At 37.0% G+C, this 60948-nt stretch overlaps 1 protein-coding gene across 3 annotated transcripts; it reads right to left on the bottom strand.

Annotated features, from left to right (window-relative positions):
• Positions 1-349: 349 nt before the first annotated feature.
• Positions 350-41346, bottom strand: LOC118807589 (membrane-spanning 4-domains subfamily A member 4A-like). Of its 3 annotated transcripts, none has more exons than XM_036569626.1 (7): positions 41257-41304; positions 1913-2095; positions 1714-1824; positions 1527-1583; positions 1004-1183; positions 588-701; positions 350-508 (listed from the first exon to the last, which is right to left on the bottom strand). In XM_036569626.1, exons 2-7 carry the CDS (start codon positions 2069-2071, stop codon positions 455-457), a joined length of 675 nt encoding a protein of 224 aa, XP_036425519.1. In that variant the 5' UTR covers positions 2072-2095; positions 41257-41304; the 3' UTR covers positions 350-454. The 3 variants fall into 3 exon arrangements, with proteins under 3 accessions (XP_036425519.1, XP_036425518.1, XP_036425517.1); XM_036569625.1 differs by lacking the exon at positions 41257-41304 and adding an exon at positions 6568-6649; XM_036569624.1 differs by lacking the exons at positions 350-508; positions 588-701; positions 1004-1183; ... (1 more) ...; positions 1714-1824; positions 1913-2095 and adding exons at positions 35533-35626; positions 35706-35819; positions 36217-36408; ... (1 more) ...; positions 36997-37110; positions 37199-37381 and having other exon boundaries at positions 41257-41346.
• Positions 41347-60948: the final 19602 nt, after the last annotated feature.

Genomic DNA, 60948 nt, shown 5'->3' with positions numbered 1-60948 from the left:
ACTAACGTTAAAATTTAGGAAAAAATAGATGTAGTATTTAAAATACAGAAATGTAATGTAAGGCTTAACCACAATCAATTTAGAATTTAAGAGAAAAACTTAGAAGATAAAAAAAATTTAAGACTTAACAGAAATAAATTTGAAAATACATTTAGAACATCACAGGAATTAATTTAAAACTTTAAAGCACAACATAAATTTAGAACTGAACAGCAAAAAACATATAAGTTAAAATAACTAAATTTACAACTTAAGAGAAATGAATTTAGAATTTAACAGTCAAAAAATTTAGCACTTAACAGAAATGAATGTAGAACTTACTATAAAAAAGAATTTAGAAGACGAAAATAGGACTTAAGAAATATAGCTTCAGAACTTCACACACATACATTTACAACATAAGAGGAATTCGTTCAGAAAAATAGTTTCCTCCTTTGAAATTTTCTTTCAAATTTTAAACGTTTACAGCCAGATGGCGTCTTTCAGGATTGTTGAGGTGAATCATGGTCTGTAACAAAAAAGAACAATTCATGAACATTCAGCTGTCAGTCAAATATTTAAAAACACAACAAAGATGTCTCACTGACCGGAGATTCAGCGCAGCAGATGGCTTTGCAGGCGAACGCAGAAGTGCAGATGGAGATGATGAACTCGAGCAGAGAGAACACCAGCAGCACTCCACTGATTCCACCTGACTGACCCTGAAAAACATTTACCTGTTAACTGCAGAAAAGAGTCCATTTTCCACAAAAGAATCTTTGCTACATGAGAAAAAGCTGAACCCAACGATAACACATTTCAAAATAAATAAGTAAATAATCTGTGAACAAATGCTCATTGAGTAGTTAATCAACATGTAAATAATGAGTATTTAATTACTTAGTGAATCATTATGAATTAATTTGCGGCCCCTAATGTAAAGTATAACCAAATATAACATTGACAAAATTTGTCAGTTAAACTGGCAGCACGTTTAGAGCAATTTGACTAGAGAGATACACACCCACACAGCTTCACACAGCTCGCTCTGTCCATAAGAAGACCCGTATGAACTTGAATGATACCCGTATGAACAGCTGTAATATATATCAGTTAGCTGTAAGCCTATGTCAGTGGACAGCAGAGCCATGGTTACTCCTGCAGCCACGGCGCTGATTATATTCATCACCAGAGAGCTTCTCACCTACACGAGAGGAGAAACATAAAGAGACAACAGCATAAAAGGCAGAACAATTCACAGATATATATATATGCTACATATATATTAAATACCTGGACATTAAATTTCACTTGAAATATTTTATTCTCACTTTATTAGAAGCAAAATGTGAATCAGTAGCTGAGCTAGAGTTTATAACTGTAAACCAGCAAGGTGTGAAAGAGAGGGGCTTCTGATAAAGCTGCCATTGAGTTTAAACTTTATTTAAACATTATTTTTATTTAAGCATTTGTCTTTCCAAGCTTATTAATTAAGAATGAAATCTCACTAATATGATAACAATACTATACAGGCTGTGTTTACTTACCGCACAGGTATTAGCTTTGTTGCCTGCAGCAACAGACAAAGAACCTGAGGTGATATACTAGCATAGAAGAAGAAGAAGAAGAATGAAAGTTAGGTCTGAAAATTAGATTATTTTCTATTTTTATCACGTCTGAATAAAACTACAATCGAGAACTACAGGAATACGAAGGATACACAAAATAACCTACAATACATGATCCCCAGTAGATGACACCACTATAGGCACCCGCACTTGGGACATAGACCGTTTTAACAATGCCAAATAAGAACGTCATGATCCCGATCATTATCTGGACAGTCTGTGAGAGCAAGAGACAATCAGAGCAAAGTAACATGTAAACATGCTTGGTGTAAATATTAAAGAAAACTAGGCCAGAACTGTTTTACCCCCAGTGCCTTCGGCTCTCCTTTCAGAAGTTTTTTAACTGGGCCTCCAGTGGAGACTCCAGTCCCGAGGCCAGATTGCTCTGTTCCTCCTGGTACCACTTGGGTCACGATGGTGAAGCCATTTCTTGTGTTTTCAACAGGTACAAAACTGGAGGCCATCCTGAACACAAACCTGTATGAAATCTAATGACAACAAAGTCAGTGTGAAATTTACTGAAATGAATCTGATTTTCCAGCATTGAAAGATGGAAACATTGCCAACTATGATCAGTGAGTGTTCTCACTTGTTCTATGATTTATTTTATTGTACTGGAAGAAATAAAATATTTATAAATAATTATTAAACACCAATAAATGTCAGTTAATTCTAAGAAAATGAAATGCAATGCAGTCTATACACTGTTAGAAATAAAGGTTCTGTTCAGGTACATTTTTTGTTCATTATGGTACAAACAATGTAAATGTAGCCTCAGAGGTACAGCAGTGGTTTTATGGTCCAATTGTGCACCTTAAATAAGTTTTTCCTAGTGTAAAAGTATATATTTGTTATGTTATATGTATATATCAGTTATGTTTCCTGACTAAAGGTACTGAGATGTACCCTTGAGGGTCCCACCCCAGTAACAAGAGGGGTTCCTGCCCCAGTGACAGTTTTATACTGTTATTTCTGAGAGTGTAGAGGATTACATTTCTAACGCCATAATTATTCTTTTTGATTAATGATTATGAATTGATTCAACACATTTTGGTATTTCAGATTTCACCACAATTAGAATTTGACTGAATAATTGTGTCTATTATTGTGGTTCTGTTACTATTGAATATTAATTCAATGAATTGATGGAGATTTTGAATAAATATTCCCTTAATCAGTAATCATTTTTGTAAAAGTTTTTGTTTTTAACTACTTACTTATTTATTTTATTCATTTTTCTTCACTTATTTTGATATTATTTTACTCATTCAACATTTATATTATGTAATTCGGCATTACTCAGTGTTTGGTATGTTAAACACAATCAATTATAAGGTTCACGGCAAACCATGAAAAGGGGTGAAATGACAGAGATTTTGAATAAATATTCCCTTAATCAGTAATCAAATAGATTAGATGTTGTAATCAATAACCAAATAGATATTATTGACTAACAGAGAATATTAATTCTCTCACAAAGGGTAGGCCTTAGTCTGTCTGCATAGAAGATTCTAGACACTGGACAGCCACTGGGTTCAAAGACAGGCCTGTGTGTACCTACTGACCCAGTGAAGAGAGGGGCAAGTTAGAGCAGGCTGGTAAAAACCTGTTGAAACCAGTTTTTAGGAGTGAGGTCATCATGCGATAACCAAATTGATGGAGACGCACCTATTAAAGAATGAGCTAATATCAAAATTTGAGAAGTTAGGTGGGGGGATATCAAATTACCCCAGATAAATGGTATATAATAAACTGTTGTTTGGAACACTGTATTTGTGCAGTTGGGGTCTCTTGATGCTGAAATAAAGAATAAAGAAGATGCCTTTTCCCTCTTCCACAAACTCAGCGTCTGAAGACTCTTTCCTTTTTAACATCTTTTGAGAACTTAGACTTAGAACAGTTATTAGTGTAAGTGTTTAGCCAGTATTGAAAGATTTCTTTTTATTCATAATATTATGTTGGAGGCCTGGGGTTGAAGGGGATAGACTTTGGTCCCGACAGAATACAGACGTACATGGATCATTGTACCATATTGATTCAACGTCAGAGCTGAAAAGTAACTGACTTTAGAGTAAAACATTGAGTTACACTGTACCTTAATGAAGTTTACTGTATTAAAAAAATGATTGAATATTCTATTTTTCACCACTAATACAATGAAAACACTACCGAAATTTTTTTCATTAGTGGCAGTTTCGATAGTGACAATTTTAGTTCATTTTGAGCGGAACTCATTAATGCAGCCAGTTCATGACTAGCAAACACAGCTTCGAACAGCTATACACACAATAAATCATAAAGTTTTTCATTAAAATACAAAAACGTTTACTTGTTTGCAGAAATGATGTGTTTCGGTAGTGACAATTCTAAATGTTCCACACTGATTTTCAGACTTAGGCTCCACCAATGGACTAAAACTCTTGTGTTTTGACATGAAAATGTGGGATAACATTTTGTTTAAAACATTAAATTTATGATAAATCCAAATCTTTCCTCTTAACTTTAAATGAAATTGAGAAAGACTGTTTAAAACAATAAGGAAAATAATAATAGAAAAAATGTAGGTATTTTATGGTTGGTATAGTGTAGTGGGTAACAACTCTGCCCTCTATGACGTAGACTGGGGTTCAATCCCCCACCTTGGTAAGCCCCCTACACTATACTAATAAGAGTCCTTGGGCAAGACTCTGAACACTACATTTGCCTACCTGTGTAAAAATGATCAAATTGTAAGTTGCTCTGGATAAGAGTGTCCGCCAAATGCCATGAATGTATTTTTACAAGTGTCACTTTAGGTGTTAGGGTTTGGAACAAACACCTCCAATAGAAAGAACACTATGAATGTTGATTTTTATAAAGATTTAGCTCTTTGCTGTAAATAAAGCACAGCATAGCCTTTGTAAATTTCAATGGACCATATACTTAATTTGATGCAGATAGAAAGGCTGTTTTAAGTACAGGGTCAGCTGAAAGTGTGAGAGGAATTTGTAAAAAAAGAGATTGTAAAACACCTAATTTAATCCATTTGTGGGGAAAATTACGGCCAGAGTGGTTCAGGCGTTATTTTGTGTGGGATTTCATGTGTCATATTATGGATGCAAGTTAAATGGGTAAAAGCACAGCAACATCTCACATTGCACACGTGGTTAAATTTGCCTGTAATCCTTGTTTATGAATGAGCAAACGTGTTATGGTAAATCGATAAATCTGGCAGTGCTTTTAATGAATCTGAATTTTCATTCACTTTTATCCTCTTATAACTACAGATCAAGTAATAACATTGTCAATCTTTAAATGCATACAAACAAAGCAGCCAATTCTGCCTTTAAAAACATTCTTCTCTCATGTATTTCTCTCAATGTGACATCATATTTACTTTGATATATAAAGAACATCATCTAATAACCTTTGTTTCCATCACATTTTAAACAAGTAAACACATGACTACGACACACTTCACTGGCCTTTTATTTTTACTCTGATGAAGCAGATCAATATGCGTTTCCATAGTGATATAAAAGGAGCTCTAAATCTGTTGCCATGCCTTCAACAATAAGGGCAGCATAGAGCTTCTTTTACACAGTGATAGGAAACACAGTAGCTCACAGAAAGATCCAATTCTGCATGCAATTCTTCTCAATAATGAGAAAATACACTGAAATAGTGTGATTTCAGAAAAGAACAATATAGTCATAAGAAAATGTTTTGGCCCCCCTGCTTAACCTCTTAAATTCCTTGGAACCACCGGTGGTTCAAAAATGCACTTCGTCATATTCTTCAAATAGTCAAATAGATGGGTAATGTAATTTTAAACCCTTATAATAAAAGAAGCTGAACTCTTTTTCATCTGCTGAAAGTTGACCCATTTTTCCACAAATCTGGGCTATAAACTATAAACAGATGGTATCTCTTCAGTGATCTGCTCTGGAAAAATTATTTTTATAAAAAAATACAAAGAGCATCTAGGATTTTTGGCTTTCAGCAGTAAATTGTAAGCATATAGCAATATGTGTATCATAAAACACGTTCTGTTAATTTGAGGGGAGTTTTAAAATAAATAAATTTAAAAGATCAATTTTATTTCATGCAGTTACTGAATAATTTGCCTTACGATTTGGTTCTGTAAATTCAGATGGAAAAACCAAAATACACTCTGGAGAATAAGAGGCTACCAACACATTTTGTTGACTTTTTTAAGTGAAAATAAGTTAACATGTCCTCTATGTTGAATACACTTATGTATGTATGTAATTTGACTGTAAATTTTAGTGCACAATTTCTATTCATTTGCTCGTTTACCATATTACAAAAAATAAAACAAAACTTCCACAGGACACATTTTATCTTTTAGTTTAATTTTAGCTAATTTGAGCAACTTCAGCAAATAGACAGCAATTGAAATCTGCATTAAAAAGTGCAAAAGTTCTCTGCAGAGGATGTTTTCATTTATTTACACTTAGAAAATTAACAAAACATGCAATTTGACCAGGGTGCCCAAATTATTGCATATGACTGTATGAACAAAATCTACTTGATTGATGTTGCTGGATGTCTGTGTTTTATTGTTTGAACTTTGACTTTTTCAATGAGTATTAAAAAAGATTAAAAACATTTTTGGGGACAGTGAAGCAATTTTAGGCTAAACCTTTAAACCTTTTCTCAACAACAGTTTCATTTTAGTGACAATTTAATTTCATAAATCATTTTTAGGATTCTTAATCAATTTTAAATCAATGTTTAATGGCATTTTTACATTTTACAATTTAAAAATTAAATCACTTCCACTTTTCACTACAGTTTGTTGGTTGAAACCATAAATGCATTTATTAGCAAATTAGTCATTTATGTTCTAACACAGACACAGAGACACATACAAAAGCTGATCTGCATTAGAAATGTTTTTATCTTTAGAATAATATTAGAACTGTAGTAAATAGAATGAAACAAAAGTGCTATTTACCTGATGATGAAGTCTGTTACTGTTAGCTCAGTGATCTTCATCTGCAGGAAACCACTGCTGGTGTGGAAAGTAACTACAGAAATGTTTTCTGTGAGCAGGGGTTGTGGCTGATTGACCTAAATGCTTTAATTGTCATCTAAGTTTTTCTACAGCCCACTCACTTCTGAATTCAGCTACATATAAAAACATAATGCCAAAATATGCAGAAGTTTGAACACCCTTGTTCAAATTACACTTTTAGCAGACTTTCTAAGTGAATAAAAGTCTACAGAGAGCTCACTTAAATATGCCATTTTTCTGCAGATGTTTTTTTTTTGCCCCCCAATTTTCTCCCCAGTGTAGCCACTTCCTATTCCACTCACTAGCAATACCGCTGTTAAAATTTTTGCCCCTTCCAAATTTCTTCTATTTTTACATATTTGTTGCACTTGAATGTTTCACATCATTAAACTACTTTTAATAGTAGAGTATGATAACCCAAGTAAACATAAAATGATTCAATTATTGTAGAAAAATGCTGTCCAGCCCTATGTGAAAAAAGGAATTGACCCCTTAGCTACTAAATCAACCAGTTGAGCAAACTCAATTGACTATTGGGTTCTATTTCACTAGCCACACCCAGGCATGATTACTGCCAGACCTGTTGAATCTAAACATCACTTACATAGAAGCAGGCTAGAAGGTCTGAAAAAGCAGCACATGACGCCACATTCTAAAATAAAAATGAAATACAGATTCGAAGCTAGGTCACTGAAATCTAGGGACGACCAGGAATAACCAGCCATCCAAAATTTTGTGGACAGAGAATAGACACCTCATCCAGGAGGTCACAAAAAATCCCAGATGGAAATCTAAAGAACTGCAGGCCTCACTTACCTCAGTTTAATTCTCATAGACTGCCTGTTCTGTGAACTGATGAGTCAAAGAAGAAATGGGTCCTGTTACATTTGTCGTAAAGCAAACACCACATTCTGCTGTAAGAACATCATACCAACAGTCAAACATGGTGGTGGTAGTTTTATGGTATTGGGCTACTTTGCTTTTGCAGGACCTGGATGACTTGTCCTAATTGATGGAACCATGATTTCTGCCCTCTGTCAGAAAATCCTGAAGGGGAATGTCTGCCTGTCAGTTTGTGACCTAAAGCTCAAGCACACTTGGGTTATGCAGCAGGACAATGATCTGAAACACACAAGCAAGTCCACCTCTGAATGGCTCAAAAAAGGTTTTGGAGAGGCCGAGTCAAAGTCCTGACTCAGATCCCATTGAGATGCTATGGTAAGACCCTCAAATGTAGCTGAATTAAAACAACTCTGAAAAGAAGAGTGGGCCAAAATCCCTCCACAGCAAAGTAAAAGACTCATTGGAAGGAATCGCAATTGTTTGATTGCAGTTGTTACTGCCAAGGGTGGCAGAAGCAGTTATTAGGTTTAGGGGGCAATTACTTTTTTATATGGGTGATATAGACTTTAAGTACATATTTATCTTCAATAAATGGAATGATCATTAAAGAGCGGCATTTTGTGTTTACATGTGTTGTCCTTATCTTACATTAAAATAAGTTGGATAATCTAAAAAAATTAAATGTGACAAAATAGCAAAAGCAGAAGAAATCAGGACATTTTTAACATTTGTTTTTTTAACACTAAATAACACTAATACACTACCACAAGGAATACAAATAAACAATTAATTGAGGAACCAAATCTGTGTTATTCTGGCTGAATTATCCCAATATATTCATTACTTTACTAAAACCAGCACAGATTACTGTATTTATGTTTATTTGTATTTATTCTAATGATATATACATTTAAGATAAGATAATCCTTTATCAGTCCCACAACCAGGAAAATTCACCTTTCGAGTTTAGGACAGAAATTAATTTAGAAGTTAACAGAAGTAAATGTAGAAGTTAACAGAAATACATTTAGGACTTAACAGAAAAATAAAATCAGGCCATAATAGAAATAAAATAAGGATTTAACAGAAATACATTTAGAACTTAACAAAAAAAAATAAATAAAATTAGGACCTAAAATTAAAATTAGGACTTAACAAAAAAATAAATCAGGCCATAATAGAAATAAAATAAGAATTTAACAGAAATATCTTTAGAACTCAACAACAACAACAACAAAAAATTAGTACTTAACAAAGACGTAACAGAAAAATTAAGTCAGACTGTCACGGATTCTTCCTTTTTCCCCTCTGAGTGTCCGTTTTTGCCTGTTTTTCAAACTTCTACTCAGTTTCTGGACTCTAACTTTAATTTGAATAAAAGCAACTTGCATTTGCATCCCGCCTCCTCACCTCAACCGTTACAGAATGCAAGACCACACAGGGAAGCAGCGAGTTTACAGGACCTTATTAAGGAGAATGAAGTCAGACTTCAGGAGAGTTACCATATGCTTTGTCGGCTTCAGTTGTTGCTCCCTAGTAAGGAGAAAAAAGCTTCATTGCTGTCCGCTCAGCCAGCAGCCGAGGACGTCGCAGCAGGCCCGGCTGCCTCTGAGGACGTCGCAGCGGCCCAGCCTGCCTCCGAGGACGTCGCAGCGGCCCAGCCTGCCTCCGAGGATGTTGCTTCTGAGTTCTCTGACCTGCTGGTAGCCTCTACATCCCCAGACCTGCCCCTGGCCTCAGCGTCACCAGTCCCAGTTCCTGCTCCCTGGGCCACTCCTGCTCCTGCACCCCGGGATGCCCCAGTTTCTGCTCCTGCAAAGTTTCCCCAGCTCCCTGCTCAAGTACCATTTTCCTTACCTTTCCAGTTCCCTGCTCAATCTGTCACCCAGTTCCTTTGCCTACATGAACTTCTTAAATCTGTGTGTTCCCCCAAGTCTGTCCAGTCTCTGGTCCATAGTTTTGTTTTTGTCCCTGTAACCATGTACATATCTGTACCCATCTCAATCAGTGTTCCTGTTTCGGTGTTTGGTCTTATTGTACCCATTCCTGTCTCTGTCCATGTCCCAGTAACCATGTCTGTTCCTGTCCCCATGTCTATGTTAATTCCATCTTCTGTTCTGCCGTTTATCCAGTCTCCTGTTCTCTCTCCATTTTTGTCTTCAGTCTCGTCTCATGTCCTGTCTCCTGCCCGGTCCCTCCTCCTAACCGGCTCCCAATTTGGAGGGCCTTTTGTTTTTCGTGCCTCGGGAGCTGTGCGTTAGGATGGGGGTTCTGTCACGGATTCTTCCTTTTTCCCCTCTGAGTGTCTGTTTCTTCCCCTCTGTTGTAGCCATGTGCCTTTTTGCTTTCTTATACCATGTGCTTTGTTGTTGTTGTGGTTGTTGTCCCCCTTATCTGTGCCACCTGTCTGTGCTCCGCCCCTCATTAGTCCCATGTGTTTCTTATTTTCCCTCAGTGTATTTATACCCCTGTGTTTGTTCAGTCTTTGTCTTGCATTGTGGATGTTACTATGTTGGTGTTTCCTTGTCTCTTGGTTTTGTACATCTTGTAGTTTGACTTTGTTTTCGTCATGGACTTGCCTGTTTTTCAAACTTCTACTCGGTTTCTGGACTCTAACTTTAATTTGAATAAAAGCAACTCGCATTTGCATCCCGCCTCCTCACCTCAACCGTTACACAGACAATAATAGAAATAAAATAAAGATTTAACAGAAATATATTTAGAACTTAACACAAATAAAATTAAGACTTAACAGAAGATCACACTCACTCGCACCATAGTGCACTCAGTAAATATTGTGTGGCTGCTCACTTACAGCACTGAAGAAAGAAAACACGTTGTGTTAAATGAACAAGAGAACAACAGACAGTCACACTGTATTTCATATTTATTTCATATTTATTGGAGGCAGCAGGCTGTGCAGGTGGCTTTGCAGGCGAATGCAGAAGTGCAGATAGAGATGATGAGCTCGAGCAGAGAGAACACCAGCAGCACTCCACTGATTCCACGCGACACGCTCCAAACATCATTAGCCCATGAATTACAGAAAAGATTTTATTCTGCACTTGATATTACATTTAAGTGACCCTCCTTGAGGATAAGCAGCTGACCAACTGACAGGTAGCCTAATTGTTTTATCAAAAGCAGCAGTATTCTTACACATGGGCTCTGAACATTTTGATGCTATTTACACATGCTCACTCTTCGCTTAGGGGCTCTACGATCCTGCAAATGAAGAATAAGAAGTGGGCTTTGTCACGCCAAATTAAGAAAATAAAAATTTCAGGTCACTGATGGATAATTTGGATAAATACACCCTTAATTAACAAGTAAATCGATTAGATATGTAATCAAAAATCAAATAGTTAAGCATTGGCTAAACGGGAATATTAATGTCTCACTAAGAGGCACTAAAAATGCATATTCTGCCTGTTGGGGGGCTTTCCAAAGCAGATGACCGTAGATGACTTTACTTGCAGGTCCAATCTCAGTGATCTCATATGCTCCATCTTCAAGATACATCATCAGAAGGGTATTTTCTACTCTACAACCTTTAAATGGTCTGGGCCTACCAGCAGGCCCAAAGTTTTACACCTCTATAACCTCAGAATAGCTCAGCCAGTTTCCATTGAAGTCCCTGTAGTTACTATGTAATAAGCCTGGGATTTTGATGGGTTAAGCCCTAAAATCTCATTCTTGAGAGTATTGCAAACCCACTGTAGAAGGTTAGTATGTTTATAACAGATGTATCAATTGGTCAATCTTTCATTTTTGACCGCACAGATCTGTTGCTTTGAGAATGTAGACTGTGATTTATTTACCACTTTGAACTTTGAATAAAGTACATGCTTTGCAATAATAAAGTACTTTTTTAAATGACAAAAATAATATTCAGAACTAGGTAAATGCTGTTTCTTGAGTGAAGCTCTAATAAACCAGATGCTAGGAAAACAGAGAAGCACCAAACCTAGCCATGAAAATCAGCTCTGTTTTAGTAAAGAGAATCAAAAAACCATGAGAGCAGTTAAAAGTCCTCAGATTTCCTTCACCTGATAATAAGTGTGATAATCAAAAGGAAGAATCATGTCAACAGACAGCAGAAGGACGGCTACTCCAGCAGCCACAGCACTGATTATATTCATCACCACAGAGCTTCTCACCTACACAAGAGGAGAAACAGAACAGCATTTGGAGTAGCAATGGTTTAAAACCCTTCTCTCCCTTATTCATCAGTTTCTGACCGAATAACTGTTGTCCAGTTATTATTGGGGTGGTCCATTCTCAGCACAGCAGTGGGAGTGACATGGTAATGTGTGTGGTGCTGGTGATACAAGTGTATCAGACATATTAGTGTCACTGCTAGGTTGAGAGTTCACCACTACCCAAAATTATCTAGACAAGAGTGGCAATTTGGTCAGCAATTAACTACTAACAAAGGGTTAGTGGATAGTCAGCACAAACTGTGCATCAACAGATGAGCTACAGTCTCTGCTGCCAGATCTCTCACGTCCCTCCTGGTTTGTATTGTTGTAAATATATAAGTGTATCTGTGGTGTACATTTTGTGATGGCCTTTATGGCTGTTTACCTCTATTTACTAGAGGTGGGAATCTCTGGCTGCCTCACAATTCTGTTAGATTTTGTTTCAGGGTGCCAAGATAAAATTCTAGTATTATTCTCGATACATCTTCATTTTTTTATTTCTATAGCCTACACTCTGATTTTTTATATTATAATGTAATGAGGTGTCCAAACCTTTGCACACAACTGTGCTACATTTGTAAATCAGTAATATTCCAAACCATGTCTAGTCTCAATGTAAAAAAGGTCTTTTTTCCATCATTACAGCTGAGAATCTCTTTAATTAACTACACAGCTGAATGCAAAACTTTGGGTGCCCCGTCAAATTACATTTTGTTGATTGTACTGTTAATAAGTGTACATAACACATCATATACAGAAAACATTTTATGTTTATTTTTATGTCCTATATGTTAAACTCAACAAATAAAAAGAAAATGAGTTCTATGTAGAGGACTTGTTAACTTAAGGGTTTATTTACATACCACAAATGAATGAGGCTGGTTCACTGCAGCAACTGTCAGAGCACCAGGGCTGATATACTGTCATAGAAAACACAGAGGACCCCAAGAATTAGACTCTTTTTCTACTTTTGTGTGTTATAAACAGTCTTTTGCACATTATATTCAGAGTCTATTTTTGCCCCCCTATTAATAATTTTGAAGCCAATAGCTGGTGACGAGTCAATACTCAATAAGTACTAATGAGCTGTCTGCTAATTACTACATTATTAAGCAGTAAGTAAGGTGAATTAAGCTTTTCCACAGCGCTTTTATTTATGTAGTGTACATCATAATTCTTTGTGTAACTTTGAGGAGGGGGGTAGTGAATGGATAGCCCACATTCAAACCACAGAATTCGTTACTTCAATTTTGCTGTGCAATGTTTATCACTGAACAGAAAATATGAAACTGCAACAAAACACAAGCTTGTTTCACACCCATTACCATTTATAGTATGTTCCATAACACTTACACTGTTTAAAATGTTTGAGTGCTGTAAAAATGAATTTAATTATTAAAATAAAATATCATTTTCAAAGAATGTTGGGGTATGTTGCCTTGAAAATGATATATGGAGTATAATATATATATATATATATATATACATATATATATATATATATATATATATATATATATATATATATATATTTCTAAATAATTAAAAACTATTGCTTTCATATAATACATATATATATATATATATATATATATATATTATTTAAAGCAATGTATTAAGTAAGACATAAAAACAAGCCATTTTTAATTATTTAGAAATGGCTTTTATTTTCCTGATAAAATTATTGACAGTAAGATTTCTTAAATAAACAAAAACATAATCGTAAATTTAACAAATAAGTTACTCAAGAGTTAAATGTTGTGGGATGTTCTAGAGGCAGATGGCACAAAATAGGCTCAAAGTGTACATACTGGAAATATATATATATATATATATATATATATATATATATATATATATATATATGGGCAGTGAAAAGAGCTATGGCATGGTTTATACTTTATATTTTATTTTTTTTTACAATATGTTAAACTCAGTTTGTTCCCTGTAGAGGATGTGTTAACTTATTATCTTTTAGAAGGTCAACAACACGTGATTTGATTTGGGCTGTTCAAACTTTTGCTCATGGCTGTAGCTGTGCTCTCATGGAAAAAAGAAAAAAAGCAAAACACATAAAAGAGAAAGTCTGAATGATGTGGTGACAAAGAATTTTGTTGGCTTATTCAAACTATTCCTTTTTTATTATTAACCCTTTTATTGTCAACTTATAAGTATCATGTAACAAAACACTTCTATATTGAGATCTTATTATAAGCTTGATTTTATGTTTCTGTCAGAAATGTGGCTTAGTGATGATGACTCAGCAACTCTACTTGAAGCTGCTCCTGAAAACTACAGAGATCTGCATACAGTAAGACAGGGCAGATGAGGAGGAGGAGTGGCCTGCATGTATGTTAGTGACTTTAACTGCAAAAGTACTGCTATTAGTGAATTCATGTCTTTGGAGTATGTTGCAATCAACCTTTTTAATGATATGTCTGTGTTAATAATTGTAATATATATATATATATATATATATATATATATATATATATATATATATATATATAGTTACTTTGTAAAGTTTACTTTATATTTATGAAAGTTACTTTAAAAAGCGTTACATTGACCCAGAAACAGTTGAGAAGTTTAAATTCATTTATAATAGTTTAGCGAATACAGATCTGACTCCGAATTGTCTTAAATTAAACTAAACTGCAGGTACATTATGATTTTCTCAAAGAGCAGATCTCAATCTATTATAATGCTATGAAGATATCCAGACAGTCATACGTCGCTAGTGTAATTAGTAGACACAGGCATAATACCAAACTCCTTTTTTCCACCATAGACCGACTAATTAACCCCACCTTTTCTGCTAGTGTCTCATCGTCTGTCTTCTAAAATTTGCAAAGAGTTTGCAATTTATTTTCAAAATAAAATAGACCTGATAAGACAGAGCATAGCTCAACCAGCTGAAACAAGCTCCTGTAATGTTCCTGATAAGCCACCTACATCAGCAGTAACATCCAGACGCTTTTAAAACTGCTGTGGTGAAGCCTCTAAAAAAGAGCAGCATGGATCCTTTTGTACTAAATAATTTTAGACCAATTTCAAACATACCTTAAGTTAAACATACATTAAGTAAATCTTAGAAAAAGTTGTTTTCAAATAATTAAATGCATATCTAATATCAAACAAGTTATATAAGAAGTTTTGGTCAGGTTTTCGTTCTAACTATAGTACTGAGACAGCATTGGTTCACATTGTGAATGACCTCAGGCTCAGTGCTGATGCAGAGAATCCTTCTATTCTGGTTTTATTAGATCTTAGTGCAGCTTTTGATACCATTGACCACAAGGTTTTAATCCAATGTCTTAAATGCTGGGTTGGCCTCTCGGGCACAGTTTTAGAATGGTTTATATCATATTTAGGTAAAAGGTAGTTCATGGTTTCAATGGGAAATCATTCATCAAAAATATTTAGCATTTCTTTTGGAGTCCCTCAAGGTTTAGTTTTAGGGCCTTTCTTTTTTCTTTGTACATGCTACCTCTAGGTGAGGTCATTAGGAAACATATTATATACACTTTCATAGCTATGCTGATGACACCCAGTTATACATTTCATTCCTTCTGATGATCAAGACTCTGTAGACAGACTAACCAGCTGTGTGTCAGATGTTTTCTACAGTTAAATCATGATAAAAATGAAATACTGATCGTTGGTACAAAAACTGGGTGTGATCTTAGACTCTGAGCTCTGTTTTATCCTGCATATAAACGCAGTCACTAAATTAGCTTTTTCATCATTTGAGAAATACCACTTCAGCCTTTTCTGTCTCAGAGCAACGCAGAGAAACTTGTTCATGCATTTGTTACAGCAGAGTTGATCACTGTAGAGATCTTCTTACTGGACACATCCTTTACAACTCATACAAAATTCATCAGCATCATAACAAAAAAACAAACAAACAAACAAACAAAAAAAAACATAGAGATCACACCAGTCCTGTTTTAAAAGAACTGCACTGGCTACTTGTATAATTCACAATAGATTTTAAAGTTCTGCTACCAGTTTTTAAGGCGCTAAATGACCTTAAAGCACACTTACATCACAGAGTGTCTGTCTGTTTATGTTCCAGCACGTGATCTTAGATCTGCAGATACTAAGCCTTAATTAAAACTCTACATCTCTTGGTATTTATCTTCTAAATTCATCTGTGTCATTTTCTTATATGATTTTAAATTAATACTTATAATTTCTAGTATTACTGTTAAGCTTTGTCACCTGTCTGTAAAGCACTTTGAGCTGCCAACGGCATGAAAAGTGCTATATAAGTAAAAAATATTATTATTATTATTATTATTATTATTATTATTATCATTTTACAATCCGGATGAAGTCTTAATCTGTGCTCAGATTATTACTAATTATTAGTAATTAGTTTTCATTCAATCCCTGGTTTATCAAATCAGTACTTTATTGTGTTAAATCAGGTGTTTCTGATAGAATTAAATATATTCCTGTGATGGCTAAAGGAGTCCAGGAGAAATCTGGAACCAAACATTGTTCTTCAAACTAGATTACAAGCACAAACACACACACTGCCAAAATAAACAGTTTTGAATAATGTGCTCAGGTGCCACATGTTAAAATCAAACTTGAAAAAATAGAATAAAAATAAATATTTACCAGAAAATGAAAGGCTTACTTTCCTTACACTGCTAGTTCAGTGCTCTTGATTTGCAGGAAGCTGCTGGAGGTTTTCAAACTGCAAAACTCTTTATGTAGTGTGGCAATTGTGGTTAAGTGCTCAATTTGTTGTGCATTTGTTTCATTATTGTATTCCTAGATGACTTTTCTCTGTTACTTTTACCCATCAGAGAACATACAATTATAACATATTGAGTAGATCAGACTCCAATCTAAAAATTTACACCTTAATTTAAATGTAGAGGAAAATGCAACTGTGCTGCGAGTTGCTTAAACTTTAGTTGATCAAGTGAAATATGTAATGAGCTGCATGTGTAATATCTCCACCCTCTTTTTGATCCTCCCATGTTTTGTGCAGCCCTAACTCAAATTCATATGCACTAGTAATAGAGGCTTGCACACATCCCATCAATTGCACTAGTTCAGTTACAGAACATGCTGACAGAATGTGTCCATAATGCTCAGTACATCAGGCCTCTTTCAGCTCCTATACAACTCTCCATCCTTTCTCTTTCTCAGAATGGAAGGGAGCCCACCCACTCTCACCCTTTCCTTTTTTGTGATAAGACACAAATATCTTGGTCACCTGAAGTCATGCAACTATCATGTCCTGTATCATATCATATCATGTCACGTATAACATAATATTTTATATTGTAGTGTCAGCAGAAGAAGAAACAAAGAGAGGCAATGCTTCTGTCTGAGTGCATGTCTTATCTTGTCTTGGCAACTTCAGTTAAGACTGTTAGGACAGAAGCTATTACAGAACAACAGTTCTGAAGTCTATGATCTTATCTTATTTCCAGATTAGAAAACGGTGTTACAGAAACATCCCAAGGTTTTCAAAATATCCTAAATATTTTCTTAACTTTAAGACAAACCCAGAGCGTCTTAACTTCTGTTTTAATTGTCTGTTTCTATTGTTTTATGCAGTGACAGGCAGCATAGTTCACTATAACTAGCATAATGACGTTACATTTATCCACACTGAAAATAGTGATTTGACTTGTGAGTTTTTTTTTCCTCAAACATCGTTTTTTTTAAAACTCAGGCACTGCACTCATGATCTCCACCATCCCCTCTTACTTCCTTCAGGTGTTAATGTTTGACAAAAACTCATTTGATACAATTTTACAGTTATGGTGGTGAAAAATGAGGAGACAGAACTGAATGTGTGTCTTTATTAGGAGGAATAACATTAGCGCACTTGGCTAAAGTATTTGGGAAATGAAACTGAAACTGGAGAGCAGTGACTCTCTAATAAACATCACAAAGCCCTGAAACAGTATTCTTAACTTTCAGTTGATTGAGCTTTAGTTTTATTTGACCTTTTTTACATCAGTAATGATAGCTAACGTTAGATGTCTGGCTAACTAACTTGATTACTTGTTTATGTTTCAGCTGTGTGTGTATGGTTGGTTGCTAGGTAACAGACACAACAGTTGATTGTTGACTCCGATCGAGTAAGTTAAGATTTCCTAACTTGAGATAAGATTTGCTTCTGTAATATGAATTTGTGAAAAATCTTGACCTGTCAGATCTTAAGGTAAGACAAAAAGTTTCTGTAGTACAGCCCCAGGAAGGCATCTACAGAGCTGTAAAACCATGGGGGAGGTCGCCACTGGCCATACACTCCACGCTAATGGTGAGCCCCCTCTTCTGTGCAAATACTCTGACAACCCACAGCACAATTAACATACACATGACCTAAACTAACAAACAACAACAACGTTAAACAACATAAACTCCCTTTTCTGGAGCCCACATGCCTACCATGAGCCTTTGTCTGTGGCCGTCTGCACAGCCACGGCCCAGAGCCTTCTCAAAGCCTGCACCAGCTAGTAACAGACGGCTACTTCAAAGGTCAGCTGATCCCCTGGCGAACTGTGACCAAGTCTGGGCGTGTACACAATTCCAGCCAGCACACAACTTCAGGCCTAAAGTATTGTGCAGCTAGGAGCGATGACAGCAACAGCAGTGCTCCACCCTGCTGCCATCCAACCTTCTCAGCCACCTACCATGCCATCAACACTGGCCTGAACTGGACGATGGCTGCTTGCCAGATGGTTGATGTGTCCCTCTCAGTAAGTGTGAGCAAACCTGGTCGCAGTAGAGACATCAGCAAACCTGTGATGGTGAGTGGTGATAAGTAGTCTGTTGTCCACGCTGCACGTGACCCACAGCCCATTGCTGCTGCTGAACTTCCGTGGCCGGCGTCCATCTACCTGCTAGGCCAGGCTTGTTGCCCCAATGGCATGATGTTCTATCTCACACAGCACTGACTCACCAACCACTCTGCTGCTTGCTACCACAAAGTTGGAAGCATATAATTGTCTAAAATATCTGTGTATGCTGTAGCATTAACATCACCCTTTGCTTGAACCCAGGGGACCAAAACAGCCCCAGCCCATTATCCCTCCTCCACCAAACTTTACTGTTGGCACTATATATTCAAACACTTCATCCTTTACCTATCAAGCAGCCATCAATTTTTACAATTTATTTACTTATTTAAATATATAGTCATACATATTCATACAGGCTGCATTAGAGCAGACCTAAACCTGGTAGTGAATTAGAACTGGTCTAATTATACATGCTTTGTTTTTGCATTGCTGTCATCCATTGGCTTTCAGAATAGAAAAGATTAAATTGTAGGCTATGATTAAGCAGATTAAATTCTCATCAATTACTCCTATCTCTATATGCCAACTATATTTGCATACAATCTTTTTGATTCAAATCTCAAAATTTTTAATGGTTAATATTGTGGTGTTGGCATAGAATAAGACACAGGGTGGCAGTCTCACCTCAGACCCCACACACCCCAGCCACTTCCTTTTCCACTCGCTGCCACCTGGGAAGAGAACTCAGAACATTCAAGCCAGAAACACCAAGTTTGACAATAGATTTTACCCTCAAACTGGTCACACCCACAGCATCCACCAAATCATGAATATAAACAATACTACTATACTATAAAACTATATGTACACTGAACTTTAATCTTACACCAAACTCTCTCCGTGTTACTGCTGACTGACTTCTTTAACTTGGACTGAACATCTGAACAAAAATTCATAACATTGTTTACTGAAAACTTACTTTGCACCTTGCACTTTAATTTGGACCTACCCCTGAAAATGCAGCACATATTTATCACAATTTACATGTGTATACACACTGTCTATACACCAGTACACTTGTCTCCCTGGTTTATTCTGCATTTGTTATCTATTTATTATTAAGCCATGCACCTGACCCCCAGGCACTGATAACAGCCCCAAGAGATAGTGGGAGGAGATTGACAGCAACGTAAGATGGTGGGAGGATAATGACAGCTGCGAGAGGCATGAGACACCCGAGTCCTAGCCTCATTTCCTGAGCCCTGCCTCCTTTTCTGCAGTGAGGCCACTGTACTATGCCTAATGTTTGATCCTTGTGGCTGAGCTGTAGAGCTCAATTGTCTATTTATTTTTGTCTATTTATTGTTTTTGTGCGTATACATAGTGTCTGTTATGCCACTAGCACATGCGGTGCATGTAATGGCTGTCATGGTGCACTTCTGCATGAGCAAGACGCTGAAAAGGCTATGACAGAGATTCTTCTGGCTGGGCTATCGCACAGTTGTGTCGTTGTACATGCATTGCTGTGACCAGTGCATGGCAAAGAAGAAACTGTGCAGAGCCAGGAGGTGTCATCGCGCTGAGAGAGGACTGGGGGCACCCACTGCCAAAGGGTGGGCAGTCCGTGGCACTTGTGAGGGCTAGAATTGTAGACTGGCCAGGGCTCCTGCAGAAGAAAGGCCACACCGTGGGTCATATTTGGTTACATGTCTCTAAGACTTTGCTCAGGCTGTGTGGGTCACCAGGACAGCTGACTCATTGCGTGGGAGGGGTTCTGTGTAGTGGCACCACTTAGGACTTTGGGCCAATTGATAGAGCAATGAGGAGCATGAGTGAGTCCCAGAATGCCATGCACCTATCTGCAGCCTTCCTTATGAACGTTTAACGTGTTAAATGTTGTTTAGCTAAAAATGTTTGTACATACTGTTAAGGTAAATCATGTTCTTTTCAGAGCTTGCAATGGGAAAATAAGTGCAGATTTCTTACACATTTCTGTAAAAAAGGCAGATCTCCTACATAAAATTTCACCTAGTAGAAAGCAAGCCCAACCCTTGCCAAATGGAAAATTGGCCTTTACGTGACCCAAAGCCCAATATAAAAACTTTGTGAAGTTCACAGCATCCTGTCTTTAAGAGTTTTATAAGATTTTTCTTCAAAGCATTGAAAATCTAGTTAATGAGATATCTTGCATGTTTGCCAATACAACACTAATTTGTAATGGCCAAGACTGCACTTTAGAACAGAGTTTGAAATGGTCTTGGGGCGCCCCCTGGTGGAAGGTCTGACAATGAGGGGACGTATCTATTGATTTGTTTTCACAGTATATTCATGTAAGGTTTACCCCTGTATTCTTTTAACCAGGATTAGTACTTTATATCTGTGTCAATATGAATGATTCTTACACTTAGAAGCTGTCAAGAAGATACACATCAAGTAGGTGTAACAGCCTAGCTTTTCTCAGTTAATGAATTAAGTGTATTTCTTACATTAAAAATAAATAAATAAATAAAAAAAATAAAAAAACAACATTTAGTCAGGCAAGCTTCTCCATTTTTAAACCAAAGTGACATGGCTTGGTGTGCTTGTTTGTAAGGTTATGTCATGAATTCGTGCAAATGACTTTAGTTTATCCAGGGGGTCTAATGTTAAAAATCTAGAAAAGAGAACAGACAGGACATTTTTTTCATGAAAGAAAAAGGAAATAATACAGATCCCTTTACTTTTTGTGGAAGGCCGTGACCCACTCAGCCCCCCTCTCAATTCTCAAAGAATATAGAACATGTGTTGAGGTATTAGTTATAATCTCTTATTAGCTGTATTAAACAGTAGTAAATTAAGAATAATAAAGGAAATGATGCTACCTAGAAGCTATAGAAATCAAATACACATTAAAATGATGTGAGTTTAGGTGAGAATTCATACTCAATAACTTGCATAAAAAGGTGTTTATTGCACAATATTACAACTACGAATATAGTAGTAGGGATTCAAGCATCAGCACATAAGAAAACAATTATATCCTAATGGGAATTATAATGATAAAAAACTTAATACGCGCTAAATAAGTTATTTCAAAGGGTCTAATTTGGGCTTTACTAAGCAAAAGACACTAGGTGCTGAAGAACCTCAAACTCTGTTCCTTAAAATAAAGTGTTTTGTTGCTTTAATCTCTCATCTTTCTGACAAAGTGATCAGTGCAGCAAGTGGCTTTGCAGAGTGCCGAAGTGCAGATGGAAATGATGAACTGAGGCACAGAGAAAACCAGCAGCACTCCACCCATATCATAGAAATGGCCCTGAAAAACGTTCATCTGTTTATTCCACAAAAGATGATATATTCTACTTGAATATTGAAGGTTGAGCATCTGACAACATATATGAATTTTTTTTTCTTGAATCAATATACAAGAACAATTATGCATAAATATACACCTGGACTTGGAAATCCCTCTCATTCCAGTATTTGTCAGAGACAGAAAGAACAAGGAGTACACATCAGATAATGTGAAAGTATCTGTGACACTGCAACAGAATCCAGACGCTCGCGGTGTAAAAAGGTGAAAGGAGTTTTAATAGAGTCAGGCAAAAGCGGAGTCAAAAAACAAGCATGGGTCAAAGCCAAACAGCTAATACAAAACACAACGATGATCCTATCACTGTGTGAACAAAACCAAGGGGCAAGACAAAAGGGCAAGTCGAAAAACAGTCCAGAAGGTCAAAAACACAGAACACCAAAATCACAGGGAACAGTATCCAAAAGGGTTAAGGCAAAAAGGCAGAGTCGAAGCAAAGGGTCAAATACACAGCAGACAGCACAGGTGCAAATAGTTAGTACTCTGGAGTACGAGAGCGCTGATAGGAGCGTGAGATATTGTCAGAAGTCATGTGATCCGCCTGAGGATTGAGGGTATTGGAGTCCGTTGCATTCTCCGAGTCAGAGGGAAATAGCCCAGTCATCCTAAGATCCTCACAAGAGTTCTGGGTAATGAAGTCCATTTCATCCCGTGATACTGGCAAATGCGTTGCGGTACCCCGGGTCCAGCACATCCTTAGCAGCAACCCAACATTGCTCCTCCGGACCATACCCCTCCCAATCCACCAGGTACTGCAGGATCCCACCTCGTCTCCGCGAGTCCAGCAACATACGGACAGCGTACACCGGTGCCCCATCTATCAGTTCCAGTGGTGGGGGTGTGTCCTCTGGGGTTGCCTCATCCAAGGGCCCTGCAACAACAGGTTTCAAAAGAGAAACATGAAAAGAACTTGAAACCCTGAATCTCTGGGCTAAGTTCAACCTATATGTGACTTCATTGACCCGTTTCTCTACTTTAAAGGGTCCGATGTATTTGGGCTGGAGTTTTTTTGCAACTTCCCTCTGATCTGCGGAAGTCCCGGGTGGTCAGCAATACTCGATCTCCCGGTTGAAACGTCGGTGTTGGACTTCTATGACGATCTGCTTTCTCCTTGTGCCATTGAACCACATGCTCGATGCATTGGTGCGTCTCCTCCCACACCTGTTCACTCCAATTCATCCATTGGTCGACTGCAGGCACATCAGTTTGTGCACCCGTCCAAGGTGCTAAGGGGGGTTGATAGCCTAAAATGCACTGGAAACGGGTCATATCTGTAGTAGAGCTGGTTAGAGAATTTTGTGCGATCTCTGCCCAAATTAAGTATTCAGCCCAGTCCAAGGGGTTCTCATAACAGAAAATTCTCAGAAATTTCCCCAGTTCTTGATTTACTTTACTGAATTGAGGGCCCCAATCTGAGACTATGTCCTCCGAAACACATGATGAAACAAGGTCTGAGCAGTTTGAAATGCACTAGGAATTGCCGCAAAAGGGACAAACCTCACTCCCCGGGAAAACCGGTCTACTATTGTTAGGATGGTGGTATATCCCTGTGAAACGGGTAAATCAGTGACAAAATCCACCGCTATGTGGGACCAGTGTCTATTAGGCATGGGTAAGGGCACTAATTTTCCAGCAGGTAGCATCTTTGGGGTCGTGCGCTGTGAACAAACTGAACAGGAGGAAACAGAAGTGTGAATGTCTTTAATCACTGACTCCCACGAGTAGCGATGTGATAAAAGTTTAAGTGGACGGGTTTCGCCAGGATGTCGGAAGGGTACGGAAGGCCTCCAGGACATACAGTTTATCTGGAGGGCACTGAGTGGGTATTTCTTGGTTAGCGAGTGCCTTTTCGATGTCTTCATCGATCTGCCAGCGAATTGAAGAGATGGTGATTTCTGGAGGGAGTATATGTTTGGACAATTCAGTTTCTCGCATCAGCTTTAGTATTGCGGAAACCGGGTCTAAAAGTGATGTTAAAGAGGAATCTGGCAAAGAAAAGTGACCACCGGGCTTGTCTGGCATTAATTCTTTTGGCTGTGCGGAGGTATTCAAGGTTCTTGTGGTCTGTCAGAAGGGTAAAAGGAAAATTGGCTCCCTCGAGCCAGTGACGCCACTCTTCCAGGGCAAGCTTAACCGCAAACAGTTCACGGTCCCCGATACCATAGTTCCTCTCAGTAGCTGACAACTTATGGGAAAAGAAAGCTATGGGGTGTAGTTTTTGTGGAGATCCTGACCTTTGTGATAGTACAGCCCCAACTCCTGTTTCTGAGGCATCAGCTTCTACTATAAACGGCTGTGCGGGGTCTGGGTGTTTCAAAACGGGGGCTGTGGTGAACGCTTCTTTAAGTTTCTGAAATGCACGTTCTGCGGAGTCATTCCAGATGATCTTCTTTAGACTACCCTCTAATAGGGAGGTTAATGGGGAGGCTATGGGGCTAAAGTTTCTAATAATTCAGCGATAAAAATTAGCAAAACCCAAAAATCTTTGAAGGTCCTTTACTGAGGTGGGTGTGGACCATTGAGCTATCGCATCTACCTTGTTATCATCTATAGTGACTCCTTGGGGGCTTATGATATATCCTAGAAAGGATACTGACTGCAAATTTTTCCGCTTTCAAGAATAAATTATTCTCGAGGAGTCTTTGGAGAACTGAACAAACATGTTTCACATGTGTATCTAGATCAGGCGAGTAAACTAGGATGTCATCTAAGTAAGCAATAACAAGCTGGCCTAACATGTCTCTGAGGGTGTCGTTGATGAATGCCTAGAACACCGAGGGGGCGATAGAGAGCCCAAAAGGCATCACCTGATACTCGTAGTGCCCCCTGGTGGTCAAAAACGCGGTTTTCCATTCGTCTCCCTTCCTCACTCGAATCAAGTTATAAGCACTGCGTAAATCTAGCTTAGTGAAGAATTTAGCCCCTTTGAGTTGTTCTAGTGCTACCGGAACTAAGAGAAGCGGATGGGGTAGGCTTCTGAGATCTGATTAAGGGCCCTATAATCAATGCATGGGTGAAGTCCTCCATCTTTCTTTTTAATGAAAAAGAAACTAGAAGCGATGGGGGACATAGAGGGCCGGATAAAGCCTTGTTCTAGGGCCTCCTGAATGTAGATATCAAGGGCTTTTTGTTCTTCCTGTGTCAGCGGGTAGACTCGTGCTTTGGGGAAAATGGGATTTTCGACCAGATCGATAGCACAGTCGTAGGATCTATGCGGGGGTAATTTGGTGGCATTTTTCTTGTTGAAAACTTCCTTTAGATCTGAATACTCGGGGGGAATCTCAACAATAGTGTCAGCGTTGGGGCTTTCAATAAATGTGGACAAAAGGGCTATGGATGGAGTGATTAAACAAGAATGGGCACAATAGTCCGACCATTTGGTAATGGTATGTTCTGGCCAAGAAATTACAGGATTGTGTTTTTCTAAAGTCCTAAGTCCTAAAATGATTTCGAATTCTGAGTGGTCTAGAACTAAAAAGGACAGAGTTTCCTTGTGACATGCACTGATCTGTAGCTCCACTGGGTGCATGACTCGGGAGATGGTGCGTAAACGCACTGGTCCTCCATCCAACGCTGCCACTTTTAGTTGAGTCTCGAGTGACTTCACTGGTATCTGCAGCTGCTCCATGAGTTTGCCGTGAATGAAGTTTCCCTCTGCTCCCGAGTCGATCAGAGCTGAAATGATAAGAGAATGGGGATGACAGTATATAACTGCGTTCAACATTACAGATTTAGAAACCAACCCCTTTGTGGGAACACCCACCACAACTCCACGTGCTGTCCAGGGGTCGGCGCCTTAGTTTTTTGTGGGCGGGTTTGGCACTCACAAACTTGGTGTCCTGCCTTGCCACAATACAAACAAAGATGGTTTGGCAAACGATGCTGCCTTTCTTCTGGAGATAGCCACGAAGAATCACATTGCATGGGTTCTGTGGTTTCTGGGTGCTCTGGCAGAACCCTTCCCCGAGGCAATCCCCTCCTCTGATCACGTGTAGCCTTCGGTCTTGAGTGAGAGTGCAACAAGTGATCCAATTTAATAGCTAACGTAATGAGTTGGTCGAGAGTTAGATCATCGTCTTTACTGGCAAGTTCGTTTAAGATTTCAGTATTCAAGCCTTGGCGAAACATCACTAATAACGCCGCCTCATTCCACCCGCTGCTAGCAGCGAGAGTTCGAAACTCCAGCGAGTAATCAACTACAGAGCACGTTCCCTGGCGTAGCTTACATACTTTCCCTTCTTACAGGATGATCGAACACAGTCTTCAATTGTGTGAGGAATTGGGCGTATCACCTGTGGTGAATCGCAGTCCAACTAGCTGTAGCCCATTCTAAGGCTTTTCCGGTTAAACAGGATACAACAAAAGATATCTTAGCTTGACCTGAGCTAGGAGGGGAATTTTCAAAAAACACTGAGCATTGTAGTAAAAAAACCCCTGAATTTATCCGGATCCGAGTCAGAGGGAAGTAGCCCAGTCATGTGATCCTCCTGAGAGTTCTGGGTAAAGAAGTCCATATCATCCCGTGATACTGGCAAATGCGTGAGAGTTGCAGCTGAATGAACAGCTGTTCTCAGTATTATACTTCTCATAAACAAGTGCTGTTCAATTACATACCCAGCCATGACCATGTCTTGGGATGTCTTAAGACATGTCTAAAGGCACATTATGAAGACGTCTTAGGACATCTTGAGGCATGTCTTAAGAAATGAAGACATGTCTTTAAGACATATCTATAGACACGGATCTTAAGATGTCTTGGCAATAATAACATCCCAAGATGTCTTAAGATGTAGGATGCATAATACGTATTTTAACTTTTACCTAAATTATTTTTTAATAAATCTTTTACTTTTAAATATTTTTAAGGGAATTTTAAAACGTAACATTATTTATAGCAAAAATTCTAGTAATTAAATATTTTTCATTATTTATTTTTTTTGTTCTATGTAGGATGCATAATGGTATCACTTATTTTAATATATATATTGTATATTATTTTATAAACATACAAACATTACATACGTTAGTATATACTACATTTATACATTTCAGAACAAATTAAACAACAAAAGTAATAATAATAATAATAATAATAATAATAATAATAATAGGCACATGGTTCCCAGTCTGTAACTTTCTCTACAATAAGCCATTTTATATGAAACCACTAAATGACTTTGTTTACATCGCGATGACAGAATCAAGTTTAGAAAAATGTGGAATTCCCCTGTAAATGTTTCTGTTGCATTAGAAAAGCTTATGGAATCAGTGAAAATTTATTTGTGAGTTCAGACCATGCCTTCAACATGGTGGTAGTAGAAGAGGGAAGACTCTTATGCAACTATTTTGTCATACAGCGTTGCTGCAAAATTTAAAAATTGAATTCGGTTCCAAATACCTTTTTATAGTAATTAACCCTTAATGTTTTAAAAATGTGTTAAAAATATTTTTTTTACAATTACTATTTTACAGTTGCTTTGTTTTTTAATGAAGGTGTCATTTTATGAACTTTTAAAATAATAATAAGAAGAAGGAGAACAAAGAACAATAGTAAGTATGCATAAATTACAGTAATGTAATTTAAAGGGTTATGGAAAAATTACTATTTTACTATTTCACTATTTTTAATTTTGTATTTCCTTGTTAATCTGTTAAAAATTCAGAATACTTCTACATTCAAATAATTTACTCAGCAATCCAAAGCATAGCCCATGAAAAAGAACCCACATAGCTTTCAAAAAATATAGATTACAGTTATTGTTTATTGTTTTTACAACTGTGTATATGCATAGTACAATAGCGTCATCACACTTGATATGTTCTACAGACAGGGAAAAACATGTTAACTGTCTTTGTGTAGAAATTTTAAATATACTACAATAAATACACAGTTCCACAAACCAATGAATCTGATTTTAAGGTCTGCTGTTATTCCGTATATAAGTTATGCTAAAATTATTAGCAATATAGTACTATGAACAATTATAAATGATGGGAAACAATTTTAAGACAAATTCATATGGACTAAAAAGAAAAACTGACCAACAGAGTAATACAGAGGTCTGAACCCCAGCAGCACTCCTAACATACCTGAACCAGATAATGATCAGCTGTCAAACAATTAATACCAGACTCAGATGTGCTGGGAGCTGGAATAGAGCCAAGCTGTGGACATTTTATGCGGACATATGTGGACACAGGAAACAGGACACAGATAACTCGATGTGCATATGTCCATGCCATAATGCCTGAACACTAACATTACTGATATCACACTGCTAATGCTGTTACCGATCTCTCCTTTTAGAGTTAAATCCATGTTGAGTGAGAGAGCTGTCAGATTCACAGCCCATCGCTTCTTCCTTTTTTTTCAGTGTTGGTCTTCTTTGTCAGAGATATGAGGAAAATGCATCTGTAAAAAAATCAATTTTAAGACAACAAATCTGAAATTACTTTTGGAACTGCATACACAAGCAGGCTGAATTTAAAGGGAACCTATTATGCTAATTTCCAATGTCCATAAATTTATTTTTGGGGTCTACTATAAAACATTTACATGCTTCAGTGTTCCAGAAACACATTATTTTTCTCATACTGTAATTGTTTACTCACCCTCTGTCTGAAACGCTCTGTTAGAGCTCGTGTGTCTTTAAGCCCAGTATGCTCTGATTAGTTAGCTCACTCACTTGGCTCTGACTGATTAAGCGCCAGAGCGGTTCCGCCAATACACGGCCTCCAGTAGATGCGTTGCGTTGTGTGAGGGCATGCCAAGCTCGCTGGTAGGTGGGCGATAAGGATTGTGTTATGGGATTACATCATCTTGTAACAAAGGAAAAGGGCTGGGGAACTCCAGCCCTCAGGCAGCTGAGAAAAGTGGTTTCTTTGGGAGAGAGTTTCTCCCTCTGGCATATACTTTCAGCTTTGTATCTTACATGCACAAAAAGCTACATAACACAGTAAATAAAAGGGAAAGCATTATATATTCCCTTTATAAGTAGAATATAATGTACAGTATACATACGTTTACTCATCTAAAATCAACTCAAGCATTTAGTACACAAAGAAATGTGACAAGGCTTTAAATAATACCTATGCATGAACTCCAGCATGGCACCCAGCTCACACGCATAGCTGATGTTCAGACAATGATGTTCAGTGTAATGAAAGAAGCATCAGGATGAGGCCACTTGGGTAAGAGCACAGTTGAGTGTTGAGAATGATATGGACTGCCACCATACTGGATGAGGCCCAAAGAGAGAATGTTCCTTGGGAAGGATTGAAAACAACAAAGTTGATTAGATAATTCACAATTCTATTGTTTTCATCCTCTAATATGCCAATGTCAACACGCAAGAGAAATGATCATTTGCAGCTGAGGCAGGTGTGAGCTTCGCACTGATATCTGTATCTGTTAAAAGCTGTGTTAAAGGAGAATTCCACAATTTTTAAGCACAATTTCATCATTAAGATGCAAAAAAGTAGTCTGATACGAAATGTTCCATTGTGGAAGAACTCACAGAGTCAGAGTTGTTCACAGTGGCAGTGACAAGAACCAGACGTTTGAAGAGTTCAATGCCTCTAATCTCTCTCACAGAGAATTATTACATGAAATGATTATTAATAAGCGCTAAACTCTATTACAGCATGTTTACCACATGCTGTATGCTATAAATTGTAGGGCTCTGAGACTTGCAGTATTACACATTAAAGTACAATGAAGAAGTAAATTCATGCATATTGATACAGTGTTGGTGATATTGCCATATCGATATTTTGAATACAGCTGTAATGGCAAATAACATATTAATAAATTGAAGGAACAACGCGCAGATATTTGAGTAGTCTAACCCAGCTTTACCTAAACATTCTGCTCTTCTGTATTACAATAAATACTTCATGAAATATATTTGTTCGGAATACCCACCAAATCTAAACATCTGTCTGACATTCATATAGTTTTATTTAAAAAGTTAAAACTTGAGTCTCACCAGTCGCTCAGCTTCAGATGGTTTCTGATGAGAAACATCTAAAACAAAACAGACACACGAGGTAAATGCAGCAAAACAATAACAGCAGGCATAACAATAAAAAACACAAAACAAACTGGCCATTATATATTACTGACTAAAATGTAGCCGAGTAAAACATAGATTATTAATCTAAAGCACAAATAATATATTTTTAAAATATTCTGGAAAGTACAAATCCACCAAGACGTTGCTAGAGTAAATGTAACTGTAGTAAATGTAAACTGAGCAAATTAAAATCATTACTACCCTCTCTGAACTAGACAAACTGACGGACTATGTTCAGTCTCATTGTCGTGTTTTTCAGTGTGTTAACCTTGCTGCACTAAGATCAATCTTAGATTTAATTATGAGGCAGCCTTTCCTTTGTTCCAGCTACCTAAATGCTTCAACTGACTGATTCTGCTGCGCACTAGCACAGCATCTCACCTGTCTATACTCCAAACCTTATGAGTCTCCATGGCTGCACTGCTGGGAAGGGACAGCTGTACAGATGTGAAGCTGGGTGGTATGTTTACAGTGCGCTGCTGGGTGAGACAGCTGTACAGAGCTGAAGCTGGGCGGTATGTTTACAGGGCGCTGCTGGGTGAGACAGCTGTACAGATGTGAAGCTGGGCGGTATGTTTACAGTGCGCTGCTGGGATGAGACAGCTGTACAGAGCTGAAGCTGGGCGGTATGTTTACAGTGCTCTGCTGGGTGAGACAGCTGTACAGAGGTGAAGCTGGGCAGTATGTTTACAGTGCTCTGCTGGGTGAGACAGCTGTACAGAGGTGAAGCTGGGCAGTATGTTTACAGGGCGCTGCTGGGTGAGAAAGCTGTACAGAGCTGAAGTTGGGCGGTATGTTTACAGGGCGCTGCTGGGTGAGACAGCTGTACAGAGCTGAAGCTGGGCGGGATGTTTACAGGGCGCTGCTGGGTGAGACAGCTGTACAGAGCTGAAGCTGGGCGGTATGTTTACAGTGCTCTGCTGGGTGAGACAGCTGTACAGAGCTGAAGCTGGGCGGTATGTTTACAGGGCGCTGCTGGGTGAGACAGCTGTACAGAGCTGAAGCTGGGCGGTATGTTTACAGGGCGCTGCTGGGTGAGACAGCTGTACAGAGCTGAAGCTGGGCGGTATGTTTACAGTGCTCTGCTGGGTGAGACAGCTGTACAGAGCTGAAGCTGGGCGGTATGTTTACAGGGCGCTGCTGGGTGAGACAGCTGTACAGAGCTGAAGCTGGGCGGTATGGTTACAGTGCGCTGCTGGGTGCTAAGCGACACCTGACGCAGCCGCGAGGTATAAACAGACAAGCCGCTTAGCCGCTAGCTAGCTAACTACATACGCTAACCTAACGCTGGTGTCTTCACTCGGCAGATCGACCCAGAAATACAGAAAAAATGTTTACTCCAGCTGACTGTTAGTGAGGCTGCTTATCTCATTTAATCACTACTCACCTTTTAAAGGCAGATTCTGACCGTTGCAGTCGTAACTCCAGTCGCCACTCCACTCGGTCCAGTCAGTTAACTTTAGTCAGCTACGCAGCTGAAAATCCTCGTTTTTGGGAGCTGAAAGCGTCACCCGGCAGGCGGCGCTGTCTTAGTAAGGAGTGTAAGAGACTGTCTTATCCAGGTTTAACACTCGCTAAACAAACTCGATAAACTGCCCGCGTTAGCGACCTCAGAGACTCGCTCACTGTGAACGGCTGTAACGGTCGCGTTTGGCTTTAAAAGGAAAAACGGTGGAGAGCGCTCGCGCTTCAAAACCGAACGTCCAAGCGGCGGAGTCTCGCGCTCTGATTGGACTGAAACTCCCGCTAGTCTTTTGTTTGTCCTCCCATAGAGCTTTTTATCCGGTTCGTGCCTCTCTGTACTTAATGAACTGTGCTGTTTTGTTTTTGTTTGTTTGTTTGTTTGTTTTAATCTAGACACAGAATAGAAAACTGCAAACCCTTGAAATACACAAGACAGCTGTACAGCATTATTATACAAAGCATCACTGGAGGCCATGTCTTAATATATTAAAGTGAAAATATGAAGTTGGACATTTAAACAAAAATCTGTTTATTATGTAATTTTACGTTACGAAACAATATAGCTCTTTATATAACTACTCAAATACATTTGTTTATTGTTTGTGTTTTCCAAATACCTGGAGATAATAATTTTTAAAGTTATACATGGTATATAAAAAGTTTGTTCTCTCTTTCTGTTGGGCCAAATTAAAAGTCCTAATGGTCTAACTTTGGGGAGCCCTGATCTGTTTAGGAGAATAAACAGAAGTGTAGATGTTGAAGAGAGTGAACCAAGTGCTTTTTTTGTGTTAGGTTTTGGTGGTATGTAATCTCTAAAGTACTCAGGTTAGCTGTTAAGTACACTTACTTCCTATTAGTTCAAAGTTGTTTTATCTTGGTTCCTAGCTTGTTGTCTCTTGTTACAATTGTACATTTGAAAATAGATCAATGTTGTGTTAATCATAGCATGTTTCCTGCAAATGAGCAAAAGGCTGTGGCTGACTGTGATTGTAACATTTACCAATGGAGATAAATCAAAAGTTATTCTACCATGAACTTCAATGATATAAGGAAACAAGTTTAAACATTTTAAGGTAAAGTAAATGGTTTAAGAATTTATTTTTTCTTTTGCTGTTTTGCTACTGTAAACATATTTCTGCAATAATCAAATGTACAGCAAGTAAAACCTTAGTGAATGTTCTTTTAGTAATATCACACAAAAACCATAAGATTACAGCAGGCTGTTTCTTGAGGACATATTTATATTCTCTCTTATATAATTATATTCTCATTATATTTTACATTAGGCAGTGCTGTGGTAATCCTGGTAGTCCTCAGTTGTAATTTTCAGTTTGACAGTACCACAGGAATACCACACTCATACCACAGGACTCTTTGGACTCAACTGAACTGTCTTAAGACACAACATCTCTATGTCTTAAGACAAAGTGATGTCTTAAGTCATGCCCCATCTTCAAGACACACAAAATAATTACTTCTTTGTCTTAAGACGTTAACTTTCATGTCTCAAGACAAAGATTGTGTCTTCACTCATATGTCTTAAGACGTTCTTGAGATGTCTTGGCATAAGAAAATGTCTAAAGACATCTTATAAATACTGTCAAGACATCTTAAGCATCAGATTGAAAACCCTTATGCTTGCTTACAAGGCCAAAAATGGACCAGCCCCTCCCTACTTGATGGCAATGGTCAAATCTTGAACTGTACCACGAGCCCTTCGAGCTTCGAGTACAGCTCGGCTTGACCCGCCATCCTTCAAAGCGCGCGGAAGGCAAACATCTAGACTGTTCTCTGTGCTGGCACCCAGGTGGTGGAACGAACTCCCACTGGCTGTCCGTACAGCAGAGTCTCTCGCTGTCTTCAAACGCAGACTGAAGACACACCTGTTTATTCAGCACTTAAATGAGCACTAAATTAAGTATTGATTGTAATGTATTGTACAGCACTTATGTATTGTATTGTATTGCACTGTTCTGTGTTTAACTCTGTCCCTTTTCACTAGGTGTCAATGACCTTCTGATTCTAGCAGTATCTAAGTTTAGGACTGTCTTTCTCTCTAACCTATTGGTAGCTAGCAAAGATTCTTTCTCTGGATAGACAAAGCACTTTTTGTAAGTCGCTCTGGATAAGAGCGTCTGCTAAATGATGTAAATGTAAAATGCATAAAACCAACCTTCAGATCTGAAAAGAAATCTTCAAAGATAGGCTGTTTTATGGCTAATAATGTGTGAAGCTAGACAATCTCTTTATCAACAATATCAGTAACAATAGAAAAATACCACTAACAAAGTCACCTACATATATGTGGGGCATTTTTCCTAAGATATAAAAATTGGAGTTGTGAAGCCTCTTTTAGTTCAACCACGGCTGCCCAGACATGACTGTATGAACGCCACCAATCGTGCTGGCTGCTAGAAGGGACACATTGAGAGACAAGAAAATTCTGCCTAAACTTTTAATATATTTCCCCAATAATATCATTTATATTTTCACTTTAGTATCATCTTAATTCCACAGTGCAGGTGAAGAATATCCTTTGACTTTAGCAGGATATTTTTGCCCAAATTAAAAACATTGTAAAGATGTATGTCTTGACATTGGGTAAATTTTAATGTAAAAATTAAGCCACTCATCTGAGATTTACGGCTACAGTCTGTTCACTGCATTAATTAATACAGTAGTAAGCTGAACATTTTAGTATTTTTAACACACACACACATTCAACCACGCACACACACACACACACACACACACACACACACTAAATGAAGGGAAACAAAATACTATTTAGCTGAAGATGAACTCTGCTGCTGTTATTTTAGCACTTTTCATCTGTAGGAAACCACTGCTGGTTTGGAAACTTTGTGGGTGGGAGATGTGGCTGACTAAGCTAAAAAACCCCAGTTGTGGTCTTACCTTTATGTAATTTCTTTCCTTTACTGATTTTACTATGAGATCATTTTTTTCTTTTACTCTTACTTTCATAATGATCCCTTTGACAACCAACAGCAAAACAGCCTCTAAAACATTCTTTATTGCTCATCCTTTTGAGGTTTCATTCAAATATTAGAACAAGACCAGTTGAGCCTAGTTTTGCAGACTGTCAGGCCGGCCAAATTCTCCTCTGCACCTCTCGGTAAATAATGCCAGGGGCAAAACAGTCATTTTAAAATGAGGGGGGCACAGTTGTCAGTACATGACACCCCTCAAACCTCACACTCGTAGGTTCAGTTTTACTTTTGTAGTGTGTGCATTTTTACCTTGAAGCCAATTTTAGTGTTTGGGGAAGCAATAAACAAACACACCCCTCAGGGAGGTTAACAAACTCACACAGGGTCCAAAACAGGCCTTTCAAAGTTTCAGCTGGACAAAAAATCTGCTCTAAAACACAAAACTAAGGTTATGCTCCAAAATAAGAAGCTGACACATCACTGACCGGTAGCAAAAATATTCCATTACAAATCACTAATTCTCTGAGATCACTTTACTTATTACTCCAAACTTGTAATTACATTTACTTCTGATTTCTTTAACTAGTACTGGCCCTAAATGAGGTGAGAAATATATATTAAAGTTGTATTTGCTCATTTTACAAATAATACCTAATATGATATTTGTTCTGACAGTTGGTTCTATACATATTAGAAAAATGTAATATATATATATATATATATATATATATATATATATATATATATATATATATATATATATATCAGCAGTATAAATGTTTTGTCTTTACAATAAAACCAGAACCAAACCACACAGAAGGAAACACACAAAAATAATCTTTATTATCAGGAAACTGCTGGAGGTTTTGATAGACCTGTTTATGTGTGTGGGCAGCTGTGACTGACACCTAAATACCCCATACACGATTCTACATTATTTTGTGTGTAAGTGGTGTGTGTGTGTTTTTCCTGCCACAATGTATGCTAAGTTAAATCTCTTTAAACTACATTTAAACCTTAGGAAAAAAATAAATGTAGCATTTAAAATACAGAAATGTAATGTAACCACAATCAATTTAGAATTTAAGAGAAAAAATGTAAAAAAAAGAAAATGCAGCACTTAACAGAAATGAATGTAGGACTTACTATTAAAATGAATTTAGGAGAAGAAAATAGGACTTAAGAAATATAGCTTCAGAACTTAACACACATACATTTACAACATAAGAGGAATTCACTCAGAAAAATAGTTTCCTCTTTTGAAATATTCTTTCAAATTTTAAACATTTACAGCCAGATGGCGTCTTTCAGGATTGTTGAGGTGAATCATGGTCTGTAACAAAAAAGAACAATTCATGAACATTCAGCTGTCAGTCAAATATTTAAAAACACAACAAAGGCGTCTCACTGACCAGAGATTCAGCGCAGCAGGTGGCTTTGCAGGCGAACGCAGAAGTGCAGATGGTGATGATGAACTCGAGCAGAGAGAATATCAGCAGCACTCCACTGATTCCACCTGACTGGACCTGAAAAACATTTACCTGTTAACTGCAGAAAAGAGTCCATTTTCCACGAAAGAATCTTTGCTACATGAGAAAAAGCTGAACCCAACGATAACACATTTCTCACATGAGGTACTTTCTGGTTCTCATGTTACTAATTTATATGAGTGAACACAACTTATCAGGTTATTATGTGTGTAATAATCATCAGTCAGTACAAAATAAATGAGTAAATTATCTATGGACTAGTGCTCAATGAGTAATTAATCAACATGTAAATAATGAACATTTAATTACTTAGTGAATTATCATGAATTAATTCGTGGCCCCTAATGTAAAGTATAACCAAATATAACATTGACAAAATTTGTCAATTAAACTGGCAGCAAAATTAGAGCAATTTGATTAGAGAGATACACACCCACACCCAGGTGACAGCGTCACACATCTTGCTCTGTTCATAAGAAGACCTGAATGAACTTGAATGATATCCATATGAACATCTGTAATATCTGTCAGAAGTTTGCTGAATGGCTATGTCAAGAGACAGCAGAATGACGGCTACTCCTGCAGCCACGGCGCTGATTATATTCATCACCAGAGAGCTTCTCACCTACACGAGAGGAGAAACAGACAACAGCGTAAAAGGCAGAATAATTCACACACAAACACACACACACACACACACACACACACACACACACACACACACATATATTATATATATATATATATATATATAAATTATGTATAAATTTCACTTGAAATATTTTATTCACACTTTATAAGAAGCAAAGTGTGAATCAGTAGCTTAGCTAGAGTTAATAACTGTACCCCAGCGAGGTGTGAAAGAGAGGGGCTTCTGATAAAGTTGCCATTGAGTTTAAACTTTATTTAAACATTATCTTTATTTGTCTTTCCAAGTTAAAAAATTAAGAATGAAATCTCACTAATATGATAACAATACTATACAGGCTGTGTTTACTTACCACACAGATATTAGCTTTGTTGCCTGCAGCAACAGACAAAGAACCTGAGGTGATATACTAGCATAGAAGAAGAAGAGAAGAGAAGAAGAAGAAGAAGTAAAAGAAGAATGAAAATTAGGCCTGAAAGTTAGATTATTTTCTATTTTTATCAAGTCTGAATAAATCTACAATCGAGAACTACAGGAATACGAAGGATACACAAAATAACCTACAAGACATGATCCCCAGTAGACGACACCACTAATGACACCCAAACTTGGGTGTGGTGGTATTGTTTTAATAATGCCAAAAAAGATCGTCATGATCCCGATCATTATCTGGACAGTCTATGAGAACAAGAGACAATCAGAGCAAAGAAACATGTAAACATGCCCAGTGTAAATATTAAACAAAACTAGACCAGAACAGTTTTACCCCCAGTGCCTTCGGCTCTCCATGCAGAAGTTTTTTAACTGGGCCTCCAGTGGAGACTCCAGTCCAGAGGCCATATTGCTCTGTTCCTTCTGGAACCACTTGGGTCACAATGCTTAAGCCGTTTCTTGTGTTTTCAACAGGTCCAACACTCGAGGCCATCCTGAACACAAACCTGTATGAAATCTAATGACAACAAAGTCAGTGTTAAAAGATGGAAACTTTGCCAACTATGATCAGTGAGTGTTCTCACTTGTTCTATGATTTATTTTATTGTACAGGAAGAAATAAAATATTTATAAGGAATAATTAAACACCAATAACTGAGTTAATTCTAAGAAAATCATTGCAATGCAGTCTGTACACTGTTAGATATAAAGGTTCTGTTCAGGTACATTTTTCATTCATTAAGGTACAAACAATGCAAATGTAGCCTCAAAGGTACAGCAGTGGTTTTAAGGTCCAATTGTGCACCTTATATAAGTTTTTCCTAGTGGAAAAGTATATATTTTTTACTTTTTATAACCTCAAGTTTTAAAACAGGACAAGTAAGAAGACTGGAGATGAGACGGGGTGTGTGGAGTCAGACGGGGTAACAGTGGATTATGGTTCAGTTATGTTCCCTGACTAAAGGTACTGAGATGTACCCTTGAGGGTCCCACCCCAGTAACAAGAAGGGTACTGCCCCAGAGACAGTTTATACTGTTATTTCTGAGAGTGTAGAGGATTACATTTCTAACGCCGTAATTATTCTTTTTGATTTATGATTCTTTATGAAATGATTCAACGCATTTTAGTATTTAAGATTTCACCACAATTAGATTGACTGGAAAGCCACTGGGTTCAAAGACAGGCCTGTGTGTACATACTGACCCAGTGAAGAGAGGGGCAAGTTGACCTTGAATAGTAGAGCCGGCTGGTAAAAACCTGTTGAAACCAGTTTTTAGGAGTGAGGTCATCATGCGATAACCAAATTGATGGAGATGTACCTATTAAAGAATGAGCTAACATCAAAATTTGAGAAGTTAGGTGGGGGGATATCAAATTACCCCAGATAAATGGTATATAATAAAGTGTTGTTTGGAACACTGTATTTGTGCAGTTGGGGTCTCTTGAGACCCTGTGCCACCTGATGCTGAAATAAAGAAGAAGCCTTTTTCCTTCTTCCACAAACTCAGCGTCTGAAGACTCTTTCCTTTTTAACATGTTTTGATAACTTAGACTTAGAACAGTTATTAGTGTAAGTGTTTAGCCAGTATTGAAAGATTTCTTTTTATTCATAATATTATGTTGGAGGCCTGGGGTTGAAGGGGATAGCCTTTGGTCTCGACAGAATACAGACGTACATGGATCATTGTACCATACTCAACGTCAGAGCTGAAAAGTAACTGACTTTAGAGTAAAACATTGAGTTACACTGTACCTTAATGAAGTTTACTGTATTAAAACAAATGATTGAACATTCCATTTTTTGTTTCATTTGTTTCATTTGTGGCGGTTCGATAGTGACAATTTTAGTTCATTTTGAGCGGAACTCGATAATGCAGCCAGTACATGACTAGCAAACACAACTTTCGAACAGCTATACACACAATAAATCATAAAGTTTTTCATTAAATTACAAAAATGTTTACTTGTTTGCAGAAATGATGTGTTTCAGTAGTGACAATTCTAAATGTTCCACACTGATTTTCAGACTTAGGCTCCACCAATGGACTAAAACTCTTGTGTTTTGACATGAAAATGTGGGATAACATTTTGTTTAAAACATTAAATTTATGATAAATCCAAATCTTTCCTCTTAACTTTAAATGAAATCGAAAAAGACTTTTTGAAACAATAAGGAAAACAATAATAAAAAAGGTAGGTATTTTATGGTTGGTATAGTGTAGTGGGTAACAATACATCTTCTATGAAGTAGACTGGGGTTCAATCCCCCCACCTTGGGTAAGCCCCCTACACTATACCAATAAGAGTCCTTGGGCAAGACTCTGAACACTACATTTGCCTACATTTTTACATTTGTGTAAAAATGATCAAATTGTAAGTTGCTCTGGATAAGAGCATCCGCCAAATGCCATAAATGTATTTTCAGAAGTGTCACTTTAGGGGTTAGAGTTTAGAACAAACACCTCCAATAGAAAGAACACTATGAATGTTGATATTTTATAAATATTGCTGTGTAAATTAATGCTGTTGGTTTAAATAAAACATAACATAACCTTTGTAAATTTCAAAGGACCGTATATTTAATTTGATGCAGATAGAAAGGCTGTTTTAAGTACAGGGTCAGCTGAAAGTGTGAGAGGAATTTGTAAAAAAAGAGATTGTAAAAAATCTAATTTAATCCACTTGTGGGGAAAATTACGGCCAGAGTGGTTCAGGCGTTATTTTGTGTGGGATTTCATGTGTCATATTATGGATGCAAGTTAAATGGGTAAAAGCACAGCAACGTCTCACATTGCACACGTGGTTAAATTTGCCTGTAATCCTTGTTTATGAATGAGCAAACGTGTTATGGTAAATCGATAAATCTGGCAGTGCTTTTAATGAATCTGAATTTTGATTCACTTTTATCCTGTTATAACTACAGATCAAATAATAACATTGTCAATCTTTAAATGCATACAAACAAAGCAGCCACTTCTGCCTTTAAATACATTCTTCTCTCATGTATTTGTCTCAATGTGACATCATATTTACTTTGATATGTAAAGAACATCATCTAATAACCTTTGTTTCCGTCACATTTTAAACAAGTAAACACATGACCATCACACGTGGTTCCAAAACGGAACCATCACACGTGGTTCCAAAACGGAACCATCACACGTGGTTCCAAAACGCACTTCGTCATATTCTTCATAACTTTCATATTTCATAAGCTACATTCAACGGTGGGTGTCATATGAGAGCTGTAACTGTCTTCTTTCCAGTTAAATAGATGGTTAATGTAATTTTAAATGCTTATAATAAAAGAAACTGAACCTATCTGGGCTATAAACTATAAACAGATGGCATCTCTTCAGTGATCTGCTCTGTAAAAATTTTTTTATAAAAAAATACAAAGAGTGTCTAGGATTTTTGGCTTTCAGCAGTAAATTGTAAGCATATAGCAATATGTGTATCATAAAACACGTTCTGTTAATTTGAGGGGAGCTTTTAAAACAAATAAATACATTTTAAAAAATTACATTTGTTTCATGCAGTTACTGAATAATTTGCCTTACGATTTGGTTCTGTAAATTCAGATGGAAAAACCAAAATACACTCTGGAGAATAAGAGGCCACCAACGTATTTTGTTGACTTTTTAAGTGAAAATAAGTTAACATGTCTTCTACGTTGAATACACTTATGTATGTATGTAATTTGACTGTAAATTTTAGTGCACGATTTCTATTCATTTGCTCGTTTACCATATTACAAAAAATAAAACAAAACTTCCACAGGACACATTTTATCTTTTAGTTTAATTTTATTTTTTTCTGTTAACTTCAGCAAATAGACAGCAATTGAAATCTACATTAAAAAGTGCATTGGCAGAGGATGTTTTCACTTATTTACACTTAGAAAATTGACCAGGGTGCCCAAATTATTGCATATGACTGTATGAACTAAATCTACTTGATTGATGTTGCTGGATGTCGGTGTTTTATTGTTTGAACTTTGACTTTTTCAATGAGTATTGAAAAAGATTAAAAACGTTTTTGGGGACAGTGAAGCAATTTTCAGCCTAAACCTTTAAACCTTTCCTCAACAACAGTTTCATTTTAGTGACAATTTAATTTCATAAATCATTTTTAGGATTCTTAATCAATTTTAAATCAATGTTTCATGGCATTTTTACATTTTACAATTTAAAAATTAAATCACTTCCCTGAGATTTCCAGCTACAGTTTGTTGGTTGAAACAATAAATGCATTTATTAGCAAATTAGTCATTTATGTTCTAACACACACACAAAGACACACACACACAAAAGCTTATCAGCATTAGAAATGTTTTCTTTAGAATAATATTAGAACTGTAGTAAATAGGATGACACAAAAGTGCTGTTTACCTGATGATGAACTCTGTTACTGCTAGCTCAGTGATCTTCATCTGCAGGAAACCACTGCTGGTGTGGAAAGCAACTACAGAGATGTTTTTGTGGGCAGGAGTTGTGGCTGATTGACCTAAACGCTTTTATAGTCATCTTCTACCTTCTTCTACAGCCCACTCACTTCTGAATTCAGCTACATATAAAAACATAATGCATAAAATGCAAAAGTTTGAACGCCCTTGTTCAAATTACACGTTTAACAGACGTTCTAAGTGAATAAAAGTCTACAGAGAGCTCACTTACATTTTTCTGCAAATATTAGTGCACAGTTTCATTTTTTTGCCCGCCCAATTTTCTCCCCAGTGTAGCCACTTCCTATTCCACTCACTAGCTATACTGCTGTTAAAATTTTTGTTCCTTCCAAATTTCTTCTATTTTTGTGTATTTGTTGCACTTGAATGTTTCACATCATTAAACTACTTTTAATAGTAGAGTATGATAACCCAAGTAAACATAAAATGATTCAATTATTGTAGAAAAATGCTGTCCAGCCCTATGTGAAAAAAGGAATTGACCCCTTAGCTATTAAATCAACCAGTTGACCAAATTCAATTGACTATTGGGTTCTATTTCACTAGCCACACCCAGGCATGATTGCTGCCAGACCTGTTGAATCTAAACATCACTTCCATAGAAGCAGGCTAGAAGGTCTCAAAAAGCAGCACATGACGCCACATTCTAAAATAAAAATGAAATACAAATACGAAGCAAAGTCATTGAAATCTAGGGACGACCAGGAATAACCAGTCATCCAAAATTTTGTGGACAGAGAATAGACACCTCATCCAGGAGGTCACAAAAATCCCAGATGGAAATCTAAAGAACTCCAGGCCTCACTTACCTCAGTTTAATTCTCATAGACTGCCTGCTCTGTGAACTGATGAGTCAAAGAAGAAATGGGTCCTGTTACATTTGTCGTAAAGCAAACACCACATTCTGCTGTAAGAACATCATACCAACAGTCAAACATGGTGGTGGTAGTTTTATGGTATTGGGCTACTTTGCTTTTGCAGGACCTGGATGACTTGTCCTAATTGATGGAACCATGATTTCTGCCCTCTGTCAGAAAATCCTGTAGGGGAATGTCTGCCTGTCAGTTTGTGACCTAAAGCTCAAGCACACTTGGGTTATGCAGCAGGACAATGATCTGAAACACACAAGCAAGTCCACCTCTGAATGGCTCAAAAAAGGTTTTGGAGAGGCCGAGTCAAAGTCCTGACTCAGATCCCATTGAGATGCTATGGTAAGACCCTCAAATGTAGCTGAATTAAAACAACTCTGAAAAGAAGAGTGGGCCAAAATCCCTCCACAGCAAAGTAAAAGACTCATTGGAAGTAATCGTTTGATTGCAGTTGTTACTGTCAAGGGTGGCAGAAGCAGTTAAAAGGTTTAGCGGGCAAGTTACTCAAGAGTTAAATGTTGTGGGATGTTCTAGAGGCAGAAAATAGGCTCAAAGTTTAAAGCTGAAATTTGTGTGTGGTTACTCTGATTAACACAGGTGCACACTGCGTGTGGTGTGGTTAAAACTTCTTGTTTAAAATGCTCCGCACTTTACATGCATTCGCATGCAAAACTTTGGCTGCCCCTAATGTTTGGTTTGTTTTCAAAGTGAAAATAAATGAATATGTCCTAAACAGAGAACACACTTCTGTACATGTTCATTTGCTGAATTTAACATATTGGAAAAAAATAAGAATATTTAAAATGTGGGCAGTGGAAAGAGTTATGGCATATATATATATATATATATATATATATATATATATATATATATATATATATATGTATATATATATATATATATATATATATATATATATGTATATATATATATACAATATGTTAAACTTAGCAAACACATACAAATTGTGCACTAAAATGTGAAAATTAATGCCATATTTTAGTTTGTTCCCTGTAGAGGATTTGTTAACTTATTTTCTTTTAGAAGGTCAACGACACGTGATTTGATTTGGGTTGTTCAAACTTTTGCACATGGCTGTAGCTGTGCTCTCATGGAAAAAGGAAAAGAAAAAAAAGCAAAAACATAACAGAGAAAGTCTGAATGATATGGTGACAAAGAAATTTGTTGGCTTATTCAAACTATTCCTTTTTCATTATTAACCTTTTTATTGTCAACTTATAAGTATCATGTAATTAAAGTCATGAAAATGAATCTGTTAATCTGAGGTAATAGAGGGTTAATTCATGGTCTTGACTTAAGTAATACATCACCGTATAATAGACAAATGACTTTGCCCAGGTAAATGTTTTACCCCAGTTACTGCTTAATAACTTTTTTTAAGTAACAAGCAACCAACTAAATACCAACTACTGGCTGGATAGGCCTAATAAGAGTTTTATAAGGGCATTATAATATCCCCCTATAATTTTTTATACAAGTAAGATTCAAAGCATCCAGGGTCAGAAAAACAAGCCAAAGTGGACATACGATCACTGATCCCGAGCGGCTGATGTTACTGTAGCCAGAAATGGTTTTAAAGTGGACTGCTGATACAATCCCAAACAAATAGGTCACAATCCCAATCAGTATCTGGACAGTCTGTGGAGAACAAGACCAGTAGTTCAGAGATCTTATTTGTATTTGCATTTCTTTAACAAACAAAATCATTTTTGTTTCTATCTGTATTTTCATACCAGAACTGTGTTTGAACCCCTCTTACCCCCAGTGCTTTTGGCTCTCTGAGAGTGGAGACTTCCTGGAGCCCCCCTGGAGCTGTTTGTGGTGGGATCACATGGGTGAAGATGGTGAAGCCGTTTCCTGTGTTTTCAGCAGGTATAACATGGCTGGCCGTCCTGAACACAAGCTGCTATGCTGTTAATGACAAAAAGTGAATGCATTAGTTATTTTATTGTATTGATTACATTTTGTGATGATGGATGGACAATAAAAGTCATTAAAATCAAACATAATTTACCACTAAAAGTGCAATCTAATCTACTCATCTACTGTCATCCTGTCCGAGAACATAGAAAAGTTATTGCACCAGGCCTGACAGGACTTAAAGTAAACAATGGAGGGATAAGTAGTATAAACAGCAGACAGGTAAGTGCTTTTTATGATATAGACAATGCCTCCTCTATTTCTACCATTCCCCCCTCTCTCTGGTGTCAAAACACTTCTATATTGAGATCTTATTAAAGAGCATAAGCTTGATTTTAAGTTTCTGTCAGAAATGTGGCTTAGTGATGATGGCTCAGCAACTCTACTTGAAGCTGCTCCTGAAAACTAGAGAGATCTGCATACAGTAAAACAAGGCAGATGAGGAGGAGGAGTGGCCTGCATTTATATTAGTGACTTTAACTGCAAAAGTACTGTTATTAGTGAATACATGTCAAAGCAAAATAAAAAATTGTAGTCAAAACTCATGGAATTAATTTTAGTTGTTTCCACAAACTATGATAAGATTCTTCTCTCTGTGGACTTTAACTTACATATTGATAATCTATCAGATAGTGGTGCTTTAGAATTCATTAGACTTCTAGAGACATTTGATTTGAAGCAGCACATGGGCAGCTCTACCCATAAGCTAGGTCACATCCTGAATGTGGTCATCACTAAAGGTTTAAACATAAATGTGTCCCAAACCTCAGATGTTTTTATATCTGATCATTTCTGTATTTTCTTTCAAATCAATTAGAAGTAAGGAAGAAAGTACCTGAAAGTTACTTTAACAAGCATTACATTGACCCAGAAACAGAAGTTGAAACTCATTTATAAAAGTTCAGCCAATACAGATCTGACTCCAAATTCTCTTAAATTCACCTAAACTGCAGGTACATTATAATTTTCTCAATCTATTATAATGCTATGAAGATATCCAGACAGATATCCTCACTAGTGTAATTAGTAGACACAGACATAATACCAAGCTCCTTTTTCCACCATAGTCTGACTAATTAACCCCAGCTTTTCTGCCAGTGTCTCATTGTGATTTATCTTCTAAAATTTGCAAAGAGTTTTCAAAATAAAATAGACCTGAAGACAGAGCATAGCTCAACCAGCTGAAACAAGCTCCTGTAATGTTCCTGATAAGCCACCTACATCAGCAGTAACATCTTTCTCTGTTATCAACTATCAGGAGCTTACAACTGTTGTAAACAAGCTAAGTTTGTCCACATCCAATCTTGATGCTGTTCCTACTTCATTCCTAAGATGGCTTTTTATTGTGTTCACAATGACGTTTTAACTATTGTGAAATGCTCTCTGTCAACAGGTGATTTTCCAGACGCTTTTAAAACTGCTGTGGTGAAGCCTCTGCTAAAAAAGAGTAGCATGGATCCTTCTGTACTAAATAATTTTAGACCACATACATTAAGTAAGTCTTAGAAGAAAGTTGTTTTCAAACAATTAAATGCATATCTAATATCAAACAAGTTATATAAGAAGTTTTGGTCAGGTTTTCGTTCTAACCATAATACTGAGACAGCATTGGTTCACATTGTGAATGACCTCAGGCTCAGTGCTCACACAGAGAATCCTTCTCTTCTGGTTATATTACATCTTAGTGCAGCTTTTGATACCATTGACCACAAGGTTTCAATCCAAGGTCTTACATCATTTGGCCTCTCGGGTACAGCTTTTAGAATGGTTTATATCATATTTGGGTAGAAGGTAGTTCATGGTTTCAGTGGGAAATCATTCATCAAAAATATTTAGCATTTCTTTTGGAATCCCTCAAGGTTCAGTTTTAGGGCCTTTCTTTTCTCTTTGTACATGCTACCTCTAGGTGATGTCATTAGGAAACATATTATATACACTTTCATAGCTATACATTTCATTCCTTCTGATGATCAAGACTCTGTAGACAGACTAACCAGCTGTGTGTCAGATGTTTCTCACAATTAAACCATGATAAAAATGAAATATTGATTGTTGGTACAAAAACTGGGTGTGATCTTAGACTCTGTTTTATCCTGCATATAAACGCAGTCACTAAATTAGCTTTTTATCATTTGAGAAATACCACTTCAGCCTTTTCTGTCTCAGAGCAACGCAGAGAAACTTGTTCATGCATTTGTTACAGCAGAGTTGATCAATGTAGAGATCTTCTTACTGGACTTCCTAAGAAAACAACACATCCTTTACAACTCATACAAAATGCGTCATCATCATAACAAAAAACCGCAGAGAGATCATATCACTCTTGTTTTAAAAGAACTGCACTGGCTACTTGTATAATTCAGGATAGATTTTAAAGTTCTACTACCAGTTTTTAAGCCGCTAAATGACCTTAAAGCACCACTTACATCACAGAGTGTCTGTCTGTTTATGTTCCAGCATATGATCTTAGATCTGCAGATACTGACCTTCAATTAAAACTTTACATCTCTTGGTATTTATCTTCTAAATTCATCTGTGTCATTTTCTTATATGATTTTAAATTAATACTTATAATTTCTTGTGTTACTGTTAAGCTTTGTCACCTGTCGGTAAAGCACTTTGAGCTGCCAACGGCATGAAAAGTGCTATATAAGTAAAACATATTATTGTTATTATCATTTTACAATCTGGATGACGTCTTAATCTGTGATCAGCAGTACTCAGTGAGATGAGCTTTCATGAAAGTAGTAGAACACAGGTTTGATTCGTGACTTCTTGTTGCACTCCAGTCATTGCATGGATTTGTTCAATTCCATTAGCAGATCACTTAATATAACACAGTGTTGTTTTAAAACAGCTATTGGATACTAACAAACAGAAAATCAAAACTGTATTTAATACATTTTAATTTGTATTTCTATTTCTGTCATTTCATATATAATTTTATTTGATGTTGATTTTCTTAGTAAAATATATGAATACATGCCTAAGACATGTGTTTATATGTTATATATATATATATATATATGATATATATATATATATGTATATATATATATATATATATATATATATATGTATATATATATATATATATATATATATATATATATATATATATATAAATCTATATATATATATATATATATACACACACATTATACATATCACTGCTGTCGGTACAAAATCTTGCATCTCCATTTTTGTTTTTTTGTTCCTTTACATTGTCTGTAAATTTCATTAATAACTGACCAACAGAAATGACCCAAAACTACTTGAAAAAAAGTCAAATTCCATTGATTTACATTAAAAGTAAAGTATGTTTTTCCCTTCTCCTGTAAAGTTACCATCTTGGAGATACAAGGTTTTGTTCCGACAGCAGTGATATATACATCAATGTACCATAACTTTTTCTCAGGTCAAGCCTTATCTATTAATTGTATAAGCAGTTGAATAGTAGAATTAGAATTAAAAGCTATTTAAATTCATTATTAGTAATTATTAGTAATTAGTTTTCATTCAATCCCTGGTTTATCAAATCAGTACTTTATTGTGTTAAATCAGGTGTTGCTGATGGAATTAAATATATTCCTGTGATGGCTAAAGGAGTCCAGGAGAAATCTGGAACCAAACATTGTTCTTCAAACTAGATTACAAGCACAAACACACATCCTGCCAAACTAAACAGTTTTTCATAATGTGCTGAGGTGCCAAGTGTTAAAATCAAACTTGAAAAAATAGAATAAAAATAAATATTTACCTGAAAATGAAAGGCTTACTCTCCTCATGCTGTGCTTATTCAGTGCTCTTCATTTGCAGGAAGCTGCTGGAGGTTTTCAAACTGGGTAACACTTTACATTAAGGGTCGCTAATCAATCATTAAATATATAATATTCAACTATTAGTTTCCCATTATTTAGTTATTAGTTAACTCTTCATTAAGCATTAGCTATTACTTAGTAATTGATTAAGCACTTATCAATTAGTAATTAAGTACACTGTTAGGTCATAAGTTAGTTTGTCGTTAGTTTGTGGCTTACTTACTCCTTATCTGTGTGCTAATTGCTGCTTATTACAATGTTAATTAACTAATAAGTATTTTTCTTCATATAAAGAAGTAACGTGATAACTTACTAGCACTTATGTGTTAATCTCGCTAATTATCTGTTAATTAACTTTCCATCACCTCCATATATTCAGTTGCTTCACTTTTCTTACTTTGGTTCTAGTTCATTAAAGATGCTTATGGTCACATCTGACTGTAAGATGAGCGCACACAAATTCACTGACGGTTTTGTTATTCATCACGTTCATATTGGCATATCTGTACTCATATCTGGTAGGAGTGCATGTAAATTTGGGCATAAATGCTGGATATGTGGCTAATTAACCAAAACTATTATCAACATAATCTGTAATAGCAAAATAAAAACAACAGTAGAAAATATCAATAATACTAATTTGCATTCATGACAGTCCAGTACAAAAGTGGATGTACTTACTTTACATGCACATTGATATAAACAAGTGCTGCAGCTATTTCATGTTCCATTTAAAGACACATTACACTGTGCTTTTGTTTCATACTACTGACTCACAAACACAGCTTCGGTCATAAACTGCAATAATACAGCGTTTATTTTAGGGAATTAACTACACTAAACAATCACTCTACTATGTTAACAACACTGAGTATTTTGTTTTATTTCACATTTTATTTTTTCCAGTTGTTTTCATTTTAATACTATTAAGTTTGGTCAGCAGGGGAGGAGTGCACTCACTGCTAATGGTTAAGTAAGAGGAATTTAAGAAGTAATTAATGGTCAACATGTAAAGATCTAATGGCCATTTTGTCATGATAGTGCACGAAAACTAACATATGTCTGTTGTAGCTCAGTATTTGAGCATTATAGTTCACTGCTAACTATTAATCCGGACATAATCGCGAATCTTTGTGAAAACGGCCCATGGCCATTAGATCTTTACATTTTGACCATTAATTACTTCTTAAATTCCACTTAATCAACCATTCATTGCTTCTTAAATTCCTCTTACTTAACCATTAATTACTGCTTTTGTGTCCCTCCAAGTAAAGTGACAACAGAAAAGCAGTAATTAATGATTAAGTAAGAGGAATTTAAGAAGTAATTAATGGTCAAAATGTAAAGATCTAATGGCCATGGGCCGTTTTCACAAAGATTTGCGATTATGTCCGGATTAAGCATTAGCAGTGAACTAAAATGCTCAAATACTACAACAGACATATGTTAGTTTTTGTGCACTATCATGACAAAAGGAAGTGAACGGAACACTGATTTAACTGTAAACACAGCTAAAATGCTGTGTGTGGTGTAGCCCTGCTTACTGCTGCTGCAGCTGCTCACATCAAGCAGTGTCTTTGTAGTTGAACAACATGCCAGCGATTTCTGTAATATTTGTGTTTTCAAAAGAAATTAAAGTTCTTCTGTGTAGTATGAATTTGGTAGATGTTGTTTAGCTGTAGCTAGGTTAGCTAGCAACGCTAGAAGCCATTTCTAACAGTAGCTGTGTTTGTGAGTCAGTAGTATGAAACAAAAGCACAGTTTAATGTGTCTTTAAACGGAACATGAAATAGCTGCAGCACTTGTTTATATCAATGTAAAGTAAGTACATCCACTTTTGTACTGGACTGTCATGAACACAAATTAGTATTATTGATATTTTCTACTGTTGTTTTTATTTTGCTATTACAGATTATGTTGATGATAGTTTTGGTTAATTAGCCACATATCCAGCATTTATGCCCAAATTTACCTGCACTCCTACCAGATATGAGTACAGATATGCCAATATGAACGTGATGAATAACAAAACCGTCAGTGAATTTGTGTGCGCTCATCTTACAGTCAGATGTGACCATAAGCATCTTTAATGAACTAGAACCAAAGTGAGAAAAGTGAAGCAACTGAATATATGGAGGTGATGGAAAGTTAATTAACAGATAATTAGCGGGATTAACACATAAGTGCTAGTAAGTTATCACGTTACTTCTTTATATGAAGAAAAATACTTATTAGTTAATTAACAATGTAATAAGCAGCAGTTAGTACACAGATAATGAGTAAGTAAGCCATAAACTAACGACAAACTAACTTATGACCTAACAGTGTACTTAATTACTAATTGATAAGTGCTTAATCAATTACTAAGTAATAGCTAATGCTTAATGAAGAGTTAACTAATAACTAAATAATGGGAAACTAATAGTTGAATATTATATATTTAATGATTGATTAGCGACCCTTAATGTAAAGTGTTACCAGTGGTTTGATGATAGGAACCAGACATCGGAAGAGTTTACAGGGGAATTCCATGGATGGATTAGGATGTAAGCAAAGTCTTTCAGAATGGTTTGATGTATAATTTACTGTTTTAGAGAAACTGATGGAGTCAGAATTGTTTACTGTGGTGGTGATAAGAACCAGACATCTAAGGTTTACTAAAGTACATTTTTATTGATGGTGCAGGGTACATGCAGACAAAACATTCCCCAAAATCAGATTTTTTTTTTTTCAGATTTTCCATAATTTTATCATCATCAAGATCACACATTACAACTCAGACATGTGTAGATTCACAGTGAGTAAGTTTCTCTGCGATTAATTAATTTACATCAAACCTCCAAATGACTTTGTTTACATCTCGGTGACAGTAATATCATCTGCTGGGCCATAGCTCCTGTTTTTTTTCCCTCCAGATAGTTATTACACCCTGCTTTAGACTCATACCATCATGCACCACAATTTCATTCTCATACATAATGTAGATTCCTGTTGTTTACACCACCAGACATACTTATGCATATAGAATTTTGCTTGTACATTGTGTATTATCTGTAAATAATATGTACATTGTCTGTATTTTACTTGTCCATATACACCGATCAGGCATAACATTGTGACCACCTCCTTGTTTCTACGCTCATTGTCCATTTTATCAGCTCCACTTACTATATAGGTGCACTTTGTAGTTCTACAATCACAGACTGTAGTCCATCTGTTTCTCTGCATACTTTGTTAGCCCCCTTTTACCCTGTTCTTCAGTGGTCAGGACCCCCATGGACCCTCACAGAGCAGGTACTATTTGGGTGGTGGATCATTCTCAGCACTGCAGTAACACTGATGTGGTGGTGGTGTGTTTGTGTGTGTTGTGCTGGTACGAGTGAATCAGACACAGCAGTGCTGCTGGAGTTTTTAAACACTGTGTCCACTCACTGTCCACTCTATTAGACACTCCTACCTTGTCAGTCCACCTTGTAGATGTAAAGTCAGAGACGATTGCTCATCTGCTGCTGCACAGTTTGTGTTGGTCATCCTCTAGTCCTTCATCAGTGGTCACAGGACGCTGCCCACAGGACGCTGTTGGCTGGATATTTTTGGTTGGTGGACTATTCTCAGTCCAGCAGTGACACTGAGGTGTTTAAAAACTCTGGCAGCACTGCTGAGAATGATCCACCACCCAAATAGTACCTGTTCTGTGAGGGTCCATGGGGGTCCTGACCACTGAAGAACAGGGTAAAAGGGGGCTAACAAAGTATGCAGAGAAACAAATGGACTACAGTCTTTGTGTCTTTTAATTGTAGAACTACAAAGTGCACTTATATAGTAAGTGGAGCTGATAAAATGGACAATGAGCTTAGAAACAAGGAGGTGGTCATAATGTAATGCCTGATCAGTGTATATTACTTGTTACATAGTCTGCATATTGCTTGTATACTGTGTATATTGTATATTGTGTATTGTCTGTTAATTATTTTTACATTGCTTGTATATTGTATTTAATACTAGAGAGACAACAATGACTGTAAACACATTGCTTGTGAGTGTCAACATACTTGGCCAATAAACCAGAATTATGTCAAAGTTTTGTAAAATCTGTTGAATTCCCCTTTAAACTCTTCAGATGTCTGGTTCCTACCACCAGTCCACTCTAATTGACTTTGTTAACATTTTAACCATTCATAAATGTAGAATTTTTAAAAAGTGGGTGGAATTCTCCTTCAACTATAAAGTGATAATCTTAAAAATAAAGGTGCCGAACAGGATTCTTTGGAGTAAAGTCATAGAAAAAACAATTTTGTTCCCCTAAAGAGCCTTTCAGATGAGCGGTTTCATTCTGTAAAGAACCGTCCATTAAAAAAGTTCTTTAGGGAATCAGATGTAATTCTTGTATAATGTCAATGCACAGAACATTTTTGGCACCATTATTTTTAGGAGTGTATTAACAGCAGATCAACTCTGGTTGCACGTATGAATAATTGGCTGCTATGAAATATGTATTGAGGTATGTATTGACTTTGGCTTATGAGGCCACATCCTTGGTGTAATTCTACAAGATATATTGGATTTTTTTTATGTGAGCTAGCTGAGGCTGACACTGCTCACTGCCAGAGGCTTAGACAGCACATAAAGGAACAGTAAAAACAGTGAAAATGAATTTAAATTACTGTAATTCTACCTCTGTTAGCTGCAGTGAATTTTCAATGAGACAGCTAATCTTTAAGAATACATACTTAATGAAATGCTTCACCCACTGGTGCTACCAATGAATAAAACCGGTATGAATTGCTTTGGCATCTACTTTCATTTATTATTAAGGGCATCCTCATTTTGGGGGATGTTTATCTTTGACTAAACCTAAAAGACCCAAAGGCATCCCATGGTGTCAGTCTTTATTGACCAGGAGCATCAGAGCATGCATTATGTTCCCTGATTTAACTCATACAGCGATTCATAATTAGCTGATGGGGCAGCTCAGTAAGAATGATATATAAAGTGACCCATATGATACAAAACATTCCTAAACTGGAATGCAAATGTGACCACTTGGCATAGTGGGTGCAAGAATAACCCTTTGGTAATGTTTTACTTGAACAGTGCTACTTAACATTGACATAACTATGCTTTTAACATGTCATATTGTCACTTTTGGGACAAAACCATCTCTATTTTTTCATTTTCTGACAAAATCTGAAAAAGCCAGTTGCTCTTCATATTGTGTCAAAATTTTACGATGAATAAACCATGGTCCAAAATTCCTTGGAAAAAAGACTTCAACATTGATTTCCATTAAAAATTAAAAGCATTTTTCACTTTCCTGTAAAATTACCATTTGAAGATAAAAGATGCCACAATGTTTAAGTCATGATGGCTAACTATGCAATTAGCTGTGACATAAACTGTCATGACATCAAACATTACAGCATTTATAATGAGAATTACAGCATTAATTGAAACATGAAATCTGTCCTGATAACCTACGATATCTGCTATGACATGTTTATAACAAGGTAATGCCAATGTTATAAAGCAGTATTCGAGTAAATAGTTGTCAAAAACGTATTTTACTGATGTGGGGTGAGGTGGAGTCTGTAGCAATGACTGTAATAAAAGAAGTGAAATTTTAGCTTAAATAAAAACTGCCTGCTTGAGATGATATTATGATACCCTAACACATCACAAGAACTGCAATACACTTCTTACCTTCAAGGACATTAAGCTGACTCTTATTATCGGAATAAATGTAAAATGTAAATGTAAACTTACCTGAGATCCAGGGGAATCCACATGAGGTGGGATCCAGGTTGCACGTACCTGTTAAAGAGAGAACACAATGTTAAATAATGCTAGTTTGTCCATACTGTTTATATGGCCATAGTGTGTATGTATGTAATATATGGGTGCATTGTTTGTTTTCTTGTCACCCCTAGATCTGAACAGTGGTATGACCCAGGTCCAATGTGGAAGGGGCTGCCAGTTTAAAAGGGAAAAGGGACTATAGAGGAGTAAGTTCCTTTGTGATTTGAGAAGGTCTGTGTGGCTTCACAATCTCAGAACTATTTGAGCAGAATTGTATATATACTATAGATGTACATGAGTCTTGAGTTTACACCATCTTGAGTGCCTTTTTGGTGACTGCATTCCCCTTTCTTTTTTTTTAAATCTCTCTTTAGTTTGAAGATGGTGCTCTGGTGTTTCTTCTGTTTGGCCTTAATCTCCCCTCTTTTGTTTATCAACTCTCCTATGAAACTCTTATCAGCATTGCTGTGATAGCTCAGTGGTAATGCACTTGCACACCCCAACCCCCGCCCCCCAATAAAAATGTCATGAGTTTGAGTCTCACTCACTTTGAACTTGTTTATCTACTTTTCCACGTTCTCAAATCTGTACTGCTCTGCACTTGAGTCCACCCCAAAGCATTCTGCTGTCTGAACAAGCAAACCGCAAGTTCGATCCCAGCTGGGTGTAAACCAGCCATCATTCTACAGTTCTAGCTATGGATGGCTGTGGCCTCAACGGGGGTTGAACTCATGCTGGATGATAGGGCCAATGCTTAGAAGTTTGTGCTGCTTGGGGGCTCATCAACAAATCGTTACAGCACTTACTTCATTATGTCACTCATATGTCATCCTCTAATGGCCCTCGTTGTTAAAGATAAAGGTTTCTTAATGGTTCCTGGCTTTTATATTTGTAAGTGGCATCTCTCCAAAGACCTCTTTTTGGTACCCTTTACTTGTGAGAGCTCAGCACAGCAAAAATAGACAATCCTATTGGTCTAGTTATCTCCAGCGTCTCTACAGCAATGTCCATGAAATCTGTGGTCCATGGAGAGGCTAGTAATTATTGGTCTGTCTTTGTGCCACTGATCCTTTTTTCTTCTAGTGAGAAGAGAGAAATTGTCCTCTGACATCCACTAAAATTCAAACTCCTTTTATGAAAGGTTGTCTGAAAGGTTTCTGTGATCAATCTGCCTGACCATCAGAGCATGACTAAGCCTTATTTCTGATATGAGACCTCTTGCACTTCTAAAGTCTTTCCATTATGGAAAATCGATAATCAACCATCTCCTTCAAAAACATTTTGTGAGACGACTCTATAAGACAACCTCAAGTAACCTGTTCTTTGGCAAGTATCAATACATTCAGGAAAGTATGGAATTTAACAGGTGCTTATCGCAGATATTGTATCAGTATGCACTGCACAGCTCTGGCCATCTCTGCCAAGCTCTGTTGTGAACTTTCTAAACCAGGTTTTCAAAAGTTGGCACTGTGAGAAGTTGGGCCCATCTGACCTGTACTACATAAATCCTGTTCTATATAATCACAGAGAAAGAGGATGGACATAAATACTCACAGAGAGTGGCACCTATACACCTGTAATTTATTCAAACTCTCACAGATGGCCCAGACTAAAAGAACCCAAATATCAGTGTTACACCACAAGACTGACTCAATAACAATAACAACATTTCACATGGCCAGGTCTGATAGCAGGTTTTCTTAAAAAAATACTGTCACTCTAAAAACTACACACACTGCAGATTAATACTGGTTTAAAGTGATGCCAAGGCACCCTACACTATACCAATAATACCAGTCCTTGGGCAAGACTCCTAACACTTCCTTCGCCTACCCGTGTAAAATGATCAAATTGTAAGTCGCTCTGGGTAAGAGCGTCTGCCAAAATGCCATAAATAAATGAAAAAACAACAACAAATAAACAAAGAAGCCAATTTGGCCACCCCTAACTACAAACCCCCTCCAAAACAAAAGGTGCACTTTTATTTATTTTTTGCCTTGAAATTCAAGCAACTTAAATTTAGCAACTTCTCAACATGTCTACAAATCTAAAACTCTAAGAAATATATCCATATAGTAAAGATAAATCAGTATAATTGCCATAATGAACGTTATCATAATTATCTTACATATGGTTTATTACATTCCAATATCCCCAGCTGAGCCCGTCTGGCCGACACTATCAGCAAACACGTTGCTGGTCTTGCGGTACCAGAAGTGATCTTGTAATGAAAAAACTCTTTGAGGAACACCTTGTAAAACTTTGGGTGCTGGATTGTGCCACCTACAAAGGGTACACTTCCTCTAAAACCCACTCAGATAGTTCCTCTAGTCTGGGCTTTTAATGTCACAAAAACTTTGGTCAGCTAAAACCTTTTTTTTTTTCTCTCACAGAAGGTCATGTTTATTTTTACTACTTGTAATCTGTTCTCTGCATACTTGGCACACATCTACAACCCCATTTCCAAAGAAGTTGGGACACTGTGCAAAATGTAAATAAAAACAAAATGCATTGATGTGCAAATCATTAAAACCCTATATTTAATTGAAAATACTACAAAGACAACATATCAAATGTTGAAACTAAAAAATTTTATTGTTTTTTGAAAAATATATGCCCGTTTTGAATTTAATGCCAACAACACATTCCAGAAATTTGGGACAGGTGCATGTTTACCACTGTGTTTCATCACCTCTTCTTTTAACAACACTCTGTAAGTGTTTGGGAACTGAGGAGACCAATTGCTGTAGTTTTGAAAGTGAAATGTTTTCCCATTCTTGTTTCATATAGGATTTTAGCTGTTCATCAGTTTGGGGGCTCATTTGTTGTATTTTTCATTTCCTAACGCACCAAATGTTATCAGTGGTGACAGGTCTGGACTGCAGGCAGACCAGTATAGCAACCAGACTCTGTTAATACAGAGTCAGCTGTTGTAATACATGCAGAATGTGGTTTGACATTGTCTTGCTGAAATAATCAAGGCCTTCCCTGAAAAAGATGTTGTCTGAACGGCAGCATATGCTGCCAAAACCTGTGCCATGTGCACTAATGCACCCCTATACCATCATGAATACTAGCTTTTGAACTGTGCACGATAACAAGCTGAGTGGTCTTTAGCCCGGAGGACACAGTGTCCATGAGGTCCCTAAGATCATGGCCAGCAAATACTGGTTTTTGGCCTTGTTCCTTGCATACAGAGATTTCTTCAGATTCTCTGAATCTTTGAATGATATTATGTACTGTAGACGAGTGAATAGCAAAAGTTTTTTTCCTATTTTATGTTGAGAAACATTCTTCTTGAACTATTACACTATTTGCCCATGCAGTCTTTCACAGAGTGGTGAACGCCTCCTCATCTTTACTTCTGAAAGACTCAGCCTCACTGGGATGCTTTTTTATACCCAATCATGTTACTGACCTGTTGCCAATCAACCGCCAGGTGTTTCTTTTAGCCATACACAACTTTACCAGTCTTTTGTTGCCCTGTCCCAACTTTTTTGGAATGTGTTGTTGGCAACAAATTTAAAACAGGCATATATTTTTCAAACAACAGTAAAAAATTTCTTAGTTTTAACATTTGATATGTTGTCTTTCTACCATTTTCAATGAAATACAGGGTTTAAATGATCTGCACATCATTACATTTTGTTTTTATTTACATTTTGCACAGTGTCCCAACTTTTTTGGAAATGGGGTTGTAGACACTTAACTGTGAGAGTTAAGTTATCCATGCTAGCTTACATCACATCCATTAGCTAATTAGGCTTGTTGAATGTTGGACAATTTTGATGAGTGCTCCAGCACTCCCTGCCTTGAGCTTCTCCCTCACAAAGCATTGGATTGGTTTAGAAATTTTACTCTTAGTTTGTTCTTGCTCTTCTAAGTCTACATTTGCACTCATAGTTTGGCCAAAATTTCTCATAGTTGGCCCCAGATGATGTCAGTTGTGCTTCTGAGGAGTCAGGTTGGGCTTTTCTACTTTTGTTTCTTTTGTTTTGTTGAGGAAAGTTAGTTAGAGGAGGTATATTTGTCTCTGTTGCTTTGGGCTGAGACCACTCCTGAACCTTTGGCTTCCACAATCTACAGTAAAGCTAATGGGACAAGTAATTCGTGTTTGAGTGTGATTGGTCTGGCAGCTTGCTGGTGGGAAGTTGGGAAGACATTTTTTATGTTGCCACTTACCCTAGATGGGTCATAACATAGTATAGTCCAAGTGTGTACATGCACAGGTACAGGACTGCAAAGTTATGTAAACATTTTAATATATTAATACATTCTTGTTTTGACACACTGGAAAAAAGTTATTTTTAATTACTTAATTAATAAATATATTTCAATGGAAATGAATGAATGATATACATAACTTGAAATTTCATCTTTGATGACAAGTCAACATTCATAAAAGTGTTTTATTGTATTTAAATGCTTTATTGTGTGAGGTGTTTAGGACTGTTTGATATGAAGAAAGCTCATTTGTCCATTTTATCTTGGCATGACTGTCTTTGTGGGGAGGTGTCAATATTTTTTTTACAGCAGGGAGTTCTCACCCCTCCTCTTTCACCCCTCATTACTCACTAGCAGCATTTCACACACAGATAGACAACAGAGGCTTAGCTCATCTAATCACAGAGTTACAGGGAACACATATTTATCTGATTACCTTAATTAAAAATATCATAAATGATTTCAGTTGTGAAGATGGAATGGCCACTAGGGGGCTTCTAACCTCTGTCATCTACATGTTACAGGACAGTTTTTGCTTTCTGTACTGCATGCTTGACATTTTCCTTCAGTATCTCAGGTCAGCATCTGTTTTTCTGATAAGCAGGGCATCATGTCTGTTCCTGTCTAGCATAGCAGGGTTCAGAATCAAAGGGAGAATCTGGGTCTGCGCCTCCCTGTGGTGACTGCCTTGACCACTGCACAGCTAATCAAATGACTTCAGCCTGTACTGGCCACAAATGGTGACTCAAATCATCTGTCTATTACGGCTGACACAAAAGGTTCCTAATAAGTGTGTCTGCCTGCTCCTCGCTGGCTCACTGTTCTCCTTTTGATGAAACAAGCTTGCATCCCTCACCGACCTCCTGCTGAGCGAGAACAAGCAGAAAACCTCCTTTCCTCTGAAAGTCATGAACCATTTCTGGAGATAATGATTAAAATTCAGGGAACGCAGGGTCTTCCGCCTCTGCACTTGTCAAAGCCTGCTTCTGACACGCGTGATTAGCATGTGATGGGAGCTGATGGGCTCAGATTGAGATCGCAATCATGAGTTAGATGCTATTTTCTTCAGCACTCACAGCGAAAGCCAGAGGCTACGCCAGAAAGGCGAGAGGCAGCAGAAGCAGTGAGGGATCATTTATCTACAGCTCTGTCTATCTGTCTGTTAAGCTTCTGACACAACATTCTCCAGCAAAGATTATACTCTCAGAGTTGGGCAAAAGAACTGTCAAGCCAGTTGGATTCATATGAAAGAGAAGAACATACATTTCAATCATCACACAGGTAGGTTACACCATGATTCTCCAAAGAATCCAAGATTCTACTACAAATCCCAGTGCTCTGCAAAATACACCAACAATCATCAACAAACACACCATCAAACCCAAAGTTTCATCATTCTAGAAAACTAGCATTCTATTACAGAATTTCTTCAGTTGCCTCTTTCTGCAGTCCCTCTAGAGGCCATGCTGCCTGTAATATGGACTTGGCAATGAGAGGGGTGGCACTAAAGGAGAGGGGTGAGAACCTTCTGCTCTGAAAACTATTCAAACCACTCCACAAAGACAGCTGTGTTGAGATAAAACAGATAAGAGCAGCTTTCTTCACATCAAACAATCCTGTACAACTGACACAGTAAACACACAACATTTGTACACAATAAAACACCTTTATGACTGTTCACTTCTTTGGTCACCTATGAAGATGAAAATCCAATTAGCTTCTGGTTTTGTAAATCGTACACTTTGAAATATTTAAATGTTTTCCAACAACATTATTGGAGTAAAAATGTATAGTTCAACTGAAGGAGTTCACAAACAGGTGGAAATGTTGTGGTTGCTGAGATAAAAACAATCTCTAAAATTCTTAAGCTAAAATACATTCTTCTACAGTTTCCAACAAACACCATCATTCTTCTACAGTTCCCAACAAACATCATTTTTCAACAGTTCCCAGCAAACACCAACATTTTTCTATAGTTCCCCAAACACACCATTTTCTACAGTTTCCAACAAACACCACCATTCTTCTACAGTTCCCAACAAACACCATCATTTTTCCACAGTTCCCAACAAACACCACCATTCTTCTACAGTTCCCAACATACACCACCATTCTTCCATAGTTCCCAACAAACACCATCGTTCTTCTACAGTTCCCAACAAACACCATCATTTTCTTATACTTCCCAACAAACACCACCATTTGTCTACAGTTCCCAACAAACATAATTCTTCTACAGTTCCCAACAAACATCATTAACCTTCTGCAGTTCCCAAAAAATAGTCATTTTTTATACTTCCCAACAAACACCATCATTCTTCTACAGTTCCCAACAAACACCATTTTTCTTCTACAGTTCCCAACAAACACCATTTTTCTATACTTCCCAACAAACACCATCATTCTTCTACAGTTCCCAACAAACACCATCATTCTTTCTACAGTTCCTAATAGTTCCTACAGTTCCCAACAAACACCACAATCCTTCTGCGGTTCCCAACAAACACCATCATTTTCCTATACTTCCCAACAAACACCACCATTTTTCTACAGTTCCCAACAAACATCATTAACCTTCTGCAGTTCCCAAATAACACCATTCTTCTACAGTTCCCAACAAACACTATCATTCTTTCTACAGTTCCCAATAGTTCCTACAGTTCCCAACAAACACCATTTTTTAACAGTTCTCAGCAAAAACCAACATTTTTCTACAGTTTCCAGCAAACACCACCATTCTTCTACAGTTCCCAACAAACACCACCATTCTTCTACAGTTCCTAACACCATCATTTTTCCACAGTTCCCAACAAACACCACCATTCTTCTACAGTTCCCAACATACACCATCATTCTTCTATAGTTCCCAACAAACACCATCATTCTTCTACAGTTCCCAACAAACATTATTAACCTTCTGCAGTTCCCAAAAAACACCATTCTTCTACAGTTCCCAACAAACACTAT

This window comes from Colossoma macropomum, unplaced genomic scaffold (genome assembly GCF_904425465.1).
Source record: "Colossoma macropomum unplaced genomic scaffold, Colossoma_macropomum, whole genome shotgun sequence".
Lineage (NCBI taxonomy): Eukaryota > Metazoa > Chordata > Actinopteri > Characiformes > Serrasalmidae > Colossoma > Colossoma macropomum.
Note: the sequence above shows the minus strand (reverse complement) of the source record. Positions and strands in the feature narration are given on the sequence as shown.

Coding starts and splice junctions, on each gene's coding strand:
- LOC118807589 (XM_036569624.1), bottom strand. CDS start 37,357: ATGGCCTCGAGTGTTGGACCTGTTGAAAACACAAGAAACGGCTTAAGC. Junction 37,111..37,198: donor GAGAGCCGAAGGCACTGGGG/GTAAAACTGTTC, acceptor TTGTTCTCATAG/ACTGTCCAGATAATGATCGG. Junction 36,409..36,784: donor ACAAAGCTAATATCTGTGTG/GTAAGTAAACAC, acceptor CCTCTCGTGTAG/GTGAGAAGCTCTCTGGTGAT.